This window comes from Triticum aestivum, chromosome 1D (genome assembly GCF_018294505.1).
Source record: "Triticum aestivum cultivar Chinese Spring chromosome 1D, IWGSC CS RefSeq v2.1, whole genome shotgun sequence".
Lineage (NCBI taxonomy): Eukaryota > Viridiplantae > Streptophyta > Magnoliopsida > Poales > Poaceae > Triticum > Triticum aestivum.
In genome coordinates, this window is record NC_057796.1 from 287,668,957 (window position 1) to 287,740,618 (window position 71,662).

The 71,662-nt window shown below is 46.6% G+C and overlaps 4 protein-coding genes across 4 annotated transcripts; 2 read left to right on the top strand and 2 right to left on the bottom strand.

Annotated features, from left to right (window-relative positions):
• Nucleotides 1-21,027: 21,027 nt before the first annotated feature.
• On the bottom strand, nt 21,028-21,792 carry LOC123168476 (SKP1-like protein 4). Its single transcript, XM_044586362.1, has one exon. The coding sequence runs from the start codon at nt 21,673-21,675 to the stop codon at nt 21,175-21,177; it is 501 nt and encodes a 166-aa protein (XP_044442297.1). The 5' UTR covers nt 21,676-21,792; the 3' UTR covers nt 21,028-21,174.
• A 2,337-nt stretch (nt 21,793-24,129) lies between these two features.
• Nucleotides 24,130-26,404, top strand: LOC123181519 (ankyrin repeat domain-containing protein 6). The gene is made up of 2 exons (XM_044593798.1): nt 24,130-24,442; nt 25,602-26,404. The coding sequence occupies exons 1-2, from the start codon at nt 24,246-24,248 to the stop codon at nt 26,191-26,193; spliced, it is 789 nt and encodes a 262-aa protein (XP_044449733.1). The 5' UTR covers nt 24,130-24,245; the 3' UTR covers nt 26,194-26,404.
• Nucleotides 26,405-26,575: 171 nt separating this feature from the next.
• LOC123181518 (ATP-dependent Clp protease proteolytic subunit 4, chloroplastic) lies at nt 26,576-29,531 on the top strand. The gene is made up of 2 exons (XM_044593797.1): nt 26,576-27,091; nt 28,821-29,531. Exons 1-2 carry the CDS (start codon nt 26,685-26,687, stop codon nt 29,302-29,304), a joined length of 891 nt encoding a protein of 296 aa, XP_044449732.1. The 5' UTR covers nt 26,576-26,684; the 3' UTR covers nt 29,305-29,531.
• A 126-nt stretch (nt 29,532-29,657) lies between these two features.
• Nucleotides 29,658-32,212, bottom strand: LOC123181517 (uncharacterized). The gene is made up of 4 exons (XM_044593796.1): nt 31,985-32,212; nt 31,112-31,284; nt 30,741-31,019; nt 29,658-30,473 (listed from the first exon to the last, which is right to left on the bottom strand). Exons 2-4 carry the CDS (start codon nt 31,259-31,261, stop codon nt 29,829-29,831), a joined length of 1,074 nt encoding a protein of 357 aa, XP_044449731.1. The 5' UTR covers nt 31,262-31,284; nt 31,985-32,212; the 3' UTR covers nt 29,658-29,828.
• Between the last annotated feature and the right edge of the window lie 39,450 nt (nt 32,213-71,662).

The following is a 71,662-nucleotide window of genomic DNA, read 5'->3' on the forward strand; positions in this document are numbered from 1 at the left end:
AGCTTATAGGAAAGGATGGTGTAATGAGGTGGAGCTGCAGCAGGCACTAAGCATATATGGGGGCTAACATACGCAAAAGAGAGCGAGAAGAGAAGCAACGGAACGGTCGTCATCTGGTAATGACCAAGAAGTGATCCTGAACTCCTACTTACGTCATTCATAACTCAAACCGTGTTCACTTCCCGGACTCCGCCGAGAAGAGACCATCACGGCTACACACACGGTTGATGTATTTTAATTAAGTCAAGTGACAAGTTCTCTACAACCGGACATTAACAAATTCCCATCTGCCTCATAACCGCGGGCACGGCTTTCGAAAGATAATACCCTGCAGGGGTGTCCCAACTTAGCCCATCATAAGCTCTCACGGTCAACGAAGGATAAACCTTCTCCCGGAAAGACCCGATCAGTCTCGGAATCCCGGTTTACAAGACATTTCGACAATGGTAAAACAAGACCAGCAAAGCCGCCCGAATGTGCCGACAAATCCCGATAGGAGCTGCACATATCTCGTTCTCAGGACGCACCGGATGAACACTACGTACAACTAAAACCAATCCTCGAGTTTCCCCAAGGTGGCGCTGCAAGTGGCTCTAGTTTGGACCAGCACTCAGAGGAACACTGGCCCGGGGGTTTAAATAAAGATGACCCTCGGGCTCGCGAAAACCCAAGGGAAAAGGCTTAGGTGGCAAATGGTAAAACCAAGGTTGGGCCTTGCTGGAGGAGTTTTATTCAAGGCGAACTGTCAAGGGGGTCCCATAAATCACCCAACCGCGTAAGGAACGCAAACTCAAGGAACATAATCCCGGTATGACGGAAACTAGGGCGGCAAGAGTGGAACAAAACACCAGGCATAAGGCCGAGCCTTCCACCCTTTACCAAATATATAGATGCATTAATTAAATAAGAGATATTGTGATATCCCAAAATATCCATGTTCCGACATGGAACCAACTTCAACTTCACCTGCAACTAGCAACGCTATAAGAAGGGCTGAGCAAAAGCGGTAACTTAGCCAAACAACGGTTTGCTAGGAAAGGATGGTTAGAGGCTTGACATGGCAATATGGGAGGCATGATATATCAAGTGGTAGGTAGCGCAGCATGGCAATAGAGCGAACAACTACCAAAGCAAAGATAGAAGTGATTTCGAGGGTATGGTCATCTTGCCTGCAAGGTTCTCAGAGTTGTCGAAAGCTTGATCCTCGTAAGCGTACTCAACAGGTTCCTCGTACATGAACTCGTCTCCCGGCTCTACCCAAAACAAGAACACAAGCAATGGAACCACAATCAATCACGGGAAATGCACAAGCAACATGATGCAAAACATGTATGATATGCGAGATGTGATATGCGATGCATATGCGTGCTCCGGAAGAAAAATGATGAACAAGGTAGTAACTTGGCAAACCAAGCATGCCACTGGAAAGATGAGATGATTTCAGTCGAAATCGATATAAAGATCACCGGAAACGGATGCACGGTTTGCAAATGGCAAGCAAAACAAGAATGACACGATTCTGCGATTAACAGCATGATAGCACTTAGAATGCAACAAGCAACTATGCTACAGCACTCCAACATAGCAACAAATCATATGGGAGTAATCTATAGGAGATTCTTGACAAAATATGAACACTGAGCTACGGCTAGATCACACCACATCAGGTTCAAACAAGCATGGCAAAAGTGCAAAAGATATCAGGTTCACAGACTTGGTGAAATTACTGGACATGGCTGAAACAGCATCAGGTAGCAATGTTCAAAGCACGAAATCAACATGCTACAGGAACTTAACATGGAAAAACAAGGCATTGCAGTATTTTACTAAATGCATATAACAAAAGTCCCTTACTGACCTTAAGCCAAAAAGGACCAGAAGATATGATGGCAACCATGTAAACATAGCAAGTTCCGTTAACAGTTTGACTTGGCAGAAAACAGAGCATGGCAGAAACAGACATTCTGAGGGCATCTTGGTGAGCTTGATGCACTCACCACAAAGCAACGCATGACAAAACAAGCATACCTACAGCAATATGGCATGTTTATGAAGCTATCTATGGCAAGATCAAATACATAGCATGTATGAAACAACTACAACAAGCTTGGCAAAATTGAATAACACGTAAACAATCTGCCAGAAATATTTTATAGCAAAAGTAGAGCAAGATTGAGTCATGCTATAGCACTCCATAATTTCAAACAAGGGCATGAATGGATCAATTACAACAATATCTACAAAACATCCTTACTGAACATCACCAAAATAAGCATGGATCTCTCTGTAGACCCATGGATACATAGCAACAAAATAACAGCAGACTTAGAGAAATTACTGTCCCTGAAATCAGAAACATCACGAAGCCTAGTTTGCATGCCTGTGCTAGTCACCACAGAGATCACACAAATACATGGCATACACCTCTGTAAAGATGGCATGGCATACATCAAAACACATGTAGAGCTCATGCCCATAAGATGCACAGATTAAATGCAACAAAAATAACAAATCCTCAAGTTCTGATAAGTAACAGCAGATCACAGCAACTAGCACTCTTGCACCAGAGATTTTGGTATCAAGATGGACTCAAATGAACATCATGCAATGGAACAAAATGAACAGCATCTCGAGACGAACATTTTGATATATTACACGCACGAAACAGAGCTATATGCAGAGAGTTATGATGCACTGAACATAGCAAGATATTATAAAATGCAAAGGACTTGGGATTTTCGGGGGGGAGAAAAAGTCAACCCAAGGAGATCTCTAATCCAGATCGGATCGAGGCCGGCGCGGGCTCGCCGTGAACGGCGCCGGAGACGGAGGAGGCACCAGCTCGGGCGGAGAGGAGGAGGCGGCGGCGCGGGGAAGAGGCGGCGCCGGCGGACGGCAAAGGAGGAGGCGGCGGCGCGGGGTGGAGCCGACACGGTGGCGCGGCGGCGGCGGCGTGGCGCCGGCGGGCGACGGCGACGAGGGCGCGAGGGCGCGAAGCGGCGGCGCTTGGGCCGGCGGCGGGGAGGCGCGCGGGGCGCGGCCCGGGTCGAGGCACGGGAGGGCCCGCGGCGGGCTTCGGCGGGCCGGCGGGCGCGCGCGGCGTACGGGCGGCGGGCTCGGCCACGTGGCAGCACGGGATTGGCCGGGCGCGGCGGTGGAGAAACGTCCGGCGGCGGCGGACGCGTCCGGCCGCGGAGTGGGAGATGGCTAGGGTTTGGACTGCGAACGTATTTCGGGAGGGATGCATATATATAGCTAGGGGGAGGTAGGAGACTCCAAATGGAGTGCGGTTTTCGCCCACACGATCGTGATCGAACGACCTAGAGCATGGAGATGACTTAGAGGAGTTTTGGGCTGTTTGGAGGGGGGTTTTGCTGCAACACACAAAAGGACTTTGCGGTTACCCGGTTAACCGTTGGAGTACCAAACGACCTCCAAATGGAACGAAACTTGACAGGTGGTCTACCGGTGGTATACCAAGGCCACTTGAAAAGACTCGGTCCATTCCGAGAACGCTCAACACCCGCTCACGAAAAGAAACAAGAGGGGTGCGCCGAAGGAGGTGGGAGTGCCGGATTGCAAAACGGACAACGGGGAAAATGCTCGGATGCATGAGACGAACACGTATGCAAATGCAATGCACATGATGACATGATATGAGATGCATGACATGAACAAAATGCAAAACGAAAAACAAAAACCCGACCACGAAGGGAATATCATAACACATAGCCGAAAATGGCAAGAGTTGGAGTTACAAATATGGAAAGTTACATCTGGGGTGTTACAATATCACATCACAACATGCCCTGCAAAAACAAGTTAGACGTCCTCTACTTTGTTGTTGCAAGTTTTACGTGGCTGCTACGGGCTTCTAGCAAGAACCGTTCTTACCTACGCATCAAAACCACACGATTTTTCATCAAGTGTGTTGTTTTAACCTTCAACAAGGACCGGGCGTAGTCAAACTCGATTCAACTAAAGTTGGAGAAACAGGCACCCGTTAACCACCTGTGTGCGAAGCACGTCGATAGAACCAGTCTCATGAACGCGGTCTTGTAATGTCGGTCTGGGCCGCTTCATCCAACAATACCGCCGAATCAAAGTAAGATGTTGCTGGTAAGCAGTATGACTATTATTGCCCACAACTCATTGTGTTCTACTCGTGCATATAACATCTACGCATAGACCTGGCTCGGATGCCACTGTTGGGGAACGCAGTATTTCAAAAAAAATACCTACGATCACGCAAGATCTATCTAGGAGATGCATAGCAACTACGGGAGAGTGTGTCCACGTACCCTCGTAGACTGAAAGCGAAAGCGTTTAGTAACACGGTTGATGTAGTCGAACGTCTTCACGATCCAACCGATCTAAGTACCGAACGTACGGCACCTCCGTGTTTAGCACACGTTCAGCACGATGACGTCCCACGAGCTCTTGATCCAGCAGATGCTTGAGGGAGAGTTCCGTCAGCACGACGGCATGGTGACGTGTTGTTGATCTGATCCGCGCAGGGCTTAGCCTAAGCACCACGACTATATAATCTGAGGTGTAATCTGTGGAGGGGGCACCGCACACGGTTAAGAGAAACTTGTGTCTTCTAGGTGCCCCTCTCCCCACATATATATAGGTTGGAGGGGGGAAGAGCCAGCCTTAGGGCGCCCCCAAGTAGGCCGAATCCTACTTGGGGTGCAAGCCCAATTCGCCCCCCTTCCTTATTTCAGCATATGGGAAGGAAAGAGAAAGGGGAAGAGAAGGAAAGGGTGGAGGCCGAACCCTCCTCCTTCCTTTCTTCTTCCCCTTTATCATGGAATTGTCACGGCAGATGTCCTCGTGAAAGAACTTAGTCGTGGAGCCATCTCAACTAGGAATCTTAAAGGGGTTAAAACAGGACAAGGGACACGAGGGTTTATACTGGTTCGGCCCCTTGCGGTGAAGGTAAAAGCCTAATCCAGTTGAGGTGGAATTACTAGGGTTTCGATGACCAGGGAGCGAATCCGCTATGCCCGGCTCTCGATTTGATGTTACTTGCCCTAGACTGCCGCCGGGTCATCCCTTTATATACAGAGGTCGACGCCCAGCAGCCCATAGAGTCCCGGCCGGCTCATAAACAGTGTCCGGCTCGGTGACTACTTAATCTTGCCTTACAATACAAGTTATGCTCTTATGGCGGTTTATCACTACAGGCCTTAAGTCGCCTTTGGGCTTCGGGCCCTTAACTGAACCGCCATCTTCAAGCTTGATATTGGGCTTCATATGATGAATCGCCATAGCGTAACCCGACCCCTCCTGGGCGGGTTACACTAGTAGTTATATCCCCAACATTAGACCCCAGATTGATTTGAACCGGTTCATGTCAATCTTCAATATTTAAGAAAAAATCTTCTGTCTTCCACCTGTGCGAGAATTTATAACCCGCCATGACGTCATCTTCTGGATTCATGGTAACCCGTCGTGACGTCATCTGCTATTTAATTCATTTTTTTATTCAATCATATCCCAACGGATCCTTATCTTAATTATCGTCCCGAGAATCGAGGCGTCTGAGTAGCTGGATAACCATGTTTGGCCTCCTCGTTTTTTGCGCCCACTTTATCAGTCTTCCCTTATAAATAGGCACGGCCTTAGGTCTTTCTTCATTCTCCCCCTTTCGTCGTCTTCTTCCTCTTGCTACTCCACTGCTGCTCGAGCTCCGCCGCCACCGCCGCCGCAGAGCACCTCGTCCTCGTCGACCTTGGCCGCTGCATCAACCTGAATCGATCAGAGAATGGCGGCGATCCTCCGCAGTAGATCTGCAGCTGTAAGTCCTCGCCGTCCCGCACCTCTGATCCGCATTTAGGGTTTGCGAGTTCCTTTGTGTCTTCCGCTGTTCATCACAGATTTCTCCGTGGCTCCTTCATTGCATCTTCTTTCGATTCAAAAGGAATACTAAGCTCATGCGGTAGTTGTTTTGCATCCATTTCAAACACTAATAGATCCATTTTTCCCGTTCAGAGGCCTCATTAGAACTAACGACCTCATCTGTACTAGATTTTTAGGTCTAGAATATTTCCTTTTCTGAACAGCCATTTGATCCAAATTAATTGTTGCGTCCTGTGAAACCTGTTTTTGTATACTTAGCCGATGCCTGTATCTTGATAGACCCACTTAGCCATGGCGGCTCACACCACCGGCTCTAATTTGAGATGCTCAACAGATAACTTCAAACGCGCCCGGCGGCTTAGATAACCTCAACTACTCATGGCGGCTTAAATAATCTGACATAATTAACCATATACCATTAGGCCCCTTTGCAAGCCGCCATCTTGAGTATGAATTGAAGTATTTCTCTCCGGCTTAAATTTGAACCGGAAATTTTTATTTTTGTCGTAGGCTTCCATCCCCACAATGCCGCTCAATGCTCCCAAAGCACCCGTTACATGCAACTGGGTCAAATCCATCGTCATAGACAACACATTTAATGATTTTGTGAAGACTGCTTATCTGCCGAAGAAGGAAGTCATGTCCTATCGTGCTCCTGATCCGACAGAAGAAAAACCTCAACCCAAGGAAGGGGAAGTTATCATTTTTACTGATCACATGAACCGGGGCTTTTCTCCACCCGGCTCAAAGTTTTTCAGAGACGTCCTGCACTTTTTTAACCTGCGACCTCAAGACATCGGGCCCAATTCCGTGTCAAATATTTGCAATTTTCAAGTGTTCTGTGAGGTGTACCTTGGAGAAGAACCCGGCTTGCTACTCTTTAGAGAGTTATTTTATTTGAATCGCCAGAATGAACGTGCCAATGGGCCCAGCTTGGAACTTGGCGGAATCTCAATCCAGCGATGAAGAGACTGTCTCTTTCCATATGCCGAACCGCCGAGTCACCCTAAAGATTGGAACCAGACGTGGTTCTATTGTCAAGATACTTCTCCGGCTAATGAGAACCCTCTGCCCGGCTTTTGCGCCTTGCGCCTCGAGTCCACTCACCCCTTGCCAGATAAATTGTCTCCTGCTGAACGTCAAACACTTTCCCCCACCATGAGTAAGGTCAAGGCTCTTCTAGGGAATGGCTTAAACGGCATTGATCTGGTCCGGGTTTGGCTTGCCTGGCGGGTTATTCCTTTGAGCCGCCGCCCCAGCTTGATGTGCGATTACACAGGCCAAAAGAATGATCCTCTACGGCACAGCCCTGATGACTTACCTGAGGATGTCATTGATGATATGACAAAGTCTCTTCTGACTGAGAGTCTGGCAGATTGTGGCAAAGTAGGTTTAAGTCCTTTCTACAAAGCTAACCCGGCTCCAGCGGTAAGCAATTGACTTAAGCATTTTTTCCTTCAATTTTGACAATTTCGTCTTTACTCAAAAACCCTTGTTGTAATTCACAGGCTGATGACGAATTTTGGAAGGTCAAATATGACCATGAAGCTGAAAAGAAAGCCAGGAAAACCAAGAAAGCCGCTGCTCGGAAGAAGGGGAACAAGCCTAGCGCCTCAGATATGCTTCATTTAGAAGATACCTCCGAGTCAGAGGTAGCTCTTGACTCTTTAGGCTCCTTTTTTAACCATCTTATTGTCACCGATTATCATCAGGAGGATACATGAGCGAGTCATGCAGCGGTTGAAGAGGTAACTATAATTTCCTCTGACTCCGAGCCTTTGCCAAGACAGAAAGTCCGAAGAGTAACCCGGAAAGTAAGATTTTCACATCCTTTAGCTTACCAAGATCCTCAATTTCTTTTGAAGCGACAGATTCATGAGAGCCGGAGGCAGACCCGGACCAGTAAAGATGCGGAACTCTCCTCCTGCTTACCCGATGTAACAAGAAAATGCCGGAGCGAGGTCATCTCCGATTTACATTCCTTTTATCCTTTGGCGGGCCTCACTCGTCAACCGCTCAATTCTTCTGACTCAAATTATCAGGGAACTTCACCTTCCTCTGGCGAATCAATGCAGTCCAATTTGCCGGCTTTCAAAATCGCTCCAGGGTAATGATAACCTGCTTAATCTGTGCTTAGTTCAACTTGTTGTATTTTTACTGACCTTTTGATTTTATGCAGTGGTCAAGCAAAGCCCAGCAAAAGGGCGAAGAAGAACAAGCCGGCCGAAGAGCCGATCTTAAATGAACCGGAGCTCAGAACAGCTGCTCCTAACACCTCCGCTCATGAGCCGCCGCCTGAACCAGCCCACGATATTCCAATGCCTACTGCTGACCCATCTGTCGAGCAAGCCATTGATGGTTCTGAGAACCCAGAGATCCCTAGCCCGACCAAGACAGATGACCCGGATATTGAAATCATCAAGACTGCCTTTGTTGAGCCGGGGAGACCCACCCTGCTAGCCAAGTGCTCCGCCAAAGAAGAACTTCTGGAACGCCGCAGGGCTAAGCTGGATGTCAATGATTATACTCATCTGAGTATTGGAGAAATCGTCTCTGGTTATATGAACCAAGTGCACAACAGCCGTGACATGGAAATTGACATGGTAAAGCAGATACACCAAAAATCTGAGGTATAACTCTTGCTCTGTATTTTATTTATTCTTACCATACCAGCCCCCAAGTCTATTGCTTATAACGAAATACGTTGTAGACTTTAAAATCAGCTTGGTAATATATACAAGAACTCCGGCTTATCCTGTAGCCCCCAAGGGCCGGCTTAAACGGCATGTTTGAACCGGTCCTTATCATGTTTTAATCAAGAAGTACTTGGAACAACAATATGCATTAGCCCCCAAGTGCCAAGTACCTTTGCTTGCAAAGTGCTTGGGACTTACTTTAATAAACCACCACTGCAAACAGAATTCTTCAGCATACATTAGCCCCCAAGTGCCAAGTATTTTTGCTTGCAAAGTGCTTGGGACTTAATGTTGCATTATGATAATCCTGATTGTAACCCGGCATTTGTACAGGCCACCATTAGTCAATTTGAATCAGAGATTTCTGACTTGAAGAATCGCCTGGAAGCACAGGAGATTGAAACCCAAAAAGCCAACTCCATGTTTGAATTCAGTGTATCTGAACAAGAGAAACTGAAAAAAGGCTTTGAAGCAGAGAAGAAGGCATGGGCTGATGAAAAGATCGCCTTGATCAACCAGGCTAAGAAAACTGAGGCGGCTCTTGCAGAAACAACCGCCGAGTTATCCGGCTTAAAACGCCATGTATCTCAGATGGTCTCAGTGATCTTTGGTAAATTACTCTGCAAGTGTTAAGTATATAAATTTTCATAATAAGCATATCAATTGTTGTCAACTCATCTGACCTCGTAACACAGGTCCCAGGAGCTCAAACCTTAACCAGAGCATGCTGATAAAACTGAAGGCGGTTTACACATTGGTGGAGCAACTTTACACCAGGTCTCAGCGTGCCTTGGCAGCAGTGGCCCTGTCAAATGAAGTTCCCACCCTCCTGTCAGATGTATTAAAGCGGCTTGCTGTGTTACCTCAGCGGTTCAATGAACTAAGGCGATCTTCTGCAAGAGTCGGAGCCGTAACTGCATTAAGCTAGGTTAAGGCGTGGCTACCGGAGCTAGACCCGGCCGACCTCGCCATCGGGTATCCAAGCTTAAAAGAGGACGGCACACCGTTTGGACAGGAGGACTTCACCACTTGTGTTAAGGAAATCCGCCCTGTGGCCACCCTGATTGCTAATGACACGGATCTTACCAAGTATCATCTGGGTTATGACGCTGAAAACCGGAGGATTCCAATGCCACATTATGAAGAGACCAGCCTGATCCCTCCAATTCGTAAGCATGCCTTCGCCCCTGAAGTTGACCCGGCCGGATTAATTGATGATGAAGCTGAATTTGAAGCTTTGAGTGGCATTGACTGGTCATCGTCAACCTTCCAGGACAGGGAACAAGATGGAGGAGAGGAAAGGGATGATCCGGAAGCTTCAGGCCAACAACTCAATTGATCCATCAGGCGGCTCATATTTACGCTTTGCTGAAAAAACAATGTTTCATAATTTGGACTCGGGGAGTCATGTAATAGGGTAGGAAAAACACTTGGTTTTGTCGTGCCATCGTGCACGTGTCTGGCGCTCAACACTGTTTAAGCCGCCATCTTATATTCCTCCATATTGTGCTGCTCATCTATTTTCCTTATGTTTTAAAGAGCTTTTTAACTGCCCTGTGATCCTTTGATTTATGCTGCCGGATTATGTGATCCGAACAGTAAGGGTGACAACCCAATCTTGTATAAGCTGGTACTTCCACTCATATGATTGTTGTTATATACTGGCAATTTATTTACCAAGGCCAAGCCGGGTTAAATAGAAGCCACTCATTGGATGCTTCCAAATATGATCAAAAAGTCGCAAGACAAAATCAAAAAAATTGTGATTGCAAAGGACTTTATAAGAAATAAACAAAGTTTTGAGGCTTCTGATTTGAATACGATCAGGAAACCGTTCCAAAGGGGTTAAGCTAAGATTCAAATACGATCATATAGCCCCCAGTGGCTTTGGCGTTGCCGATCAAGAGGGTATCGACAACTATGTTCTCTTGGGTTCGAATACGACCTATGTTTGAACAGGAAGCCCCCAAATGACCTTGACAGTTGTTTAATGACGCTGATTCGAATACGATCCACGTCCTACCCAAAAGGGGTTGAGCTATGATTCGGATACGATCAAGAAGCCCCCTAGTAGGTTTGGCAGTGTGCTAATCAAAAGGGTATCGACAGCTATGTTCTCTTTGGTTCGAATACGACCTATGTTTGAACAGGAAGCCCCCCAGTGATCATGATATCTAACGGCTAGATTCGAATACGATCATGAGCCGGACCAAAGGGAAAGCCGGATTCAAATATGATCAGCTCCCTGTTGGTCGTTTCAAAGATATAATAATGAAGACATATAAACTTTGAGGATGAAAAAGGACAGAGGTCCTGCTTTATTACTTTTCATAATATATACATCGTCAAAATATGTACACCATGAGAGCCGGCGGCTCAAGTATAATAAGGCCGAAGATGAGCGATATTCCATGGCCGGCAGGTCTCTTCCTCCGACTTACGTGACTCTTTGCGCTCTCGAACATCGATGAGGTAATATGACCCGTTGTGTAAATTCTTACTGACCACAAAGGGCCCTTCCCAAGGTGGGGATAACTTGTGCGCATCAGACTGATCCTGGATAAGCCGGAGCACTAAGTCGCCTTCTTGAAAGATTCTGGACTTAACCCGGCGGCTGTGATAGCGACGCAGGTCCTGTTGGTAAATCGTCGAGCGGGCTGTTGCTAAGTCACGCTTCTCATCCAACAAATCAAGTGCATCCTGACGGGCTTGCTCGTTATTAGCTTCAACGTAAGCCGCCACACGGGGCGAGTCATGACGGATGTCACTTGGTAGAACCGCCTCTGCTCCATAAACCATGAGGAAAGGCGTATAGCATGTAGACCTGTTAGGTGTAGTATTGATGCTCCATATCACAGAAGGCAACTCCTCCACCCAACAACCCGGCGTCCGTTGTAAAGGGACCATGAGCCGGGGCTTAATGCCTTTCAAGATCTCCTGATTGGCTCTTTCATCTTGACCATTAGACTGAGGGTGAGCTACTGAGGAAACATCGAGCCGGATATGCTCACGTTGACAGAATTCTTCCATGGCACCTTTGGATAGATTAGTACCATTGTCAGGTATGATGCTATGTGGAAAACCAAAACGAAAGATCACCTTTTTCATGAATTGAACCGCCGTGGCTGCATCACACTTACTGACTGGCTCTGCCTCAACCCACTTCGTGAATTTATCAACCGCCACCAGGAGGTGTGTCTTTTTATCCTTGGACCTTTTGAAAGGACCAACCATGTCAAGCCCCCAGACTGCAAACGGCCAAGTGATTGGAATCATCCTCAATTCTTGAGCCGGCACATGAGCTCGTCGTGAGAACTTTTGACAACCATCACATTTACTGACCAGATCCTCCGCATCAGCATGAGCCGTCAGCCAATAAAAACCATGACGGAAAGCTTTGGCCACAAGAGATTTTGAGCCAGCATGATGACCACAATTGCCTTCATGGATCTCACGAAGGATTTCTTGACCTTCCTCAGGCGACACACAACGTTGAAATGCCCCAGTAACACTGCGATGATGCAACTCACCATGAAAAATTGTCATTGACTTAGACCGCCGGACAATTTGTCTAGCCAAGGTCTCGTCCTCAGGCAACTCGCCCCGGGTCATGTAAGCCAAATACGGCACTGTCCAATCTGGGATGACATGAAGAGCCGCCACCAATTGCGCTTCTGGGTCTGGAACAACTAAGTCTTCCTCTGTGGGTAACTGAACAGAAGGGTTATGCAGAACATCCAAGAAGGTGTTAGGCGGCACCGGCTTACGCTGAGATCCCAGCCGGCTTAAAGCATCAGCCGCCTCATTCTTTCTTCGATCAATGTGCTTCACTTGATAACCTTTGAAGTGTCCAGCGATAGCATCAACTTCATGGCGATAAGCCGCCATAAGAGGATCCTTAGAATCCCACTTGCCTGACACCTGTTGAGCCACTAAATCTGAGTCGCCAAAGCACCTTACCCGGCTTAAGCTCATCTCCTTAGCCATCCGAAGACCATGGAGCAAGGCCTCATATTCAGCTGCATTGTTAGTATAGGGAAACATCAACCGGAGCTCATAACAAAATTTGTCACCTCGAGGGGAAGCTAAAACAACTCCAGCCCCCGAGCCCTCCAATTGCCTGGACCCATCAAAGTGAATAGTCCAGTATGTGTTGTCCGGCTTTTCTTCATGCGTCTGCAGCTCTGTCCAATCGTTGATGAAGTCCACCAATGCCTGAGACTTAATAGCAGTACGTGGCATATACTTTAAGCCATGAGGCCCAAGCTCAATGGCCCACTTGGCGACTCGTCCTGTGGCCTCTCTATTCTGAATGATGTCTCCCAAAGGAGCAGAACTTACCACAGTGATGGGGTGACCCTGGAAGTATTGCTTAAGCTTCCGGCTCGCCATGAACACCCCATAAACGAGCTTCTGCCAATGTGGATATATTTGCTTAGACTCAATGAGCACCTCACTGATGTAGTAAACCGGCCGTTGAACCGGATGCTCCTTGCCAGCCTCCTTGCGCTCCACCACAATTGCAACACTGATAGCACGTGAGTTAGCAGCCACATACAACAATAAGGGCTCCTTATCAATGGGAGCCGCGAGGACCGGCGGCTCAGATAACTGTCTCTTTAAATCTTCAAAGGCAGCGTTAGCGGCATCACTCCAGACAAAGTTGTCTGTTTTCTTCATCATCTGATACAGCGGTATGGCCTTCTCACCTAACCGGCTTATGAACCGGCTTAAAGCAGCGATACGGCCCGCCAGTCGCTGAACATCATTGATGCACGCCGGCTTAGCCAAAGAGGTGATTGCCTTGATCTTCTCCGGGTTAGCTTCAGTGCCTCTGTTAGAGACCAGAAAACCCAAAAGCTTGCCTGCTGGCACGCCAAACACACATTTGGCCGGGTTAAGCATCATTTTGTAGACCCGGAGATTATCAAAGGTTTCCTTCAGATCATCTATCAAGGTCTCCTTCTCTCTGGACTTCACCACAATGTCATCCACATAAGCATGAACATTTCGTCCAATCTGATTATGGAGGCAGTTCTGCACACATCGTTGATAAGTCGCCTGGGCACTCTTAAGCCCAAAAGGCATAGACACATAACAGAAGGCTCCAAACGGAGTGATGAAAGCCGTCTTCTCCTGGTCCTTAACTGCCATCTTGATCTGATGATAACCAGAATAAGCATCCAAGAAACTCAAACGCTCACAACCCGCCGTAGCATCAATGATCTGATCTATACGGGGGAGAGCGAAAGGATCAGCCGGACAAGCCTTGTTTAAGTCCGTGTAATCCACACACATACGCCAGGTGCCGTTCTTTTTAAGTACAAGCACCGGGTTAGCCAACCACTCCGGGTGAAAAACTTCAACAATAAACCCGGCCGCCAAGAGCCGGGCCACCTCCTCACCGATAGCTTTGCGCCTTTCCTCGTTAAACCGCCGAAGAAACTGTCTGACCGGCTTAAACTTTGGATCGATATTGAGAGTGTGCTCAGCAGTTCTCTCGTACACCCGGCATGTCAGAAGGTTTCCATGCAAAGATGTCCCGGTTCTCACGGATGAACTCGATGAGCGCGCTTTCCTATTTGGGATCCAGATTGGCACTGATACTGAATTGCTTAGATGAGTCGCCTGGAACAAAATCAACAAGCTTGGTCTCATCGGCCGACTTGAATTTCATCACCGTCTCGTGTTCCGTGGTTGGCTTCTTCAGAGACGTCATGTCTGCCGGGTCAACATTATCTTTATAAAATTTCAACTCCTCTGCTGCACAGATAGATTCAGCATAAGCAGCATCGCCTTCTTCACATTCTAGGGCTACCTTCCGACTCCCATGTACCGTGATGGTGCCCTTGTGACCCGGCATCTTGAGCTGCAAGTAAACATAACACGGCCGCGCCATGAACTTGGCATAAGCCGGCCGTCCAAATAGAGCATGATATGGGCTCTTGATCTTGACCACTTCAAAGGTTAATTTCTCAGCCCTAGAATCATGCTCATCTCCGAAGGCTACCTCCAGTTCAATCTTACCAACTGGGTATGCCGACTTACCAGGCACCACTCCATGGAAGACAGTGTTGGATGTCTTAAGATTTTTATCAGTCAACCCCATATGACGAAAGGTCTCATAATAGATGATGTTGATGCTGGTGCCTCCATCCATGAGTACCTTAGTGAATTTATATCCACCAACTTGAGGTGCCACGACCAAAGCCAACTGACCCGGATTGTCAACTCTTAGAGGGTGATCTTCTCTGCTCCATACAATGGGCTGCTCTGACCACCTCAAATAATGAGGGACTGCTGGCTCAACAGCATTCACAACCCTTTTGTGAAGCTTCTGGTCTCGTTTGCACAGACTAGTGGTGAACACATGATACTGTCCACTATTCAGCTGCTTTGGATTGCTCTGATAACCCGATTGCTGCTGTTGCTGACCTCCCTGGCCGGACTGTTGATTATAACCACCTTGATTTCCTTGAAAGCCGGAACTTGAGCCGCCGCCCGAGCCATGAAAACCGCCTCCACCTGAGCCGCCGCCAGGCCCATGGTTGCCGTTGAACATGTTAGAATTTTTGAAAGCCTTCATGATCGCGCAATCTTTCCATAAGTGAGTGGCTGGCCTTTCCCGAGTGCTGTGTCTTGGACAGGGTTCATTGAGCAGTTGCTCAAGAGTAGGACCTGACCCGCCAGACCAAGGGGGCGGCCTCCCCTTGCGTCGTTGATTGTTACCCTGTGAATTGGTGTTAGCCACAAACTCCGGGTTACCGTCGGCCTTACGTTTATTGCCTCCCTGACTCGCCGTGTTATGCTGATGACCCTTTCCATTGCCGTTCTTCTTTCCCTTCCCTGTCTTCTCTTCATCAGACGCGGGATCCTTGGTACTATCAAAATCGGCGTATTTGACTAGAGCCGCCATCAGTTGGCCCATGTCATTACAATCACGCTTGAGCCGCCCCAGCTTCTGTTTCAAAGGTTCAAATCGGCAATTTTTCTCCAACATTAAGACCGCAGAGCCGGCATCCATCTTATCAGATGAATGTATTATCTCCTTGACCCGGCGCATCCAATGGGTCATGGACTCACCTTCTTCTTGCTTGCAATTAGTTAAATCCACAATCGACATGGGCTGCTTGCATGTGTCCTTGAAATTCTGAATAAACCGGGCTTTTAACTCCGCCCATGAACCAATGGAGTTAGGCGGAAGCCCCTTCAGCCAAGTGCGGGCCGTTCCATCCAACATCATGGTGAAGTACTTAGCCATTGCCGCATCACTGACCTCCAACAATTCCATGGCCATCTCATAGCTTTCAATCCACGCCCCAGGCTGTAAATCGGCTGTGTGATTTGGCACCTTTCGAGGTCCCTTGAAATCCTTGGGCAGACGCTCATTACGCAGAGCCGGTATCAAACAAGGAACACCGCTGGTTCTCGTGGCCACACCTGCCTCAATAGAAGTCGTTGGATAATCCGGGAAGGTTTGGTGAACCGCCTGCTGAGCCGCCCGCTCATCCTCTCGATGTATCTTGTCCTGGACTGGATTATACCCACCTGGCTGGTTACGGCGCTGGGCGTTGCTTGACAAGGCCTCCAAATCCATATGTCTGCTGTAACTCAGGCTCCGGCTTGGGCGAGGAGTCGAATGAATCCTGTCTCGACTATAGGAATAAGCCTCCTGCTGCGCCAGAGCCGTCTGAAGAAGCTCTCTGACCCTTCGCGTCTCAACTGATGTTGGAGAGTCGCCAGACGCGCCGATGCAGCGATCAGGTTCTCCAAAGGGTTGGAAAAATGACCCGGTGGTGTTGGTATGTAGCGAGGCGGCGCAGTATTCAGGTGAGGAGGTTCCATCACTCGGGGCTGAACCGGCGCCCCCGCTCCGGGTGTTATAAACTGGTTTGCCTCCAGCGGGTTACTAGGGCCGGCTCCGGGTGTGCAGAAGAGATTCCGAGGATCATAAACCGGAGGCAGACGGGATTGAGCCTTCTGGTGCCTCCTCCTCATCACCTCATTAGACGCGTTCAGATTCATCGTAAGCTGGAAAGCCTCTGACTGGATCTGCTGAGCTCGAGCATCCAAAGCTGCCCGTTCCGCGGCCAATTTGGTGTCCTCAGCTGCTAGGGCTTCTTTGGCTCGGGCTATCTCCTCACGTACCTGTGCTACCTCTGCATCATGCTCAGCTTGATCCGCCGGAATAACTGTGGCGGTTAACAGGGCCGTCAATTTGTCCATGAGATCAATCAGCACCTGAGTCGGCAGGCGCACAGGGCCTCCTGCCCCGGCCGCTCCTGACCCGGAGGTTATTGCTGCCGCAGCCGTAGAGTTCTGACCGGGTTGAGTACCAGCCATGAAGATCCCTACCCTGCTCAGCGGCTCAAAGGGGTCCGGAATACTGCTGCCATCGGAACAGCCCCCAAGCCCGTCGTCTTGTAGTTGATACAATGAATCTGTCTCACCCGTGGACGACTCACCGTCAGAATAGACGGTCGTCTCACCACCGTCCACGGACCCTTCAGAAAATTCTCCTCCATGGATGCAACCCACGAAGGCACGCTTCATGGCGGGCTGAGCCCGGGCGGGTCTCGCACGCTGAGCCGTCTCGATGATGTCGGTGCAGATGTCCGGCTCAGGGCCCGGCTCGCCAATCCGGCCGATGAAGACGTGGATTCCGCCGAAGGGGACCCGGTACACGTACTCAATTGAGCCGGCGTCGGGGCCCCAGCCGTCGTCGTCGATGTAGAGCTTGTCGCGACGACTCCTGGTCATCCGGCCCACAGCGTATCCCTTGAGCCCTTCGAAGCTGCCCTTGAAGAACTCAAATCCACCGTGCGCTGGCCCCATGGTGGGCGCCAACTGTCGTGGAATTGTCACGGCAGATGTCCTCGTGAAAGGACTTAGTCGTGGAGCCATCGCAACTAGGAAGCTTAAAGGGGTTAAAACGGGACAAGGGACACGAGGGTTTATACTGGTTCGGCCCCTTGCGGTGAAGGTAAAAGCCTAATCCAGTTGAGGTGGAATTACTAGGGTTTTGATGACCAGGGAGCGAATCCGCTATGCCCGGCTCTCGATTTCATGTTACTTGCCATATTCTGTCGCCGGATCGTCCCTTTATATACAGAGGTCGACGCCAGCAGCTCATAGAGTCCCGGCCGGCTCATAAACAGTGTCCGGCTCGGTGACTACTTAATCTTGCCTTACAATACAAGTTATGCTCTTATGGCGGTTTATCACTACAGGCCTTAAGTCGCCTTTGGGCTTCGGGCCCTTAACTGAACCGCCATCTTCAAGCTTGATATTGGGCTTCATATGATGAATCGCCATAGCGTAACCCGGCCCCTCCTGGGCGGGTTACACTAGTAGTTATATCCCCAACACCCTTCCTTTCCTCCTACTCCTATTCGGCCTAGGAGGGGTGCACCATCCCACCAGGGGCTGGTCTGTCCTTCACTTCGCCCAATAGGCCCATAACTTTGCCGGGGGGTGCCCGGAACCCCTTCCGGTGGCCCGATATCACCCGGAACACTTGCGGTATCCAAATATCATCGTCCTATATATGAATCTTTACCTCTCGACCATTTCGAGACTCCTCATCATGTCCGTGATCTCATCTGGGACTCCGAACAAACTTCGGTCACCAAAAACACATAACTCATAATACAAATCGTCGTCGAACGTTAAGCGTGCGGACGCTACGGGTTCGAGAACTATGTAGACATGACCGAGACACATCTCCGGTCAATAACCAATAGCGGAACCTGGATGCTCATATTGTCTCCTACATATTCTACGAAGATCTTTATCGGTCAAACCGCATAACAACATACAACATTCCCTTTGTCATCGGTATGTTACTTGCCCGAGATTCGATCGTCGAAATCATCATACCTAGTTCAATCTCGTTACCGGCAAGTCTCTTTACTTGTTCCGTAATGCATCATCCCATGATTAACTCATTAGTCACATTGCTTGCAAGGCTCATAGTGATGTGCATTACCGAGAGGGCCCAGAGATACCTCCCCGATACACGGAGTGACAAATCCTAATCTCGATATATGCCAACTCAACAAACACCATCGGAGACACTGTAGAGCATGTTTATAATCACCCAGTTATGTTGTGACGTTTGATAGCACACAAGGTGTTCCTCCGGTATTCGGGAGTTGCATAATCTCATAGTCAAAGGAATATGTATAAGTCATGAAGAAAGCAATAGCAATAAAACTGAACGATCAACATGCTAAGCTAACGGGTGGGTCTTGTCCATCACATCATTCTCCTAATGATGTGATCCCGTTCATCAAATGACAACACATGTCTGTGGTCAGGAAACTCAACCATCTTTGATTAACGAGCTAGTCAAGTAGAGGCATACTAGGGACATTCTGTTTTGTCTATGTATTCACACATGTACTAAGTTTCCGGTTAATACAATTCTAGTATGAATAATAAACATTTATCATGATATAAGGAAATATAAATAAGAACTTTATTATTACCTCTAGGGCATATTTCCTTCACTCCACTCTCACCAGATAAATCTAGGGAGGAGAACTAGAGCTCCAAAAATTTATCCTTGAGGTGGCAGGTGGAGGGGTAGTGGATGCAAGCTTTGATCTATGGGTTCAAGGTAAGGCTTGGGCTATGGGCGCGCGACCCGTGCGATGGAACAACCCTAGATGTCCTAGCACTTCATCGCAACCCACGGGCCATAGGCATGTTAGCCGTCCCTAGACCAGAGGCTAGGTTGTAGTTGTTAGCACTTCATCGCAGCCCACGGGCCGTAGGCGTGTTAGACGTTCCTAGACCAGAGGTTAGGGTGTAGTTGTTGGGCCTTTGATACACCCTACACTTATACATATTTTTATAACTTTCATGCTTTAATATCAATGAATATGCATGTTCTTATGATTTATTTAGACTAATACTTAATAAAGTGTGAGGTATTTCATGTTTTCTAGTGTTTTAGGTTTTAGGGTAAACAGGTGGTTTCTGCTCACGCGAAGAAAATCAAAAAAAATAAAAGAGGAGTTTCTATATCATAAGAGAACCAGAGTCAAGAGCCATGGGCCAGGTGGGGCCCACAACCCTGGTGCCCAAGCTCTGTGGGTTGCCGCCACTTCCTTTTTGAGACGATCTCATCTAGTAGTCCCCCCCCCCCCCGGACTATGGGTATGTATTTCATTATCAAATTACATGTGATGTCTATGCTTGACATTTTTTTGTCCACTTCCTCTGATTTTTATGTCTCATTCTGCATTCTGCACCGGAGCTTCAAATTCCTACATATGTGGCATGTTCTACGAGCACTTTACAAAATATCTCCTAGTGATAAACATCACTTAAAAGTTGCACTACCTTAAAATTGGTCAACGGTTCTTGCATAGCGAATTGTGAAATCTTTATTTCAAGAGAGCGTATTAATACATATACGAGTTTTCTGTATTTTCTGCTACAAACGAAACAGAGACGGGGACATCATGACCAGACAGAGGCGAGTAAGAGAGTTATCGGTGATGACAGGAGACGAGAGGGTGTCATTGCCAACAAAGAGATGGAGACTCTTTAGAGAGGAGCCTACCCTCCATAGAAATTGTGTACCTGAGGTTGTCCGTTGGGAGGAGGTAACTCGGGCAAGCCAAAAAACCGACTTACCAGGAAAAAAATCTACGATAGCCAATCTACTGATACCTTTTGGCCATGGCATAGAGTGTTGGCGAAGGCATGTATCTGGATGAAACTCTTGGCATGCCATTTATTGGTCGGGTTTAGCAACGACAGACTTGCGTCGTTATCTTGTTGAATGTGTTGTCTACTTGTTGTTATGATGATCCTCATTGGCTAGTCTTGCAACAAGGAAGAATATCCTTGTTAAGTACAAGCATAGATCTGAAGATTCCTATCTGATGAATCCATGAGGAGGTAAGAGACAACTTGGTGAACGGTTACAGAAGAAATAGACTTGGTCGTAGTTGTTTATTTCACTTATTGTAATGTTTTGATCGTGGTTGGCTTTATTATATACTCTGCTATATATAGTCCCCACTAACTATTTCTCTCAACATGTAAGCATATGCCATATCATCGCACAGCATGAATGAGAAAAGACTCACTTCCACTGTCATATGTCTCTCAACATGCAAGCATGTCACTTCATCATGAAACATGCATGAAAAAACTCATCACATCATGCAAACACACATGAGAATTTTCATTCTATTATGATTTAATAAACATTTTACAACTATATAGTAATCAAACATAATAAATTATATGTATTTTCAATTTTAGTTTTTATATTATTATTATTATTATTATTATTATTATTATTATTATTATTATTATTTCAAATATTCATGTTTCATACCATGAATCACATTGAAATATGTCCCAAACTACTGCCGCAACAACATGTGAGGTATCATCTACCTAATAAAAGTGACTATGCACACTATAATGACGCAATTGCCAAGGGTAAAGAAAATAGGTCCTGACGTATCCCATTAAATGTGTATAAGAAACTATCATGAAGTCGAGCACCCAGGAACGTTGCTAGTTTATGGCAGCAACAAATCGCCAAAAGTAAAAAAAGAATAACGTGATTGGGTAGTGATTTGTGTGTTTACTCCAACGCCCATGAAAGTTCCCTGCGGAGCGCAGCCTCCTCCTCCGGGGTGTAGTCATTGACGATGCCGAAGTGTGCGCGCATGCCCTCGACCGTCTTGCCCCTCATCTGGTCGGCCACCGTCTTGCACGCCAGGTCCAGGAGCCCCTGTACGTCGAGGTCTTTGGCGGCAAGGAGGAGGAGGAAGAGCGTGTCCTGGTCGATGCCGCTGACGAAGTCGGTGTCGAACCGCTCCAAGTCGGGGTCGCCCGACGAGAAGGGATTGGCGTACGCGGCTGCGTCGGCGTCGGCGTCGGCGTAATGGCGGTTGCAGTAGTCGACGACGCGGGCGAGGATGCGGCCGGTCACCTGGGGTAGCGGTATCACGCCGCCGGCGCGGTCCTCCTCCAGCATGTGCTTGATTAGCGCCGACGCCGCCGCGATCGTGTCCGCTTGGACAACGAACTCCTCGCCGTCGGAGCTGCGGAGGGTGACCGTGTTGCCGCTGCTAGTTGCCATCGGTCTCCTACGCGTGTGTCGATCGAGATCGAAACCGCTCCTGCTGAACTCGGTGTTTCAATCGATCAATCGGTCGACGGGTGGGAGTAAGAAGGGAGACGCGGCGCTCGGATATATAGATGAGTCGGCGGCGGCTTCTTATTGGGTTGCGGGAAGAATACAAATTCTTTATTAATCCGAAATTTGTATTGACGGATGACATGGTTTTCCATCGTGATGCACAGGCAGGGAATTTTTTTTCTAAAAAAGATGACATGTTTTTCAAATACAGAATGACTAATTCACATCTAGATATTTTTTAAGAATTTCACATCTAAATAGTTCACCATATAATTAGGGGCTACAAGATTTGTACAAAATGTTTTTTTAATTGTTTTTTCTGATGTTTTGTGACATCATACTTAGATGTGACATAGTTATGTCACATAGATGAATCCTAGCCACACCCTTTCAAATAAGGCACATGTCTTTTCTTCAAGAATAATCGCTGGATTTTATTAATCAATCAACATGGGGATAGAAATAGGATTATGGCTTTGACCCGGCCAGACATGACGGCCCTGATCCAAAGATAAAGCATATCTAGATAAGTTGTGAGTTTCATAGTTCGAACTTTGAAATTCATGATTTTTCTTACAAAGGGTATAAGATGATCTCCGGAAATTGATCTCTGATAATAGCTTCACTATCTTCTTCCTCTCCTTGCCTCAACACTCAAGCAATTTCCGGTTAAGTAAATCATTAGACAATGAAAGAGCTTCCCGACAAGCTAAAGCCCGGCCAGTCAAAGCCCCTACACGCCCGGACAGACCAGCCATGCACAAACAGGCACGCGGGCGGAACAACACATGAGGCGACGCACACGCGCGCGACGAGGTGGCCCCAGTCGTTTTGGCTGTAGTTGATCTTTGCGCGGTTGCAGACGGATGGGGGAAATCCTTCATGAATAGGGTCTCATGTCATTAAAACAAATCGACAAAGAAAACTATAGGCAATAAATGTTGTCAAGGTAAATAGAAACACAATATGAACATAATCATTTGCAAAACGCATTTTCTTTAGCAAATCTTACAAAGACTAAAGACGAATGACCAAAGTAAATCTACGGAGAAGACCCACGGAACACCTTGCTTACATTCATCTAGAATGGTGGTCCAGCCTAATCATGATTGCAAAGGTCCCTATTTTTTGTACTTTTTTAAGCAAACCTATCAACATATTGCTTGCAGCATTGTAATGATAGGACGAAGGGCTAGTGACTAATTATTCTATAGACTCCCGTAGAGTCGAGGAAAGGAGATGGAAAACCCAAAACTGCAGGCCAAACCAAAGAATTATCTTCCAATCCCATGAATGCAGCCTTATTAGTACGCATAAAAAAATATGAATGACTTAAATTGGGGGAATAAGAGACAAAGAGACCTGAGAAAAGAGGGACATGGGGAAGAGGACAATCAAATGATGAACCAACCATCGCGTCCTACCGACCGCAGATGGGCCGATGTCGCCAATGCGCAAATCCTCAGAGGGGCATCAGCAAGCACACATGCGAGGTCGTCCTGGCTGAGCGGTATTGCCACCAACACGAGCGCCAACACCACCATCTAGTAATCCTCGCGCCACAAACCCGAACTACAAAAGGCTAGGATTAGTTGCAACTCCGAGAGAGATGGCGAGAAGACAATGCGGTAACGAAGATCCATCGTTTGAGGTCGAGAGGAGCATGAAGGTGCAGTCAAATGTCTTCAGTGACTGATGGCAGCGGCAAATGAGTCGTAGGCGGAGGCAGGGAGGGCAGGAGGCGAGGTGGTGATCGGGAAGGGTGAGCAGCTCCTGGTCGCATCAGTGGAGTGGCGACGATAATGTCGACGACATGAAATCGGTGAAGAAGAGGAGAAGGGATTTGGGTAAGAAGAAGAGCATAATCTTCCCACCTCGTGAAGACCGGGTATCTCTCTGAATCGCAGGCCCTACGCGAAGGAGGCCCATTGCTGGCCAGATGTGTGAAGCATATGCCGCAGTAACAGAACTTTCAACCGCTAGTCTAAATCGGACGGTGGATAGCGATCCCAGTAATGATCTGACGGTTGAAACCCATTCACACGAGGATGTCCTTTCTAGGGGAATTCACACGAGGATCCCTGTGCATGCGGGGTCTCTAGCCACGCATAAATCTAGAGGGAATTTTAGGGCCAATTCTTTTGCTAGCTTTTTTGGGCTTTCAGAATAAGCTGCTCTCTACCCAGCTTATTCTAAAAGCCCAACCAAAATTTCATTTTTAAAAGCCTACTAGTCAAGTCTTAACTACTAGGCTTTTAAAAAAAAAATTGGTTGGGCTTCTAGAATAAGCTGGGTATGGGGCAGCTTTTTGCAGCTTATTCTAGAAGCCACCGAAAGAACTGGCCCTTACTCTAAAATAAAATCTCCGACCCGGACCGGCCCATTACGAAACTTAGCGCAGCAGGGCTGCTTGAGTTCGTCCTCCGCCCGACGATTTCCCCACCTTGGTCCTCTCTCTCTCTCTCTCTCTCTCTCTCTCTCAACCGCTGCCGCGAGCCCGTGTGAGAGAGATGGGGAGGCGCCGAGCCGGCGGCGGGGGGCGCGGAGGAGGCAGAGGTCGAGGCCGAGGAGAAGGACGGGGTGGAGGAGAGGAGGAGGATCTGCAGCTGCACAAGGCTGCGAGGTCGGGTGATGCGGCGGCGGCGGAGTCGCTTTGCGAGTCCAACCCTCTCGCCCTCAACTCCAGAGACCGCCTCTCCCGCACCCCGTAACAATATCCTTTCCCTTCCTCTTCCCCTTCTTCTCCCTCCTAGATACTATACACTATCAATCTTGATTAGCCCGGGCAGGTTTAACCTCGTTTTCGAAAGAAAGACCATTACCTTGTTCCTTTTGTGAGCAGCCCTAACCAGTAAATATACAACAGTTAAAACTATATTAATGGTCTAATTCTGCTATAGCTCCTTCTCTGACATATAGTGCTTGCTTATTTACTTCAGTATTACTACTTGTGTATGCTGTCTGACTGATTATGTGCTGAAGTTAATGCCAAGTGCACCCAATTTTTTTTTAGCTATTGGCCCATGCACTGATGTAGTGTTTATTATGATATTATAATGCCAAGTGACACATTATAGTGCCTTGCCAGAGCTGCTGCCTTTTCAAATTAGTCTACAACACAGTGACTTCTCTCAATCCTCTGTTCCTCTAGTTAGGTATATATTTCAAGCTTTTCAGATGTGCTGCTACCTCTGGGCCTTTTTCATTGGATAGCGTAGTAGCTTTGAACTGCTAGCTGTGGTCTCAGTTATCCTGCTAATTTAGGATCTTTGGGACAAACCATTATGTTCCATCTCTTGCCCTTGTTGTACTTCCTCTGTTCCTTTTTGCTCCGCATATAAGTTTTGTCTTAAGTCAATCTTTGTAAAGTTTGACCAAGTTGTAGGGAAAAAATTATCAACGTTGAAAATAGCAAATCAGTATCATTAGATGCATCATGGAATCGATTTTCATATAGTATAACTTTAGTATTGTAGATGCTGATATTTTTAAACATAAATTTGGTCAAACTTTACGAAGTTTTACTTCAGACGAATCTTATATGCTGAGTAAAAAGAAACAGAGGGAGTAATTTTGAAGACAACTGTTTGAATACTATCACACAAAGCCCCAAGAGTTATCTATTCCTCGTATATGGATGCTTCCAGCTTCTTAAACTGAGTGTTCCATTTTTTCTATCTGATCTGTGTATAGTGTTTCATTTGTGTTGATAGATTTGTCTCCCTCAATTAAAACATTGCTACGCAATACAATTTCTGCAGCAGCAGTACTAGTACCAGATTATGTGATGTGATAAACTTGTTTATGCCCTATCAGCTTTCTCTGTTCATTTTATCTCCTTGACACAGTTAGTTTTGTTCATGTAGACTCCATCTGGCGGCATGGGCTGGGCATGTTGATGTTGTGAAATGCCTTTGCAAGCACAAAGCTGATGTCGGGGCTGCAGCAATGGATGACACCGCCGCAATCCATTTTGCTTCCCAGAAAGGTCATTTGGAAGTGGTGCGTGAGCTGCTGGCGTCGGGGGCCTCTGTGAAAGCAAAGAACAGGAAAGGCTTCACGGCGTTGCACTTTGCTGCTCAGAACTCCCACCTGGATCTTGTGAAGTATTTAGTGAGGAGGGGCGTGGACATCACAACAAAGACAAATGCAGGGCAAACGGCTCTACATGTTGCGGAGAATGATGATGTGCGTGCTTTCCTGAAAGAGTGTGAGCAGTCACTGAAGAAGGGAGTGGAGCTACCATCCGAGAAGACGGATGATTCTGTAGCTGAGAAGGCTGATGACGGCAAGGGCTCAGGTGAAGATAGAAAAGATGGTGTTGATGCAGGGCAGGGCGAGAAGAGGAAGAGTGAGGAGATTGGTGCTGGGACGAGGCCGCCGGAGGTGAAGAAGGCCAAAGTTTCACTTTCGCATCTTGAAAACGACATGGAAGAAGAGGATGAAGCAGACGAATAGAATCGAGTAGCCTCCAGAATGCCCTTTGATGGTGCCAACTTGTATGTTGCGTGATCCATTGTTCTTTTGGCAATTTTGGAATGTTCACAATTGTAAGAGTTTTGGCTGTTCATGGGCATGCTATCTGTATCTTAGTTGACTAGCAGTACTGTGTTTTTATCAGGCAGTTGTTGTCTTGATGATGATAATTTACTAATCACTCCCTTGAAAACAAGATGATTTTACTACTGTAAGTTATTACTATGTGTTGTGTTTTTCTTAAGGGAAATGTTATCTGCTGCTCGTGTTGTAATCTCAGAAGGAATGGAAAGAAAGGAAAAACTAAGGCCCAGCCCAGTTCAGGAAATAGGCCCAGCCGATTGATGAAAGAGGAAGAAGAGAGCAGTTAGTTATCCACTCCTTCCATCTACTCTCACACTCAGAGGAAGGAGAGAAGGGAGCACTCCGCCGCCGCCGGCTGCTCCACAACCCACGAAGCTAGATACATAAGCATGGCGGTCACCAGTGCGAGTGCCGCTGCCTCCCTCTCCGTCACGGCTGCAGCTCACCGCCTCAGGCACCGGCAGCTATACGCTTGCGCACGTGGGCCCGCGGCGCAACCTCATCCCCTCCTCAAGCTGAACCGCCGCAGCTACGCGGTCTCGGCGTCGTCGGCGGCGGCCATGTCTCCTCTGTCCCTGTGGGAAGGCCAAGGCATCCGGGCGGAGTTGGATGCGCCCGGAGGAGTGGCCAGCGGTGACGTCATGGGCCTTCTTCTCCGGGAGCGCATCATCTTCCTCGGCAACGAGATCGAGGACTTCCTCGCCGACGCCGTCGTCAGCCAGCTCCTCCTCCTCGACGCCATGGACTCCGAGTCTGATATCCGGCTCTTCGTCAACTCCCCCGGTGGATCACTCAGGTCTCCTCCCAATGCATCACTCCCTTCCCTCGGTTTGTGTAGGGTTGAATTTACCATCTCAACAAGGGATGCCTTTTGTGGTCTTACATTATTCCACATGGTCATCTTGTGCGCAAATTACTATGCCCAAATATTCGTGATAGTATTCACTCCCGGCTGTTTGATTTGATATAGGCTGCACTAATCAAAATCATGACCTGCATATGTTGTAGTAGACTCATCAAGTCGAGTCACAGCAGTAGGCCGTCTTTTTATCAGACAATATCTTGCTGGATAAGAGTTTGCTGGCCATGATCAATGTGACACTGACACACCTTCAGACTGTACCAGCTATAAACCCATTTGCTAAAATCTGCACTAATCTCCGAATGATACTTTACTGACTATCCTTGAGTCACCCTCTTGCTAGACCTTTTATGTATTTTAATAATTTGCCATCCCGCAGAAGGTTATTATTCATTCAATTTTGCTTTACGATTTTCTGGTCCGAGCAGAGGCGGAAATCTTATTCTTCACCGCATCAACAATTCTGGATTGCAAATATTATCTTCGTTCTTATCTTCATTAAACCGGACTTTTGTTATCCCTATAATATTTCCAGTTTGATTGTATTATTGTCTAATCCAGTGGGTCGTTTCTATACTCATAATTGCTGAAACGGAAAAAAGGTTGACAAAAAAATCCTAGTGTAATCTACCTATGGTAACACCTAAGTTAACCACTGAAATCTAGGCCATAACTAAAATCAAGAATTGAATGGAGTGACTAACTCAAATCCGCATCGGGCAACTTGTTCTCTATGATGATCAAACAGTACGTAAGTTTGTATCAGTAGGTCGCTGCTTATTGGCTTGTTATATCAGCCGAATTAAGCTCTTAGCAATATCAACATCGAGCACCTTGTTGTCTGTGACGATCAAACAATATTTAAGCTTACCATTAGCTCGCTACTTATTGGCTTGTTATGAGATCAGCTGAATGTAACTTTTTGGTAATACATGCATTGAACACCTTGTTCTCTGTGATGATCAAACAGTATGTAAGCTTCTATCACTAGCTTGTTTCTTATTGGCTTGTTATAAGATTAGCTAGATGAAACTCTTTAGTACTACGCCAATTTGGGTATATGATTACAGTTCTCCTATCTGTGCATTTTGTACAGACCCCTCGTTTCTGTGAAACTAAATATTCTGCTTGATGTCTTGAGTTTGTAATGATATTTGTTGCACCTTATGAATGATGCTTTTCTTGTTCATATGTGCTTAACATTCATCTCTCTCTTTCAAGATATCACATTTGACTAGTTGACTATTACTACCTCTGTACCGAAATAAAACTAGTACAAGTTCCCCCAACTACAAGTTCTTCGGTAGGGAGGGAGTAGTTGGCTTTGAATGCCCTGTTATTTAGTTGACTCGGAATGCCCTCTTCTAGTTTGGTACGAGTGGTGGGACAAGAATAGTCCTGTCCAAAGGACTAGTTCATGGAACCAGAACAAGTTTTCGACAGAAGCAAAGTCAAACTTTGACTACTAACAGAATGGGTATTTGAAATATTACGTGTAGATTTATTTGAAATATTTGAGGTCTAAAACAACACTATTGGAGAACGAGGAGTTTTAGGCTAGCCTTGCCATTATGGTGAAGTGTGTGCAATAGTAGCCTTTGCATATCTGTTGATACAAACTAGTTGCATTTTGTGACTTGACTTTTTTTGTTTTCCATTCCAGTGCGACAATGGCTATCTTCGATGTAATGCAGCTGGTGAGGGCAGATGTATCCACTATTGGAATGGGCATAGCTGGATCCACAGCTTCTATAATCCTTGGTGGTGGCGCAAAGGGCAAACGATTTGCCATGCCCAACACCAGGATTATGATGCATCAGCCCGTGGGAGGCGCGAGTGGCCAGGCCTTGGATGTAGAGGTCCAAGCCAAGGAAATTCTGGCTAGCAAGAGGAATGTCATCCGGCTGATTTCAGGCTTCACGGGGCGCACACTGGAGCAGGTAGAGAAAGACATCGATAGGGACCGATACATGGGTCCTCTTGAGGCCGTCGATTACGGGATCATCGACGGCGTGATCGACGAAGACAGCATCATGCCACTTGAGCCGGTTCCGGAGAGGGTGAAGCCTAAGTACAACTACGAGGAAATGTACAAGGACCCTCAGAAGTTCCTTACGCCGCATGTCCCAGACGATGAGATATACTAAGCTAGCCTGCCAGTCACATGTATTTCGAACAGCAGGCAGTCGCTGGAGCTTTCATCGAACAAATGATGTAATCCTTAGCAGTAGACTTTATCTGCCGTTGCATTTGGTGTGATGGCGTAGCTGTTTTGTTCTGGCATTTGACCAAGCTAGCCTCATGGCCTGTATTTTGCACAGCAAGCGACTGCTGGAGCTTTTGTGAAAGCAAAGACGTAACACTTTTTTTAGCAGTAGACTTTGTTGGGCGTTGCATTTGGTATATGATTGGGAGCTGTTGTGTTCTGGCTTTTGACCAAGCAAATGAAAGCACATGGAACATAGAAATAGTCTAACCAGCCAACCTTGCTGCAAAGAAGAAACCAAAGGACATGGTGAAATTTATTGATTGCACCCAAACTCATGTGGGGATAAGAATCCAATGTAGCCAGTAATCCTTTACAAGACACAATAACAATGAATACAAGAAACAATTTCTGGAACTCTTGATACAATTCTCGCAGCCGCCGCAGTGAAGCATGATCATCTCATCAGTACATGGCACCAACAGTCGGAACCAGGGCTGGGGACACGGCGCCTTTGACTCTGAGGCCAAGCGGATCCCAGAGCTGGACAGCACCTGAGCTCCCAGTTTTCAGGGTCACCGGAGCTTCAATCCGGGTAGCATGTTCATGGCCATGGCCCTCTGCTGCTAATTTTGCCCTCTTCAATCTGATACGTTCAGCTCTTGAACCAATTGTCTGACCCAATATAGAGGCAGCTATGGTAAGGGCCATGGCGCTCTTCGGCATCAGGATGGACTTCCTCAGCATCCCTATGAAAGGCACTGCAGCATGGACCGCCGCAAACCATTGCACTGAAAACTTCGTAGTGTGCTCCCTCCAGATGCCAAGAGGAACATTTGCTGCCATACCGAGCAGTGCGATCACCACTACTTTTGTCGGTAGGGGCTGAGGGCGAAGCCCCTTCGCAAACGCCGTGCGGGATATTGCTGCACGGGCAGCAACAATCGCAGGAGGGCACGTCAGTTTCATACCAGCTGGGGGTGTCAGCAGCTTTGCGACAAGAGGCACGACTCCACCGATTGCTCTATATGACTTTGCAAGAGGGCATTGACCATTTTCCAGCCAGTCATTGCTCATCGCTTCATGATTGTTATTAGACTGGCCTTTATTCTGAAATGACAGGGAAAGCAAAATCAGGTAAATGAATGGCATGCTCCAGTTCTAAGGAATAACCTCATATTCGTTGCTTGTTTCAATATTTGCTCCATATATGGTAGTTCAAAAATATCATGTGAAGCTTGCATCAAAGATAGATTTGCTTTCTTTGGTACTACAAAATTGGTCTCATCTAAAGGCTCGTTCGACACGATAATGAAACATTCTAACACAAGGATGGTAATTTGAAGGATAGAACAGATGCACGAGGAAAAGAATTACCTGGGGGAGGTTGTTGGGATTCTTCTTGTTGGAGTTCTGCTTATTGCGCTTGTTTGAGAAATCACCGAAGCTGAAAAAGCCTCCGAATCCCGAGAGACTGATGGTAGCTGCTTTGGCTGCCAAGGGGTTAAATTCAGGAGTGGGCTTTGGCAGAGGCTTCTCAATATGTGCAAAGGCTCCTTCTGAAAGTGGAACAACCCCGTCTCTGCCGTGGAAAACTCGAAATGCCGTGTCAAAGTTGGGCCCGTCTTCAAAAATTGGACCCTTGGCTCCGGTTGCCTTCACGAGCAGAAAATGATGCAGTTTAGCAAGCAAATAAATAACATATATACACTTATTCAGATAAAGAGGGGTGGATGGTAAGGACATACCGGAGCGGGAAAATTAACGGATGTCAAGGAAAAACTCGTAGGCTCGTTGATGTTCCTCAGGAATGGGCATTTCTCAATTCCTTGTTGGACAACATTACTGTCTTCCGAGCACATTGGGTCGCCGAAAGCTCTTTGGAAAAAGGAATCCATGTGAACAACAGCAGCAACCTAGCCTGTGAGTGTGAGAGCAATATGAGTCAAGAGATGGTATATACCAGAACTGTAAGAGATGCAGCTGCCAATCGGCCTGTGGTGGAGGTCCATGATCAGAACTTATGAAAGCGATAAAATTCAATCTTCTTTAGCACCGACGGAATTTGTAGGCTGTCGATAGACAGATTAACTCAATACAGTCTGATTAAATTTCATCCCTAGGTGCATATGGTCGGATTGGTTGACCGCAGTCATAAACAATTTGTTAATCCATGGTGATTGAGTCATCGAACTACTCACCTATAAAAACAAGCACTACGCAGAGACCCACCAACCAACCCAGCAACCACCCCTGTTACTACGTAATTAGTATCTGCTCCTTTCATCTTCTTGGTTGGAATGAAAATACGAAATGATGCAAAATTAATTTCATTCCATGATTGCCGGCTGGAAGCCGGGCACAAATCAGGGGAAATGATAGGGGCAAGGATCACAACAGATTTGGTCGGAATCGCAATTCGATCCACTCGTCGTGATGTTCAATCTTCGCAGGGCGATCAACGAATCGCCCGGCCCAGCCACCCATCCTTCCTAAATCGAATTCAACGAGGGCGATGCTAACCTTGCAGAGTAACCAATCAACCAATCCGTCCGTCCGTCCTAAATCGAATTCGGCGCAGCTAGTGATGAGAGGAGGCGGGAGAGAGGAGAGAGAGTAACCTGGAAACTGAAGCGCAGGAGAGGAGGCAGACGAGGAGGCGAGGCGGGCGGGCAGGTCTGGATTTTTGGTGTGGTCGTGTGGAGAGCACAGGCGAGATGAGGAGAGACGAGGGGGACGGTGTGGGAGGCAACTCCGAGAGGGAGGGATTGGTTGGGTAGTTGTTGGGTGCGGTGGTTGGCAGGCACACCCATCAGCACATGCGTAGACAGGGAAACGGGGGTGGGTTCGGAAGGTTTGACCCTGTGCTGTGACCCGGCCCAGCGACAGCGAATTGCAATTCACGCACGCGGCGCTCGCACTGACTGCGTCTGCGTTGCAGCCGCCCCACTGGTTCTTCCTCCTTGCTTCGTGTTCCACCTCTCGTCGTCTGTGTTGACCCAGCCAAGCGGTAGTGGTACCGGCAGCCTTCCTGCGTTCCCTCTTCTTCAAGTGAGAATCTAGCTTGCGTTCCCACAGCAAAAAGAAAAAGGAAATGAAAAATGGCCCACCGAACAATTTGGTGTGTGTGACGTATACTTTGTTCGTTCCTTTTAAATGGGACGCGCGTCGTAAAAAAATGATACGAATGTAACTCGCATATACTCCCTCTGTCTCCTAATATAAAATCTTATTACATCCAATTTACAACGGAGGGAGTATAAGAGAAAACGGTACTCACAAGGTTAGTGTTTATTTCAAAAATAACAACTTTATGCCACATAATACGGTTTCTGATGGTAAGTCTTAATCTCTTTATCATGAGTACGCCAAACGGCGTTTCATATTTTTATAAAAGGTAGAACGATAATTACAGGAATCCTGTCCCGGATGCGAATATTTGGCGGCGGGGTACAAACTCTTGCACCAACACCTAACAGGTAATATAGACTAATCTCTCACAAAATATTGTAATCCACCAACACCGACTCTTGCAAGCCGCCACACGACAATCTCGTCCAACACCATAGTGGAGATAGTATGTGACGATTTCTGCTGGTCAACTCTATTGAACACTTTGGCATTCCTTTGCTTCCAAATAGCCCAGGCCACCGTGGTGATTAAGTATCGAACCCTGTTCTGTCAGTGCCCTTGAAGCTCCTTCTCTCCCTCAGCCACCAGTCGGAGAACGTGTTTGTAATATTTGGCCCGTTTACGTTGAGTCTAAGTGGATCGAACACCCTATGCCACATCTCCTGGGCGTAGGTGCGCCTGGAAAGAATATGCTCATTGCTCAACATTGTCTTCCGCTTGCAAACACGTGGAACAAGTTGATGGTTGATCCTGCAGTCCATGCCTTGCCCGTGATCATAGGTCCATAGCCTATGCTGCAAGGCAAGCCACACAAACAACGTGCACTTTAGCGGTGCCCAGCTTCTCCAAGTGCAGGCTGCCATGGGTGATCTCTGAAGGTTCGAACACAGGCTATTGTAGGCCGACTTGGCTGTGTACACACTAGTCACCGAGGCCGGCCATGCAAACCTATCCGGCGCTGCTGAATCTCTCTCCACTGTGGCGATCGCCTGGCATAAGTGTATGCATTGAATTTGAACGGTGAAGGAGTAGCTGGCCTCAAAGTCCTCCATCCACCTGCCATCCTCAAGCGCCTGTCGTGTCGTGCGGCTGTTAATGATTCTAGTTTGCACCATTGCAATCAGCAGGTAGACTAGAAAACCTAGAACTTCAAAAGTCACTATCAATGAATTCCCGAGCAATTCTAAACCAACATATGCTCCGTATAGACGGAATCTCAGATAAGAACCTAACAGAAGTTTCGCGACTCCTTCATGGAATAGAGGGGCAATGTCTGTCGTCGAGTATCCATGGATCCACTTATCTCTCCAGAACAAAACCCTCTAACCCTTCCCAACCTTGATGTTTACCAGTGTGTCAAAAACTTCCCGTGCATCAGTATCCTCCATCATAGGTAATCCTTGCCAAGGTCGCTGCGGGTCCGTCCTTTTCAGCCACTCCCATCTGACTCAGAGTGCGAGCGCTTGCACTTTCAGATTCTTAACGCCCAATCCGCCAAAATGCTTGGGCCTGCATATAGTATCCCACGCCACTAGGCATTGACCACCGTTGATCTTGTCTTTCCCTGCCCAAAAGAACGACCTCATCCACTTGTTGATATCCTCGAAAACCCACTCCGGCATGTCTGAGATCATGAGGTGGTGAACCGGTCTCGCCGCAATGACGGATTGCACCAAAACAAAGCATCCCACCCTCTGAATAAGACCCATTTTCCAGGCCGGAACTAATCACCGTACCTGTTCAAGCATGGGCTGCCACTCGACCCTTGTCAAGCTCCTGACCACAAGCTGCAGGCTGAGGTATCTGCAAGGAAATTTAGACAGGTCACACTGCATAATGATAACCCACAAGTATAGGGGATCGCAACAGTTTTTGAGGGTGGAGTATTCAACCCAAATTTATAGATTCGACACAAGGGGAGCCAAAGAATATTTGCAAGTATTAGCAGCTGAGTTGTCAATTCAACCACACCTGGAGATTAATTATCTGCAGCAAAGTGATCATTAGCAAAGTAGTATGATAGTTTTGATAGTAGTAGCAGCAGCAATAGTAATGGTAACAGTGATAGCAGTAGTTTTATAGCAAGTGCAACAGTAACGAAAGCAATAGTAACTTAGCAAGAACAATATGTAGGAAAATCGTAGGCATTGGATCGATGATTTGTTGGATGATACTCATCATGTGACAGTCATAACCTAGGGCGATACGACACTAGCTCCAGTTCATAAATATAATGTAGGCATGTATTCCATAAATAGTCATACATGCTTATGGAAAGAACTTGCATGACATCTTTTGTCCTACCCTCCCGTGGCAGCGGGGTCCTATTGGAAACTAAGGGATATTAAGGCCTCCTTTTAATAGAGAACCGGAACAAAGCATTAACACACGGTGAATACATGAACTCCTCAAACTACGGTCATCACCGGGAAGTGTCCCGACTATTGTCACTCCGGGGTTGCCGGATCATAACACGTAGTAGGTGACTATAACTTGCAAGATCAGATCTAGAACATAGATATAACGGTGATAACATAAACGGTTCAGATCTGAAATCATGGCACCCGGGCCCAAAGTGACAAGCATTAAGCATGGCAAAGTCATAGCAACATCAAGGATCAAGCCCTAACAAAACTAACTCGATTACATGATGAATCTCATCCAACTCCTCACCGACCAGCGAGCCTACAAAGGAATTACTCACTCCCGGTGGGGAGCATCATGGAATTAGCGATGGAGAAGGGTTGGTGATGACGAAGATCGAAGATCCCCCTCTCTGGAACCCCAAACGGACTCCAGATCTGGCCTCCCAATGAAGAACAGGAGACGGCGGCGGCTCCGTCTCGTGGAACGCGATAATTCTTTCTCCCTGATTTTTTTCAAAAAAATAGGATTTTATAGCGTCGGTTTCAGGGTCTGCGGGGCCACCAGGTGGGGACAACCCACCTGGGCGCGCTTGGAGGGGGGCGCGCCCTGGTGGGTTGTGCCCACCCATGTGCACCCCCTCCGGTGGTTCTTGGCTCTAGAAATTCTCATTTATTGTATGAAAAATCCTCGCAAAGTTTCGTTCCAATCCGAGAACTTTTATTTCTGCACAAAAACAACACCATGGTAGTTCTGCTGAAACCAGCGTCAGTTCGGGTTTGTTTCATTCAAATGATGCGAATTAGAGTCCAAAGCAAGAGGAAACGCGTTAGCAAAAGTAGATACGACAGAGACGTATCACATAACAACCGCTATCCAAGCTCTACGCGCGCCTCTACGAGCAAGGCGCAAGGCACGGGGCGCCAGGCGCGCGAGAGTTCATCACCAAGGCGATCGAAGAGCTTCACGAGGAGCGAGCCATGCGTGGCGAGCGTCGCCCCGCACCATCGGGTGCAGCCCCGTCCCCTGACGTGGGTGGCCAGCTGCGTGTCTACGTCAACATCCCGGGCCTCAATAGGGCCGCGTTGCAGGACCTCTTTTGGCCGTCCTGTGTAGGTCGGAGTGGGGGCTAACCCTGAAACTACGTCCGTATGCCTTTCAGCCTACTGAACATGGGCGCCGCGTACCAGCGCCTCGCGCAGCGTGCCATGGCGCATCATGAGGCCAGGCGAATGGCGGTCATGTCTCAGGATGCCCAGGATCCTCGTGAGCCCCCTGGGCCTCGTGAGCCTCCGAGGCCTCCAGAGCCGTCAAACTCATGAGGAGCGATCTCTGCGGCATGCATATTCAGCTACCTCGACGCTTCTTCAACACCGGTGCCAGGTGACCTTTTGGTTTGTTCAATTGAGGGCGCCCCCTGGCTGCGTTATCCTCAAGTTGTCAGGGACCGCTTCCCCCAGTTATGTTACTTCAGTTCATGTACCCAGGATTGGTTATGTTTCGCGAGCTATTCTGGCTTTTGACCTTGCGACTGGTCATACATTACCTCTGGAGTCGCCCCTATGGGCCTCGCGCGTTGGCAGCTCTCCTCTCGAACGTCCCGTGCGGGGGGAGGGGGGGACTGACACGGTGCCTGTGCTCGGGTCCATCCCTACGGCGCTGATAAATCTAAGAGATTGAGCTCTGGCTCACGAGCCAGCCCTGTGCACGTCACCTCACCAGGTCCTTAGTGCTTACGTCTTCCAACAGAACGACCCCGTGCGGATCAGCAAGCGCGCATCGCCCCTTATGTTTAATGACTAACTAACCCGCAGGGGCTTCAGGAGACAAGGCCTCACGGCCACAGCACGTCAGCTCCGACGTTCTGCAAAGGCTAAGTGAAAGTTGCCCTAAATCCCGTGTGGTGATGGGTATGGCCTTTACCGAGCACCGCCGCGAGGCGAGCTATTCCTCTTTTGCGCAAATTGCTTGCACGTTAAAAGGGCGGGCCCTGAGCATCGCGACTCAGGAGCTCCTACTGGCTCTTGAGCTCTCACCCCCTGGCCTTGACCACGGCATCATGACCTGGCATACCAGCGGTGGCTGAGCTCCGCTCCAGGGCCGGGTCCTAAGGACGTAGAGGATTATGATAAGGAAAGGGAGAGGAATCCAGGCCCACGGGGGAACGCAGGGAAAAGAGCCTGACCCGCCGGCGCTAACATTTGCTCGACCGCTTTTTGGAATATGACAGGCATCAATCTCCTCACACGCCCCTAGCGGGGGCTTATTCTAGTCCGTTGTAGACCAAGGGACACGCACAAGGTCGGGAGCCCCAGGAAGGCTCGCCTCCGCGGCCAAGGAATCACCACGAAACGCTGCCCCGCCAAGCTAAGTTATCCTGCGCACACCAACATGAATTTTGCCGCTAAAGTTTCATCCTTTCATGGCCTCGCTCGGGCAAGGGACCTCCCCTTTTTAATCTTTTGATAGTCGCTTGAGCGCCAAGGGGGACCTCCTGAGCATCGCGCCTCAGGGGCTCTTACCGGACCTCGGGTCGCTCACCTCCTGGCCTTGCACACGGCATCGTGATCTGGCATACCAGCGACGGCTGAAGCCCACCTAGGGACTGGGTCCTGTCGACGTAGAGCAACACACTGTCGCGAGATCAAAAAGGGGACCAATGCCCGATCGGGAAACGTGAGCGCGGACAAGAGCATAAGCCGAAAGCATTAAAATAAAGGCGCAAGCGCCATGGTTCTTACATGCCCCCTTGGGGCCCTTCATGATTCTGATACAAGAAACAAAGCAAAAGAAAAGACCAGCGAGGACCGCTGCTCAGGAGGTGTAGGCCCTGGCGTCGTGTCTTCTTCCTAGGCCCGGGCGCGACGGCGCGGCGGCTCGGTGTAGTCGTCGTCGCTTGAGCTCTCCCCGAGGGAGGTACTAGTGCTACTGGAGGTGTCGCGGACAAGGCCAAGGGTAGGTTCATCGACAGGGGCCTCGCCACGTCGCCGGCCGGCAGGAAGGTCGCCGCCGCGGTTGCCGCCCCCAGGACAGCATTCCAAGCGCTCACCGTCCTCTCCGAAGACCTTGAAGAAGAGCGTCGACGCTCCTCGTACTCGAAGTGGAGCACGTGCCTCCCCTTCGAGTTGCAGGCGCGGGCGATCGCCCCCCATCCCCGGGTCATGAAGACGTCACCGGAGTAGGTGGCCTCAACCTCCGCCTGCGAAACTTGGCCGTAGCAGCCTTCGTGCTGTAGCCACAGGTCGGCGGGCCCCCTCGACGGTATCTCCCCCGCAAAGGACTGCGGGAGCCAGATCCATGTGTGCAGTGGCATCGCCGCCCACACCACGAACTCGCGGGCCGTGCCGTCGGTGTGGGCCTGCAGGCAAGGTGGTCGCGCGGCCGTCGCTTGTTCTCCTTCCCGGCTTCGTCCTCCGCGGCTCGTGCAGGCGGGGTCCTGTGCATGAACGTTTGCGCCGACGGGGAAACCCGATGGAACGCGCTCGCACCAGGTTTGGACAACTGAGGGCTCCGCGGTGGCCTTGCGCGGGCGACCGCGTCTCTTCTTCGGCGGGAACAGCTCCGGCCCCACCTTCGGGGCCTTGCCTTTCTCTTCAGCTGAGAACCTCCTCGTTTGTGCCATGGTTGCTTCGGCAAGGTGGCAACTCGACGGAGAGGAAGAAGGGGGAGCTAGCATGAAGATGAAGATGGACTGGGTCCTCTGTTTCCCTCGCCCCTTTTATAGGCGGAGGAAGGCCAACCGACGCCCCTCCACGTTCCGAGTAATGGTGGCTAGCATGCGCCAGGCAGTTGTCGAGTCGGGGCAGTTGCTGAGGCGACGTGGGGAAGCGGAGGCGTCCGCGTCCCATCGATCGGCACGCGTCAGCCTAGCCCGCAGGCGGTTGGGCCCGCGGCGCTTCTCCCTTGCCCTTTGGCTTTGCCTCGAAGCCAAGCCCGAGCGCGCCTTGCACCGAGGGCTACTTTTGGCGTTCTGGGGACCAGGGTACCCAGACCTGCCTGCCTACGGCCCATAGCATGGCTCCCTCAATGACCTGGTACGACCCATCTGCAAGACTGCCAAGACAAGACCCTCGCGAGGGCCCCCTGGCCTCGCGAGGCGGATGACACCAAGACCTCCAGAAGGAGCGGCCTCCCTAGCCAGCCTCCCGAGGAGCGGAGATTTCTATGCAGGTACCCAGCCTCACGAGGCTACCATGACGCAAGCCATGACGACCAAGGCCAGGCGGGCGCCAGCGGGCGCAGAGGAGGCAGTTTCCTCTTTGGTGATAAGTTGGGAAGGACAGGCATGGGTTCCTGAGGAATCGGCCAAAGGTTTCCATTCCGGTACAATGAGACCAAGACCACGAGCTCGGTAGGACGGATGTTATCGCCGAGCCCACCGCTGCGTTACGACCAGAAGCTTTGCAGGCGAAGACCACCTTTCGTCAGGATAAGATGTATTACTTGTCCCCTTTCATATTGGCCACTGTGGGATCCCTTCCCGCCTACATTTCGGGAAAGAGGACCAAGGCCACTATAAATATAGGTTAGCCACCACCATAGAGGGGGATCGGATCCTTTCCATCCTCACCTCCTGAGCCCTCGCGAGGCAGCTCCGCCACTGTACTAGTTCATCCCCAAACCTCCTCGTGAGGCTAATCTACCATAAAGCAGGAGTAGGGTTTTACACCGCAAGGTGGCCCGAACCTGGGTAAACTGTTGTGTTCATCTTCTTCCCCGCTCATGCGAATCCGGCAAGGCTAAGCTATAGGGAGACGAGTTGGTGGGCTCGAGAGGTTGAGTTCTTCGCACATGCCCCAGAGTTCAAACCTTTATGGGTCTGCGGAGCCCCGAATCCGACAGTATTGTAGTTCTTTTTCCTCGGCTTGCTAGTGGCTGCAATAGGAATGGTCCACATATGGGTCATTGTGACCATGGCCCTCCTACGGGCCGTAGGATGCATGGTTCATTTCCAACTTAATCATGGGACGTTGATGGGTATAAATCATTTAATGTTCATTATGGGCCAGAACCACCACAGGTCGTTGAAGGGCCAAGAGATACAAAAGGCCTCATTTGGGCTGAAAGACGTCACGGGCCATACATGGGCCGAAAGTGACAATGGGCTAGAATTATATTTGATGGCCCACATGACGTTACTGGGCTGAAATCGGAAATACCATAATGGGCCGTGAGTTACCGGGCCCTAAATGCGCTATATGCTAACAGGCCGTTAACAGGCTTTCCATGGGCCGACCCGCTAACTTTTGATCAAGTCAAACGGCCAGACTTTTTAGCCTATATGGGCCACTGTTGGACCGTGACACGTGTCGACGTATCATGGACATGTATCGTCCATTGGATGGATGAAATCTGTCCCAACGTGGAGCTGGCACGTGGTTCCTTCGGCCAATAAAATTTTACACGTGGAAAATCACCATTGGTTCGCTCTGTTAACGGGTTATCGCATCCAAACCGGAACCAGAAAGCTTAATGGCGACCCGTTGATACGTCTCCAACGTATCTATAATTTATGAAGTATTCATGCTATTATATATTCTGTTTTGGATGTTTAATGAGCTTTATTATACACTTTTATATTTTTCTGGGACTAACCTATTAACCAGAGGCCCAGCCCAAATTGTTGTTTTCTTGCCTATTTCAGTGTTTCTAAGAAAAGGAATATCAAATGGAGTCCAAACGGAATGAAACCTTCGGGAGAGTTATTTTTGGAACGGAAGCAATCCAGGAGACTTGGAGTAGACGTCAGGGAAGCTTCGAGGAAGCCACGAGGCAGGGAGGCGCCCCCCCACCCTCGTCGCTCCCCTGACCGACTTCTTTCGCCTATATATATCCATATACCCTAAAAACATCAGGGAACGGAATAAATCAGGAGTTCCGCCGCCGCAAGCCTCTGTAGCCACCGAAAACCAATCTAGACCCGTTCCGGCACCCTGCCGGAGGGGGAATCCCTCTCCGGTGGCCATCTTCATCATCCCGGCGCTCTCCATGATGAGGAGGGAGTAGCTCACCCTCGGGCCTGAGGGTATGTACAAGTAGCTATGTGTTTGATCTCTCTCTCTCTCTCGTGTTCTTGATGTGGCACGATCTTGATGTATCGCGAGCTTTGCTATTATAGTTGGATATTATGATGTTTCTCCCCCTCTACTCTCTTGTAATGGATTGAGTTTTCCCTTTGAAGTTATCTTATCGGATTGAGTCTTTGATGATTTGAGAACACTTGATGTATGTCTTGCATGTGGTTATCTGTGGTGACAGTGGGATATTCACGTGATCTACTTGATGTATGTTTTGGTGATCAACTTGTGGGTTCCGTAACATTGTGAACTTATGCATAGGGGTTGGCACACGTTTTTGTCTTGACTCTCCGGTAGAAACTTTGGGGCACTCTTTGAAGTTCTTTGTGTTGGTTGAATAGATGAATCTGAGATTGTGTGATGCATATCGTATAATCATACCCACGGACACTTGAGGTGACATTGGAGTATCTAGGTGACATTAGGGTTTTGGTTGATTTGTGTCTTAAGGTGTTATTCTAGTACGAACTCTATGATAGATCGAACGGACAGAATAGCTTCATGTTATTTTACTACGGACTCTTGAATAGATCGATCAGAAAGAATAACTTTGAGGTGGTTTCGTACCCTACAATAATCTCTTTGTTTGTTCTCCACTATTATTGACTTTGGAGTGACTCTTTGTTGCATGTTGAGGGATAGTTATATGATCCGATTATGTTATTATTGTTGAGAGAACTTGCACTAGTGAAAGTACGAACCCTAGGCCTTGTTTCCTAGCATTGCAATACCGTTTACGCTCACTTTTACCACTTGCTACCTTGCTGTTTTTATATTTTCAGATTACAAAAACCTATATCTACCATCCATATTGCACTTGTATCACCATCTCTTCGCCGAACTAGTGCACCTATACAATTTACCATTGTATTGGGTGTGTTGGGGACACAAGTGACTCTTTGTTATTTGGTTGCAGGGTTGTTTGAGAGAGACCATCTTCATCCTACGCCTCCCACGGATTGATAAACCTTAGGTCATCCACTTGAGGGAAATTTGCTACTGTCCTACAAACCTCTGCACTTGGAGGCCCAACGACGTCTAGAAGAAGAAGGTTGTGTAGTAGACATCAAGCTCTTTTCTGGTGCCGTTGCTGGGGAGGTGAGTGCTTGAAGGTATATCTTTAGATCTTGCAATTGAATCTTTTAGTTTCTTGTTTTATCACTAGTTTAGTTTATAAAAGAAAACTATATAAAATGGAATTGAGGGTACCTCATATGCTTCATCTTTTTAATATCTTTCATGAGAATAAGGATTCCGATAATTGTGCTCAATTGCTAGAGGAAGAATGCATTAAAATGTTTGGCACTAAATCTTTGAAGGATGAGCATGATTGCAATGTTGTTAGTATGAACTCTTTGAATATCCATAGTACTAATGATGATTGCACTAGTCATGATGAAAATGTCTCTTATAAGCATGTCAACTTTTGTGGAGTGCATAGAGTTTGCAAGTACACACCAAATAGGGAAGATAGATTTTGCAAGAGGCATAAGTATTTAGAAACCAAATGGTTGCAAGAAAGGCTAGATGTTTGTGCTGAAAATTTAAAATATCTTTGCCACACTTGTGAACTTTGCAATGAACATGGTCATTTAAATCTCCAATGCAAATTGTTTCATGATCGAATCGTGTCCAAAAATTGTGATGACTTGATTTCCCTTGCACATCATAATGAACTTAGTTTGCTTTTGGGTTATGAAGAAATGAAACGTATAACTAAGCATATTCCAGAATATAACCTTGAAAAATTCCTTGATATTGATCTAGAGGAAATTTATATGTATTGTGCGGTGAATTGCATTGAAAATCCTTACATTGCAAATCACATAAAGAAAAGAAAGCAAATAGAAGATGAAGATAATACTAATGAAAGGGAAGAGACTTCCCAATATTCTCCTATTATTTCGTATGATGAATCAGGTAACGAGGAGGAGCCTTCTATTCAACCAATCTCATTAATAAGGAGCTCCAAAAAGAGGGTTAAACCCACACATGATGTGAAGAAGAAAAAGAAAAGAAAGAGAAGCAAAGGTAGAAAGGTATCCCTCTCGAATGATGTTGCTCCGATTACTCGTTGTGATGATGATAATTGCTATACTATTGGTGCTATCCATACTATTAATGATGAGAGTGATTATGCTTATGATATGAAAAGGCCCAAGCTTTGGGATGCTATGTTTGATGAGAATGACATGTCTGAGAATATATTTGCTGCAATTAATGTTTGTCCCAAGCTTGGGGATGCTATGATTTATGAAGATGATATTTTTAGCCTCCCAAGTTTTGATGAGCAAATTTATTACGATGATAGCATGCCTCCTACTTATGATGATTATTGTGGGACACTTATGCTATAAAAAGTAGTGATGATTGTATTAAAACTTGTCATGATTATGATTAACCTTTTTCTGAACATTACTCTTTTAATGTGGAAACAATTTATAGTATTCAAGTCTCTTATGATACTCCCACTATTCCGAATGAGAATAAATTTGCTTATGTGGAGAGTAGTAAAATTTCTATGCAAGTAGATCATGAAAAGAATGCTTTATGTGATGGTTATATTGTTGAATTCATTCATGATGCTACTGAAAATTATTATGAGGGATGAATATATGCCTGTAGGAGTTGCAATGATATCAAGTTTCCTCTCTATGTGCATAAAGTTTTGAAGTTATGCTTGTTTTGCCTTCCTATGCTAGTTGATTATTGTTCCCATAAGTTGTTTGCTCACAAAATCCCTATGCATAGGAAGTGGGTTAGACTTAAATGTGCTAGTCATATTCTTCATGATGCTTTTATGTTTCAATTCTTATCTTTTAGGTGAGCATCATTGAAATCATCATGCCTAGCTAGGGGCGTTAAACGTTAGCGCTTGTTGGGAGGCAACCCAATTTTATTTTTGTTTCTTGCTTTTTGGTTCTGTTTAGTAATAAATAATTCATCTAGCCTCTGTTTAGATGTGGTTTTATGTTTTAATTAGTGTTTGCGCCAAGTAGAACCTTTGGGAAGACTTGGGTGAAGTCTTTATGATCTTGCTGTCAAAAACAGAAACTTTAGCGCTCACGAGTTTAGCTGCGATTTTTTACATAAGAGTTATTTTAAGTTGATTATTTTTGCAGAAGATTAATATACAAATTCCTCATGTCCACCAATTTATTTCAGAATTTTTGGAGTTCCAGAAGTATACGTTGGATACAGATTACTACAGACTGTTCTGTTTTTCACAGATTCTGTTTTCTATGTGTTGTTTGCTTATTTCGATGAATCTATGAGTAGTATTGGAGGGTATGAACCTTTGAGAAGTTTGAATACAGTAGGTTTAACACCAATATAAATAAAGAATGAGTTCATTACAGTACCTTTAAGTGGTGATTTGTTTTATTTCGCTAACGGAGCTCATGAGATTTTCTGTTGAGTTTTGTGTTGTGAAATTTTCAATTTTTGGGTAAAGATTCGATGGACTACGGAATAAGGAGTGGCAAGAGCCTAAGCTTGGGGATGCCCAAGTCACACCAAGGTAATATTCAAGGACAACCAAGAGCCTAAGCTTGGGGATGCCCAAGTCACCCCAAGGTAATATTCAAGGACAACCAAGAGCCTAAGCTTGGGGATGCCCCGGAAGGCATCCCCTCTTTCGTCTTCGTTCATCGGTAACTTTACTTGGAGCTATATTTTTATTCACCACATGATATGTGTTTTGCTTGGAGCGTCATCTTATTTTCTTTTGTTTTGCTTGATGTATGAATAAAATACCAAGATCTGAAATTCTTAAATGAGAGAGAGTCTTCACAAAGCTACATAATTATTTAACTACTCATTGATCTTCACTTATATCTTTTTGGAGTAGTTTGTCATTTACTCGTGTACTTCACTTATATCCTATGAGTAAATGGTTGAATGATTTGAATGTCATAAATCTGAAATTATATATGTTTCATATGCCTTTCCCATGGGGAGTAATGCCTTCACATATAAGAAGTAGAGGTGGTAAATTTGAGAGTCCGAGCCGGACACTTTTATGAGCCGGCCGGGACTCTGAGAGCTGCTGGGCGTCAAACCTCTCTATATAAAGGGACGACCCGGCAGCGGTTTAAGGACAGGAAAGATCTCATCGAGAGCCAGGCATAGCAGTTAAGCTCCCTGGTCATCGAAACCCTAATCAATACCACCTCAACTGGACGTAGGCTTTTACCTTCACCGTAAGGGGCCGAACCAGTATAAACCCTCGTGTTCCTTGTCCCGTTAACCCCTTCAAGCTTCCTAGCGGCGATGGCTCCACGATTAAGTCCTAGCTTGAGGACATCTGCCGTGACAATTCCACGACAGTTGGCGCCCACCGTGGGGCCAGCGCACGGTGGATTTGAGTTCTTGAAGAGCAGCTTCGAAGGGCTCAAGGGATACGCTGTGGGCCGGATGACCAAGAGTCGTCGCGGCAAGCTCTACATCGACGATGCAAACTGGGGCCCCAACGCCGGCTCAATTGAGTACGGGTACCGGGTCCCCTTCGGCGGAATTCATGTTTTCATTGGCAAGATTGGGGAGCCGGGCCCTGAGCCGGATCTCTGCGCCGATCTCATCGAGACGGCTCAGTGTGCACGACCCGCTCGGGCCCTGCCTGCCTTGAGGCATGCTTTTGTGGGATGTGTCCATGGAGGGCACTCTGACAGATCTGGATCTGGTGATGAGATGGCCGCCGGCTCTGACGGCGAGTCGTCCACAGATGAGTCAAACTCGTTGTATCAACTTCAAGATGGTAGACTCATGGGTTGTTCCGATGGTGACAGTATTCCGGACCCGTTTGAGCCGCCGAGCCGGGTCGGAATTTTCATGGCCGGTGCGCAGCCTGTTCAGAACCCTGCTGCTGGAGTAGGAAGCCCGGTGCCTTCGCCGGCTCATGTGCTGATGGATCTCACGGACAAGATGACGGCCCTGTTGACCGTCGCGGTTGACCCGGCGGATCAAGCTCAGCATGACGCGGAGGTGGCGCAGTTAAGGTTAGATCTAGTGAAAGCCAAAGAGGATCTGGCAGCGGAAGGGATCAGGATGGCTGCGGAGAGGGCGGCCCTCGACGCCCAAACTCAGTTGATTCAGGCACAGTCCTTCCGGCTCACGATGGATCAGAACGCGTCCAATGAGGTCATGAGAAGGAGGCATCAAAAGGCCCAATCTCGACTCCCTCTGGTTTACGATCCACGAAACCTCTTCAACACGCCAGGTGCAGGGTCTAGTAACCCGCCAGGGATCATAGTGCCCGGGTCTGGGCCCCCTATTCAGCCACAAGTGATGGGGCCTCCCCGGGTGAACCCTGCCCCGCCTCAATACGTGCCAATACCACCGGGTCATTATGCTAACCCGCTGGAGAACATGGTCGCCGTAGCAGCGCAGCTGGCAGCCCTCCCAATTGACGGCGACTCTCCGACGGCTATTGAAACCCGCTGGGTCAGGGAACTCCTTCAGACAGCACTGGCGCAGCAAGAGGCATACTCTTACAGCCGGGACAGGATCCACTCGACCCCTCGTCCAGGCCGGAGCCCGAGTTATAGCAGACACATGGTCTCAGCGACCGGCTCAAGTAATGTCCGACGACATGACCCGCCCCCTGGCCATGGCCCGACTTATAACGGAGCCTTTCACGCAGCAGATCAAGACAGAGCGCGGCAAGAGGCGGAGCAGGTGCCTCAGTTGATGGCTTACCAGACTCCCCCGGCTTATCCGACGGCTTCCGTCGACGTGGGTATCCCTACCAGGACTGGAGGTGTCCCTTGCTTGGTGCCGGCTCTCCGCAATGAGCGTCTACCCAAGGACTTCAAAGGCCCTAGGAAGGTGCCTAATTACACAGCTGACTTACAACCCGCAGCCTGGATCGAGAGTTACGAGATGGCCATGGAACTGCTGGAAGTCAGTGAAGCAGCAATGGCCAAGTACTTCACCATGATGTTAGATGGGACTGCCCGCACTTGGTTGAAGGGGCTACCACCGAATTCCATCGGGTCTTGGGCTGAGCTTAAAGCTCGGTTCATCCAAAATTTCAAGGATACCTGTAGGCAGTCTATGTCAATTGTGGATTTGACTAACTGTAAGCAGCAGGAGGGTGAGTCTACGACACATTGGGTTCGCCGGGTTAAGGAGATAATACATTCATCTGATAAGATGGATGCCGGCTCTGCAGTCTTAATGTTAGAACAGAATTGTTGTTTCGTGCCCCTGAAGATGAAACTCGGGCAGCTTAAGCGCGACTGCAGTGATATGGGTACACTGATGGCGGCTCTCGTCAAGTACGCCGATTCTGATAGTACCAAGGACCCCACTTCAGATGATGAAAGGACAGGGAAGGGAAAGAAGAACGGCAATGGCAAGGTTCCTCAGCATAACCCGGGGAACCAAGGAGGTGGCAAGCGCAAGGCCGACGGCAGCCTAGAGTTCGTAGCCAATGCCAGCTCACAGGGCAATAACCAGCGACGCAAGGGGAGGCCCCCTCCCCGGGCCGGCGGGTCAGGCCCGACGCTGGAGCAACTGTTGAATGAGCCTTGTCCAAGGCATGGCTCTAGAGAGAAGCCAGCTACTCATCTATGGAAGGATTGTGCAATCATGAAGGCCTTTAAGAATTCCAACGCCTTTGACGGCAACAATGGCCCGGGCGGTGGCTCAGGCGCCGGCGGCTTTCATGGCCCGGGCGGCGGTTCAAATGCTAATCCTCAGAACGGTCAAGGGGGCTTTAATCAGCAGACTAGCCAGGGTCATCAACAGCAGCAGGGGGGTTATCAGACCAATCCAAAGCAGCTCAGTGGTGGACAGTATCATGTATTCACCACCAGTCTGTGTAAGCGAGATCAGAAGCTTCATAAGAGGGCTGTGAATGCCGTTGAGCCGGCGGTTCCACGCTATTTACGATGGTCTGAGCAGCCTATAGTGTGGAGTAGGGAGGATCACCCTCCCCGGGTGGATAATCCGGGTCACTTGGCCTTGGTGGTGGCTCCTCAGGTAGGAGGATATAAGTTCACTAAAGTGCTCATGGATGGAGGCAGCAGCATCAACATCCTCTATTATGAGACTTTTCGTCGTATGGGGCTGATTGATAAGAACCTCAGCCAGTCAAACACTATTTTCCACGGTGTGGTACCTGGTAAGTCGGCTTACCCAGTCGGCAAGATCGAGTTGGAAGTGGCCTTTGGAGACGAGCACAATTACAGGGTGGAAAAATTGACCTTTGAGGTGGTCAAGATAAGAAGTCCGTACCATGCCATATTTGGGCGGCCGGCTTACGCCAAGTTCATGGCATGGCCGTGTTACGTGTATTTACAGCTCAAGATGCCGGGTCATAATGGGACCATTATGGTTCACGACAGCCGGAAGGTAGCCTTGGAGTGTGAGGAAGGCGATGTGGCTTATGCAGAATCTGTTTGCGCAACAGAGGAGTTGAAGTTTTACAAAGACAATGTTGACCCAACAGATATGACCTCTCTGAAAAAGCCGACTACGGAGCATGAGCCGGCAATGAAATTTAAGTCGGCTGATGAGACTAAACTTGTTGATTTTGTTCCAGGTGATTCATCTCAGCAGTTTAGCATCAGTGCCAATCTGGATCCAAAATAGGAAAGCGCGCTCATCGAGTTCATCCGTGAGAATAGGGACATTTTTGCATGGAAGCCCTCTGACATGCCAGGTGTACCTAAAGAACTCGCTGAGCACACTCTCAATGTTGATTAGAAATTTAAGCCGGACTACACGGACTTGAACAAAGCGTGTCCGGCTGATCCTTTCGCCCTTCCCCGTATTGATCAAATCATTGATGCTACGGCGGGTTGTGAGCGCCTATGTTTCTTGGATGCTTATTCTGGATATCATCAGATTAAAATGGCAGTTAAGGACCAGGAGAAGACGGCGTTCATCACTCCCTTTGGAGCCTTCTGCTATGTGTCTATGCCCTTTGGGCTCAAGAGTGCACATGCGACTTATCAGCGTTGCGTGCAGAACTGTCTTCATAACCAGATTGAGCGCAATGTTCATGCTTATGTGGATGATATTGTGGTTAAATCCAGGAAGGAGGAAACCCTGATAGATGATCTGAGGGAAACCTTTGATAATCTCCGGGTCTACAAGATGATGCTTAACCCGGCCAAGTGTGTTTTTGGTGTTCCTGCAGGCAAGCTCTTGGGTTTCTTGGTTTCTAACAGAGGCATTGAAGCTAACCCGGAGAAGATCAAGGCCATCACCTCCCTGGCTAAGCCGGCATGTATAAACGACGTCCAGCGCCTGGCGGGTCATATTGCTGCTTTAAGCCGTTTTATAAGCCGTTTGGGGGAGAAGGCTATGCCATTATATCAGTTGATGAAGAAAACTGATGACTTTGTCTGGAATGATGCAGCTAATACTGCTTTTGAGGATTTGAAGAGGCAGCTGGCCGAGCCCCCAGTCCTTGCTGCTCCGGTTGACAAGGAGCCTTTATTGCTGTATGTGGCTGCTAACACACGAGCTGTCAGTGTGGCCGTGGTGGTGGAGCGCAAGGAAGAGGGTAAGGAGCATCCGGTTCAGCGGCCGGTTTATTATGTCAGTGAAGTGCTCATTGAGTCCAAACAGCGGTATCCGCATTGGCAGAAGCTTGTTTATGGTGTGTTCATGGCAAGCCGGAAGCTTAAGCATTATTTCCAGGGTCACCCCATCACGGTGGTCAGCTCTGCCCCCCTTGGAGATATCATTCAAAACAGAGAGGCCACAGGGAGAGTGGCTAAGTGGGCTATAGAGCTCGGACCTCATGGTCTGAAGTATGTGCCACGCACTGCTGTTAAATCTCAGGCCTTGGTGGATTTCATCAATGATTGGACAGAGCTACAAGTGCCCGAACAAAAGCCGGATAACACATATTGGACTATTCACTTCGATGGATCCAGGCAATTGGAGGGCTCGGGGGCTGGAGTCATATTGGCTTCCCCTAAAGGTGATAAGTTCCATTATGTGCTACAATTGATGTTTCCTTGCACCAACAATGCAGCAGAGTACGAGGCCTTGCTCCACGGTCTTCGGATGGCTAAGGAGATGAGCTTGAGCCGGGTAAGGTGCTTCAGTGACTCAGACTTGGTGGCTCAACAAGTGTCAGGAAAGTGGGACTCCAAGGATCCTCTCATGGCGGCTTATCGCCGCAAAGTTGATGCCATTGCTGGGCACTTTCAGGGTTATCAAGTAGAGCACATCGATCGCAGGAAGAACGAGGCGGCTGATACTTTAAGCCGGCTGGGCTCTCAGCGAAAACCGGTGCCGCCTAATACTTTCCTGGATATCTTGCATAACCCTTCTGTTAAGTTGCCCACAGAGGAAGACTTGGCTGTCCCTGACCCGGAGGCACGATTGGTAGCGGCTCTCCACATCATACCGGACTGGACAGTGCCCTATCTGGCTTACATGACCCGGGGAGATTTGCCTGAGGATGAAACTTTGGCCAGACAAATAACCCGGCGGTCTAAGTCAATGATTGTTATCAATGGTGAGTTGCATCGCCGCAGTGTTACGGGAGCGTTCCAGCGTTGTGTCTCCCCTGAGGAAGGCCAAGAGATCTTGCGTGAGATTCATGAAGGGGATTGTGGCCATCAAGCCGGCTCAAAGTCTCTTGTGGCCAAGGCCTTTCGTCATGGTTTTTACTGGCTGACGGCTCATGCTGATGCGGAGGACTTGGTCAGTAAATGTGATGGTTGCCAAAGGTTCTCGCGACGGGCTCATGTGCCGGCTCAGGAGCTGAGGATGATCCCAATTACTTGGCCCTTTGCGGTCTGGGGGCTTGATATGGTTGGGCCTTTTAAAAGGTCCAAGGATAAGAAGACCCACCTCTTGGTGGCAGTTGACAAATTCACCAAGTGGGTCGAGGCGGAGCCAGTTAGCAAGTGTGATGCAGCCACGGCAATTCAGTTTATGAAAAAGGTGATCTTTCGCTTTGGCTTTCCACACAGCATTATAACTGGCAATGGTACCAATTTATCCAAAGGCGCCATGAAGGAGTTTTGTCAACGAGAGCATATTAGACTTGATGTTTCATCAGTGGCTCACCCTCAATCCAATGGTCAAGCTGAGAGGGCTATTCAGGAGATTCTGAAAGGCATCAAACCCCAGCTTTTGGTCCCTTTGCAACGGACGCCGGGTTGTTGGGTGGAGGAGTTACCCTCCGTGCTGTGGAGCATCAACACTACTCCTAACAGGTCTACAGGTTTCACGCCTTTCTTCATGGTTTATGGAGCGGAAGCAGTTCTCCCCAGTGACATCCGTCATGACTCACCTCGAGTGGCGGCTTATGTGGAGGTGGATAATGAACAGGCGCGCCAAGATGCTCTTGACTTGTTGGACGAACAGCATGATGTGGCAGCAGCTCGCTCAGCGATTTACCAACAAGACCTGCATCGTTATCATAGTCGTCGGGTTAAATCCCGGGTCTTCCAGGAAGGCGACCTGGTGCTCCGGCTCATCCAAGATCAAACAGATGCGCACAAGTTATCCCCGCCTTGGGAAGGGCCCTTTGTGGTCAGCAAGAATTTGCACAACGGGTCATATTACCTCATTGACGTTCGGGAGCACAAAGATTCACGTAAGTCGGAGGAAGAGACCCGTCGGCCGTGGAACATAGCTCAGCTTCGGCCGTATTACACTTAAGCCACTGGCTCTCATAATGTACATATTTCCCTAAGCCATGTATATATTATGATAAGCAATAAAGCAGGACATCTGTCCTTTTTTCTCCTCCAAAGATAAACGTGTTGTTTTCATTACAAGATCATATGATAATTTGAAGGAGGGTCCGGCTTATGATCGTATTCGAATCTAGCCATACACAATATAGTCACTTGGGGGCTTCCTGTTCAAACATAGGTCGTATTCGAACCAAAGAGAACATAGCTGTCGATACCCATTTGATTGGCAAAGTGCCGAGCTCATTGGGGAGTTTTCTTTGATCATATTTGAATCATAGTTTAACCCCTTTGGGAACCGACGTGGATCGTATTCGAATCAGCGTCGTTAAACAATTCTTAAGATCATTTGGGGGCTTCCTGTTCAAACATGGGTCGTATTCGAACCAAAGAGAACATAGCTGTCGGTACCCTCTTGATTGGCATCGCCACACCCATTGGGGGCTATATGATCGCATTCGAATCTTAGCATAACCCCTTTGGGACGGGTCTCTGTTCGTATTCGAACCGGAAGCCTCTAAGTTTTTCTGATTTATAGTAAGTTCTTCTGATTATTTCAAATATGCACGGCGGGTCTCACTTTGGCGGCTTAAACTTTGATTTACAGTACTAGTTGCATACAATCGGCGTTCTTAAGACTGGTAAACCGGAATTGAGGTACCAACCTTTATTATCCGGGTTGTATCAGCCGGCAGTGTGCTTGCAGGCCGGTAAGTGTGTTATTACGGGTATATCAAAGACATAATTGAGGACCAGTCTTTTTTGATTCATCTTCCGGGTTATATGTCTAAAACTACGATTCTCAGTGCGGTAAGCCGCCTAGAGACTTGTGATTTGTCTTTCTATGCAGGATAGTTAAAGGCAACTATTTGAGATTAAGGAAAATGAATGATCAATTATGACCCGGAGAGGTATAAAGGAGACAACTTAAATGGAATTCAGCATTCAACACGTGCACGATGGCACGGCAAAGTTAAAGTGTTGGTCCTACTCTATTACAAGACTCATCGAGTCCAAAAGGGTGAAGCATTGTTTAATAAGCCGCCTGCAGAGTTACGATGCTTGCTGAGTTGAAGTCTCCGGCTCATCCCTCTCCTCTCCTCCGGCTGTTCCCAAGACCTAGAAAGTTGACGACTTCCAGTCAATGCCGCTCAGAGCTTCAAATTGAGCCTCCTCGTCAATTAACCCGGCCGGGTCAATCTCCGGGGCGAAGGTGTGCTTACGAGCTGGTGGGACTAAGCTGATAGCTTCATAACGCGGAGTGGGGATCCTCTGATTTTCTGCATTGTAACCCGACTGGTACTTGGTCAGATCTGTGTCGTTTCCAATGAGGGTGGCCACCGGGCGCACGATCTTCACGCAGGCTGCAAAGTCCCTTTGGTCGAAGGGTGTGCCGTCTTCCTTCAAACTGGGATAGCCGAGGGCAATGTCCGCCGGGTCTAACTCTGGAAGGAACGCTTTGGCCCGGCTCAGAGCGGCGATAGCTCCGGCTCTTGCAGAGGCCCGCCGCAGCTCTTGGACACGTTGGGGAAGAACGGCAAGCCGGCGAAGAACTTCCACCAGGTGAGTCGGCACCTCATTGGATAGGGTCACCACAGCCAAGGCACGCTGTGACCCGGTGTAGAGTTGCTCCACCAGGGTGTACATGGTCTTCAACTTGGTTACCACACTTTGGTTGAGGTTGCGCTTCTGGGACCTGTGTAACAGAGTAAGATAAGCCGCCGGCAATGATGGGTTATGAGACGTAAAAATTATGAACTGGATGAAAGCCGGTGGAATGACTTACCAAAGATTGCGGCAACCATCTGGGACACTTGGCGCTTTAAGCCGGAGAGTTCGGCGGTCTTCTCTGTCAGAGCCCTCTCTGCCTGTTCGGCCCGGTTCACCAGAGTAGCCTTCTCTTCGGCCCAAGCTTTCCGTTCAGCATCAAAGTCCGTCTTCAGTTTTTCTTGCGCAGCAATACTTGACACAAATTTGGCATTGGCCTTCCGGGTCTCAGTTTCTTGCGTCCTCAGGCGGGTCTTCAGATCGGAGATGTCAGCTTCAAACTTCTTGCAAGCAGCCTGCATTATTTCCGGGTTATAGGATGAATAGTTATTACGCAATTTTAAAGTCCCAAGCACTTTCCAAGCAAAGACACTTGGCACTTGGGGGCTAATGCATATCGAACGTTTCTATTTACAAATTGCCGGTTCAAGCGAGTAAGCCGGAACTTAAGTCTACAACATATTTTATCATAAGTCGTAGACTTGGGGGCTAGAGTATTGTAAGAATAACAAGATAACTATGCAGTAAGCAAGGAGAAAGAAGAGTAGTACCTCAGACTTCTGCTGAATCTGGTTCACCATGCTGATCTCTACATCCTGGCTCTTGTGCACTTGGCTGACATAGCCGGGGACGATCTCTCCGATGTTCAGGTTGGCGTAGTCGGTGTGGTCCAGATTAACCCGGCGGTGCTGTAGCAACTCCTCCTTGGCGGAGCACTTGGCCAGTGCAGTAGGTCTCCCCGGCTCAACAAACTCCGTCCGGGTGATTACCACGTCCGGGTCATTGGCCGGCTGAGCCGAGCTGGAGGTCTCCGGGTTAGCAGAAGCTTCTGCAGTTGCCTTGTCGGTTGGAGCGGTGGCTTCGGGAGCGGAGGCAGCTGGCGGTTCTTGAGCTGCTACCTCCGGTTCAGGCAAGTCCGGCTCTTCGACCGGCTTGTTCTTCTTCGCCTTCTTGGTGAGTTTTGCCTGGGCACTGAAAAGACAAAAAGGTTAAGCACAAAAGTGTAAGTAAAGACAAGTACAACATGAGATGATCCTCATTACCCGGGCACGGTCTTGAAAGCCGGTAGATTCGACTGCATAGAGTCGCTAGAAGAGGGGGAAGTTTCCTGATAATTTGAGTCAGAAGAGTTGAGCGGTTGACGTATAACACCCGCCAAAGGATGAAAAGGGTACAAGTTTGAGATCACCTCGGTCCGGCGTTTCCTCGACGCGTCAGGTAAACCGGAAGAGAGGTCGGCGTCCTTGTTGGTCCGGGTGTGCCGCCGGCTCTCATGAATCTGTTGCTTCAAAAGAAATTGAGGATCTTGATAAGCTAAAGGATGTGAAAATCTTACTTTCCGGGTTACCCTTCGGACTTTCAGCCTTGGCAAGGGCTCCGAGTCGGAGGAAAGTATCATTACCTCTTCAACCACCGGGTTACTTGCTCCGGTGTCATCCTGTTGATGAACAGTATTGATAAGGTGGACAGAAATACAAAATAAATACAACAAGAGATTACAGGTTCAGGGGTTATCTCTGACTCGGAGCTGTCGCTTAGTTGCAGCAGCTCTGAAGCAGTAGGCCTACTTCCCTTCTTGCGGGGAGCGGCTCTCTTGGCGGCTTTCTTAGCCTTCCTGGCCTTCTTGGCCGCCTCATGGTCATATTTGACCTTCCAAAATTTGTCATCAGCCTGAAAAATACAATGATGATTTCTTAAAGATTCAGATGAAGGTTATCTACAGAAGAAGATAAGATGTTCAGTTCAACGGCTTACCGCTGGGGCTGGGTTGGTCTTGCAGAAGGGGGCTAACCCGGTCCTCCCGCAGTCTGCCAAGCTCTCATTTAAAAGGGCCTTGGTCATGTCTTCAGCAACGTCTTCAGGAAGATCGTTGCGGCTGTGTCGCAGGGGGTCATCTTTCCGGCCTGTGTATTCACACATTAAGCCGGTGCGGCGGCTCAAGGGAATCACCCGCCACGAGATCCAGACCCGGACCAGATCAATTCCCTTGAGACCATTGCCCAGGAGAGCCTTGATCTTGTTGATGGTGGGGAGCATAGGTTGGCGCTCCGCTTGAGTCAACTTGTCTGACAGAGGGTGTGTTGGTTCCAGACGTGAGGGGCGAAAGCCGGGCAGCGGGCTCTCATCAGCCGGTGACATGTCTTGACAATAGAACCACGTCTGGTTCCAGTCCTTTGGGTGGCTTGGCGGCTCGGCGTAAGGGAAAAGATAGTCTCTCCGTCGCTGAATGGAGATTCCACCGAGTTCAAAGCTTGGCCCGTTGGCGCATTCGTTCTGGCGGTTCAAGTAAAAGAGCTCTCTGAAGAGCAGTAGGCTGGGCTCCTCTCCAAGGTAGGCCTCGCAGAATACTTGGAAATTGCATATGTTCGACACCGAGTTGGGACCTATATCTTGTGGCTGCAGGTCAAAGAAGTTCAGCACGTCTCTAAAGAATTTTGAGCCGGGCGGTGCGAAGCCCCGGCTCATATGATCCGCAAAAACTACCACTTCCCCGTCCCTCGGCTGTGGTCTCTCCTCTGATGGGTCGGGGGCACGGTAGGACATGACGTCCTTTTTGGGCAGATAACCTGACTTCATGAAATCCGTTAAGGTCTCGTCGGTGACATTGGACCTCATCCAATTGCAAGTGATGGGTGCTTTAGGAGCTTTGGGAGGCATGGTGAAAGTCGGAAGCCTATGATAAAAGGAAACATGCCCGGTTTAATTATAAGCCGGAGGAAATTTACAGTTCAGTGTTAAAGTGGCGGCTTATGGAGGGGCCTAATGACATATATCTAAGTGCATCGGGTTATCTAAGCCGCTGAAGGTATTAAGAGTAATTCGATTGTCTACGACCTTGTCGCTGATGAGCCGGAAATTTTCAAAGGCGCATAACTTCTTTTGAGCCAGAAGGCTTTATGGCGCATGGCTTCTTTAAGCCGGACGTGTAAACTGCCAGGACTCAGCGGGGCAGTTTTTTACTAAGTGTGGTGAAAACAGGTTTCACACATAGCAGTAACTAATTTGGATCAAAATGGTCAACTTAAGAGAAAAAATTCTAGACCTAAAAACAGACGCAGAAGAAGTTCGCGGGTTTGAACGGAGCTACTATGTAGTAAAAAGGAGCCTATATACATTGAGAATGGAAGTACAACAGCTACGCAGTGGTTCTATGCCAGTCTAAGATCAAAAAGGGTGGTAAAAATCAAATCTACCGAAGGCCCGCGAAGAACGGTGAAGAACACGGGAAGAACTGCGGAAACCTAATGTGGATCTACTCTACGGAGTGGCGAAAACTTACGGGAGCTGGTGAGTCGTGGGGATCGCCGCCGTTCTCTCTGGACGCAACAGGTCGATGCAGCGGCCGGAGTCGGTGAGGACGAGAAGACTCGCGGTGGCGACGGCGACGGAGCTCAAGCGAAGGAGCAGTAGCGCGAGGACGAAGACAGGTGGCTGAAGGCTCATCGGGCCGGACTATTTATAAGGGTAAGCTCATAAGTGGGCGCGAGAAACGAGGAGACCACGGCGTAGTTATCTCCCCACGAAACGCCTCGATTTTCGGGATGGCAGTAAAGATAAGATCCGTTGCGGATATAGTGGAGTAAAAAAATGAATTTAATGGAAGATGACGTCACGGCGGATTACCCGGAGTCCAGAGGATGACGTCACGCTGGGTTATGGCCTTCACACAATTGTAAGCCGGAGAATTTCTGTCGAAAGAATTGAAGATTGACATGAGCCGGCTCAAATCAATCTGGGGCCTAATGTTGAGGATATAGACCTTAGAGTCACCCGCCAGGAGGGGCCGGGTTACTCATAATGGTCATCGCCAGAAGCCCGGCGCCAAGCTTGAAGACGGTGGGCCAAAGATGGGATTAAGACCCGGATATGGCTTAAGGCCCGTAGTTACAATCATCATTATGGTAGAACTTGTAGTATAAAGCAAGAATAGTTGAGAGTCCGAGCCGGACACTTTTATGAGCCGGCCGGGACTCTGAGAGCTGCTGGGCGTCAAACCTCTCTATATAAAGGGATGACCCGGCAGCGGTTTAAGGACAGGAAAGATCTCATCGAGAGCCAGGCATAGCAGTTAAGCTCCCTGGTCATCGAAACCCTAATCAATACCACCTCAACTGGACGTAGGCTTTTACCTTCACCGTAAGGGGCCGAACCAGTATAAACCCTCGTGTTCCTTGTCCCGTTAACCCCTTCAATCTTCCTAGCGGCGATGGCTCCACGATTAAGTCCTAGCTTGAGGACATCTGCCGTGAAAATTCCACGACAGGTTTCGTACCCTACAATAATCTCTTTGTTTGTTCTCCGCTATTATTGACTTTGGAGTGACTCTTTGTTGCATGTTGAGGGATAGTTATATGATCCGATTATGTTATTATTGTTGAGAGAACTTGCACTAGTGAAAGTATGAACCCTAGGCCTTGTTTCCTAGCATTGCAATACCGTTTACGCTCACTTTTACCACTTGCTACCTTGCTGTTTTTATATTTTCATATTACAAAAACCTATATCTACCATCCATATTGCACTTGTATCACCATCTCTTCGCCGAACTAGTGCACCTATACAATTTACCATTGTATTGGGTGTGTTGGGGACACAAGAGACTCTTTGTTATTTGGTTGCAGGGTTGTTTGAGAGAGACCATCTTCATCCTACGCCTCCCACGGATTGATAAACCTTAGGTCATCCACTTGAGGGAAATTTGCTACTGTCCTACAAACCTCTGCACTTGGAGGCCCAACGACGTCTAGAAGAAGAAGGTTGTGTAGTAGACATCAAGCTCTTTTCTGGCGCCGTTGCCGGGGAGGTGAGTGCTTGAAGGTATATCTTTAGATCTTGCAATTGAATCTTTTAGTTTCTTGTTTTATCACTAGTTTAGTTTATAAAAGAAAACTATATAAAATGGAATTGAGGGTACCTCATATGCTTCATCTTTTTAATATCTTTCATGAGAATAAGGATTCCGATAATTGTGCTCAATTGCTAGAGGAAGAATGCATTAAAATGTTTGGCACTAAATCTTTGAAGGATGAGCATGATTGCAATGTTGTTAGTATGAACTCTTTGAATATCCATAGTACTAATGATGATTGCACTAGTCATGATGAAAATGTCTCTTATAAGCATGTCAACTTTTGTGGAGTGCATAGAGTTTGCAAGTACACACCAAATAGGGAAGATAGATTTTGCAAGAGGCATAAGTATTTAGAAACCAAATGGTTGCAAGAAAGGCTAGATGTTTGTGCTGAAAATTTAAAATATCTTTGCCACACTTGTGAACTTTGCAATGAACATGGTCATTTAAATCTCCAATGCAAATTGTTTCATGATCGAATCGTGTCCAAAAATTGTGATGACTTGATTTCCCTTGCACATCATAATGAACTTAGTTTGCTTTTGGGTTATGAAGAAATGAAACGTATAACTAAGCATATTCCAGAATATAACCTTGAAAAATTCCTTGATATTGATCTAGAGGAAATTTATATGTATTGTGCGGTGAATTGAATTGAAAATCCTTACATTGCAAATCACATAAAGAAAAGAAAGCAAATAGAAGATGAAGATAATACTAATGAAAGGGAAGAGACTTCCCAATATTCTCCTATTATTTCTTATGATGAATCAGGTAACGAGGAGGAGCCTTCTATTCAACCAATCTCATTAATAAGGAGCTCCAAAAAGAGGGTTAAACCCACACATGATGTGAAGAAGAAAAAGAAAAGACAGAGAAGCAAAGGTAGAAAGGTATCCCTCTCGAATGATGTTGCTCCGATTACTCGTTGTGATGATGATAATTGCTATACTATTGGTGCTATCCATACTATTAATGATGAGAGTGATTATGCTTATGATATGAAAGGGCCCAAGCTTTGGGATGCTATGTTTGATGAGAATGACATGTCTGAGAATATATTTGCTGCAATTAATGTTTGTCCCAAGCTTGGGGATGCTATGATTTATGAAGATGATATTTTTAGCCTCCCAAGTTTTGATGAGCAAATTTATTACGATGATAGCATGCCTCCTACTTATGATGATTATTGTGGGACACTTATGCTATAAAAAGTAGTGATGATTGTATTAAAACTTGTCATGATTATGATTAACCTTTTTCTGAACATTACTCTTTTAATGTGGAAACAATTTATAGTATTCAAGTCTCTTATGATACTCCCACTATTCCGAATGAGAATAAATTTGCTTATGTGGAGAGTAGTAAAATTTCTATGCAAGTAGATCATGAAAAGAATGCTTTATGTGATGGTTATATTGTTGAATTCATTCATGATGCTACTGAAAATTATTATGAGGGATGAATATATGCCTGTAGGAGTTGCAATGATATCAAGTTTCCTCTCTATGTGCATAAAGTTTTGAAGTTATGCTTGTTTTGCCTTCCTATGCTAGTTGATTATTGTTCCCATAAGTTGTTTGCTCACAAAATCCCTATGCATAGGAACTGAGTTAGACTTAAATGTGCTAGTCATATTCTTCATGATGCTTTTATGTTTCAATTCTTATCTTTTAGGTGAGCATCATTGAAATCATCATGCCTAGCTAGGGGCGTTAAACGTTAGCGCTTGTTGGGAGGCAACCCAATTTTATTTGTTTCTTGCTTTTTGGTTCTGTTTAGTAATAAATAATTCATCTAGCCTCTGTTTAGATGTGGTTTTATGTTTTAATTAGTGTTTGCGCCAAGTAGAACCTTTGGGAAAACTTGGGTGAAGTCTTTATGATCTTGCTGTCAAAAACAGAAACTTTAGCGCTCACGAGTTTAGCTGCGATTTTTTACATAAGAGTTATTTTAAGTTGATTCTTTTTGCAGAAGATTAATATACAAATTCCTCATGTCCACCAATTTATTTCAGAATTTTTGGAGTTCCAGAAGTATACGTTGGATACAGATTACTACAGACTGTTCTGTTTTTCACAGATTCTGTTTTCTATGTGTTGTTTGCTTATTTCGATGAATCTATGAGTAGTATTGGAGGGTATGAACCTTTGAGAAGTTTGAATACAGTAGGTTTAACACCAATATAAATAAAGAATGAGTTCATTACAGTACCTTTAAGTGGTGGTTTGTTTTATTTCGCTAACGGAGCTCATGAGATTTTCTGTTGAGTTTTGTGTTGTGAAATTTTCAAGTTTTGGGTAAAGATTCGATGGACTACGGAATAAGGAGTGGCAAGAGCCTAAGCTTGGGGATGCCCAAGTCACACCAAGGTAATATTCAAGGACAACCAAGAGCCTAAGCTTGGGGATGCCCAAGTCACCCCAAGGTAATATTCAAGGACAACCAAGAGCCTAAGCTTGGGGATGCCCCGGAAGGCATCCCCTCTTTCGTCTTCGTTCATCGGTAACTTTACTTGGAGCTATATTTTTATTCACCACATGATATGTGTTTTGCTTGGAGCGTCATCTTATTTTCTTTTGTTTTGCTTGATGTATGAATAAAATACCAAGATCTGAAATTCTTAAATGAGAGAGAGTCTTCACAAAGCTACATAATTATTTAACTACTCATTGATCTTCACTTATATCTTTTTGGAGTAGTTTGTCATTTACTCGTGTACTTCACTTATATCCTATGAGTAAATGGTTGAATGATTTGAATGTCATAAATCTGAAATTATATATGTTTCATATGCCTTTCCCATGGGAAGTAATGCCTTCACATATAAGAAGTAGAGGTGGTAAATTTATTGAAGGTTAGCAAACATTGTATTGGTCACTTGAACAATTCATGAAAGAATATTGAAGGAAAAGAGATTTCACATATAAATATACTATCTTGGACATCTTATATGATTGTGAGCCCCATTAATTATTTTCAAACCTGAGCAAATTAGTTGAAGTTGGACAGGAAGACAACATAATGAGTTATGCTTGGGTATATTTGTATAGAAGTTATATTGTTATGGATCCTCTAACATGTGGTGCTTGCTATTTAGAATCCTTTGCTAGAGAAAATATATGTACTAAGCGGGAATACTGCTTGTGCATCCAAATTCCTTGAACCAAGTTTATTCCATGAGTGTCCACCATATCTACCTATATGCGGTATTTACCCGCCGTTCCAAGTAAATTTGCATGCGCCAAACTCTAAACCTTCAAATAATAATCTGTTTTGTATGCCCGAATCACTCATGTAGCGACTAGGGGCTGTCAGTATCTTCCATGCTAGGTGGGTTATTCTCACGATGAGTGGACTCCGCTCATCATTCACGAGAAGATGGCTGGTAACTGGGATGCCCAGTCCTATGATCAAAAGATCAAAAACAAATTCGCAAATAATTTAAACAAACTCCCCCAGGATTGTTGATAGTTGGATGGCACCCGTTGTTTCGGAAAAGCCGTGGAGTGTGATTGTTGGTGGAGGGGGAGTAAAATCTTTACCTTTCTGTTTGGGAATTGCCTATAATGTATCTAGTATGGAAGATTTTGGGAACTCTTGGTCGTTATGTTGACAATGAAAGCATACCTCTCAAAATTATCTTCATCTCTGTTTTAGCTTCGAGCTCTGGCACCTCTGCAAATCCCTGCTTCCCTCTGCGAAGGGCCTATCTTTTACTTTTATGCAAGAGTCAGTAGTATTCCTTCTCATTCCAACCTACTCTTTAGTTGGCAAGCATCGTGTGATGGAAAGATCTAAGCATATATGGCCATTCAAATATATTTGATCATGAATTATTATTGTTGACATTACCCTTGAGGTAAAAGGTTGGGAGGCGAAACATTAAGCCCCTATCTTTCTCTGTGTTCGATGAATGCTATTTGTTCTAAAAATATGCTTTGAGTGGTAGCAATCATGGAAGACTATATGATAGTTGAGTATGTGGAATTTGCTAAATCAAGCTCTTACATAGACCCTTCCTGAAAATAAGATGAATTGCAATTGTTTGATGACTGAGAACATAGTTTGTTAGTTTTCAAGAAAGGTTATGGTCTATGCTTTAACATGTGAATAGCTTGTTACTTGATCATGAGAAGTTTTATGATATGAGCTACTGTTATGACATATAATGATGCTAGAAAAGGTGATTGAAATTATCATTGATCAAACTTGTGCACCTGCTAGCATTCACACTTCATAAATTATTTCTTTTATCATTTACCTACTCGAGGACGAGCAGGAATTAAGCTTGGGGATGCTGATACGTCTCCAACGTATCTATAATTTATGAAGTATTCATGCTATTATGTATTCTGTTTTGGATGTTTAATGGGCTTTATTATACACTTCTATTTTTTTTGGGACTAACCTATTAACCGGAGGCCCAGCCCAAATTGTTGTTTTCTTGCCTATTCAGTGTTTCGAAGAAAAGGAATATCAAACGGAGTCCAAACGGAATGAAACCTTCGGGAGAGTTATTTTTGGAACGGAAGCAATCCAGGAGACTTGGAGTAGATGTCAGGGAAGCTTCAAGGAAGCCACGAGGTAGGGAGGCGCACCCTACCCCCCTGGGCGTGCCCCCACCCTCGTGGGCCCCTCGTGGCTCCCCGGCCGACTTCTTTCGCCTATATATATCCATATACCCTAAAAACATCGGGGAACAAAATAGATCGAGAGTTCCGCCGCCACAAACCTCTGTAGCCACCGAAAACCAATCTAGACCCGTTCCGGCACCCTGCCGGAGGGGGAATCCCTCTCCGGTGGCCATCTTCATCATCCCGGCGCTCTCCATGACGAGGAGGGAGTAGTTCACCCTCGGGGCCGAGGGTATGTACCAGTAGATATGTGTTTGATCTCTCTCTCTCTCTCGTGTTCTTGATGTGGCACGATCTGGATGTATCGCGAGCTTTGCTATTATAGTTGGATCTTATGATGTTTCTCCCCCTCTACTCTCTTGTAATGGATTGAGTTTTACCTTTGAAGTTATCTTGTCGGATTGAGTCCTTAAGGATTTTAAAACACTTGATGTATGTCTTGCATGTGGTTATCTGTGGTGACAATGGGATATTCACGTGATCTACTTGATGTATGTTTTGGTGATCAACTTGCTTCCGTAACATTGTGAACTTATGCATAGGGGTTGGCACACGTTTTTGTCTTGACTCTCCGGTAGAAACTTTGGGGCACTCTTTGAAGTTCTTTGTGTTAGTTGAATAGATGAATCTGAGATTGTGTGATGCATATCGTATAATCATACCCACAGATACTTGAGGTGACATTGGAGTATCTAGGTGACATTAGGGTTTTGGTTGATTTGTGTCTTAAGGTGTTATTCTAGTACAAACTCTATGATAGATCGAACGGACAGAATAGCTTCATGTTATTTTACTACGGACTCTTGAATAGATCGATCAGAAAGAATAACTTTGAGGTGGTTTCGTACCCTACAATAATCTCTTCGTTTGTTCTCCGCTATTATTGACTTTGGAGTGACTCTTTGTTGCATGTTGAGGGATAGTTATATGATCCTATTATGTTATTATTGTTGAGAGAACTTGCACTAGTGAAAGTATGAACCCTAGGCCTTGTTTCCTAGCATTGCAATAGCGTTTATGCTCACTTTTACCACTTGCTACCTTGCTGTTTTTATATTTTCAGATTACAAAAACCTATATCTACCATCCATATTGCAGTTGTATCACCATCTCTTCGCCGAACTAGTGGACCTATACAATTTACCATTGTATTGGGTGTGTTGGGGACACAAGAGACTCTTTGTTATTTGGTTGCAGGGTTGTTTGAGAGAGACCATCTTCATCCTATGCCTCCCACGGATTGATAAACCTTAGGTCATCCACTTGAGGGAAATTTGCTACTGTCCTACAAACCTCTGCACTTGGAGGCCCAACAACGTCTACAAGAAGAAGGTTGTGTAGTAGACATCACCCGTTATGGTGGATTCCACGTTGCTACGTCTTGAGCTTGCGTTGGTTTTTCCCTTGAAGAGAAAAGGGTGATGCAGCAAAGTAGAGATAAGTATTTCCCTCAGTTAGAGAACCAAGGTATCAATCCAGTAGGAGGCACAAGCAAGTCTCCAATCTATGCACCTACACAAATAGTCAATCCCTTCACGGTCAATTGCAATGGTGAGATCTGATAGAGATAGATATAAAAGATTACTAAAACATAAAATAAAATAAAAGTAAATAAATTGCAGCAAGATATTTTTGGGGTTTTTGGTTTATAGACCCAAAAATATATAAGGGAAAATATACCCGGGGGTCATAGGTTTCACTGGAGGCTTCTCTCTTGAAGGAAAATAATACGGTGGGTGAACAAATTACTGTCGAGCAATTGATAGAAAAGCGCAAAGTTATGACGATATCCAAGGCAATGATTATGCATATAGGCATCACGTCCGTGTCAAGTAGACCGAAACGATTCTGCATCTACTACTATTACTCCACACATCGACCGACTCCTGCCTGCATCTAGAGTATTAAGTTCAAGAGAACAGAGTAACGCATTAAGTAAGATGACATGATGTAGAGGGATAAACTCAAGCAATATGATGAAAACCCCATCTTTTTATCCTTGATGGCAACAATACAATACATGCCTCGCTACCCCTACTATGTCACTGGGTGGGCACACCGCAATATTGAACCCAAAACTAAGCACCTCTCCCATTGCAAGAAATACCAATCTAGTTGGCCAAACCAAACCGATAATTCGAAGAGAAATACAAAGATATCAAATCATGCATATAAGAATTCAGAGAAGATTCAAATAATATTCATAGATAATCTGATCATAAATCCACAATTCATCGGATCACGATAAACACACCACAAAAGAATATTGCATCGGATAGAACTCCAAGAACATCGAGGAGAACATGGTATTGAAGATCATAGAGAGAGAATAAGCCATCTAGCTACTAGTATGGACCCATAGGTCTGAGGTAAACTACTCACGCTTCATCGTGAGGGCAATAGGGTTGATGTAGATGCCCTTTGTGATCGTATCCCCTTCAGGCAGATCGCCGGAAAAGGCCCCAAGATGGGATCTCACGGGAACAGAGGCTTGCGATGGCGGACAAGTATTTTTGTGGACGCTTCTGGTGGTTTGGGAATATTTGGGAATTTATAGGCCGAAGAATAGGGTTAGAGGGGCTCTAAGGGACCCACAGGGCAGGGGGCGCCCCCCTGGGGCGCGCCCTGCACCCTTGCCGTCGCCTCGGGACTCTTCTGACTTGATTCTCAAGTCCTACGTGCGTCTTCTGGTCCAGGAAAAATCACCGCAAAGTTTTATTCCGTTTGGACTCCGTTTGATATTCCTTTTCTGTGAAACTCGAAAAGAAGGAAAAAACAGAAACTAGCACTAGGTTCTGGGTTAATAAGTTAGTCCCAAAAATAATATAAAATAGCATATTAATGCATATAAAACATCCAAAACAGATAATATAATAGCATGGAACAATCAAAAATTATAGATACGTTGGAGACGTATCAAGCATCCCCAAGCTTAATTCCTGCTCGTCCTCGAGTAGGTAAATGATAAAAACAGAATTTTTTATGTGGAATGCTACCTAACATATTTATCCATGTAATTTTTTTATTGTGGCATGAATATTCAGATCCATAAGATTCAAAACAAAAGTTTAATATTGACATAAAAACAATAATACTTCAAGCATACTAACAAAGCAATCATGTCTTCTCAAAATAACATGGCCAAAGAAAGTCATCCCTACAAAATCATATAGTATGGCTATGCTTCATCTTCATCACACAAAGTATTAAATCATGCACAACCCCGATGACAAGCCAAGCAATTGTTTCATACTTTTGGTGTTCTCAAACTTTTTCAACTTTCACGCAATACATGAGCGTGAGCCATGGATATAGCACTATAGGTGGAATAGAATATGTTGGTTGTGGAGAAGACAAAAAGAAGGAGATAGTCTCACATCAACTAGGCGTATCAACAGGCTATGGATATGCCCATGAATAGATATCAATGTGAGTGAGTAGGGATTGCCATGCAACGGATGCACTAGAGCTATAAGTGTATGAAAGCTCAAAAGAAACTAAGTGCGTGTGCATCCAACTCGCTTGCTCACGAAGACCTAGGGCAATTTGAGGAAGCCCATCATTGGGATATACAAGCCAAATTCTATAATGAAAAATTCCCACTAGTATATGAAAGTGACAATATAGGAGACTCTCTATCATGAAGATCATGGTGCTACTTTGAAGCACAAGTGTGGAAAAAGGATAGTAACATTGTCCCTTCTCTCTTTTCCTCTCATTTTTATTATTTATTATTAATTTTCTTTTGGTGGGCTTCTTTGGCCTCTTTTTTTATTAAGTCTGGAGACTCATCCCAACTTGTGAGGGAATCATAGCTTCCATCATCCTTTCCTCACATGGGACAATGCTCTAATAATGATGATCATCACACTTTTATTTAATTACAACTCGATACCTAGAACAAAATATGACTCTATATGAATGCCTCCGACGGTGTACCGGGATGTGGAATGACTCAAGAGTGACATGTATAAAAAATATATGAATGGTGTCTTTACCACAAATACGATGTCAACTACATGATCATGCAAAGCAATATGACAATGATGGAGCGTGTCATAATAAACAGAACAGTGGAAGTTGCATGGCAATATATCTCGAAATGGCTATGGAAATGCCATAGTAGGTAGGTATGGTGGCTGTTTTGAGGAAGGTATATGGTGTGTTTAATGCACCGGCGAAAGTTGTGTGGTACTAGAGAGGCTAGCAAAGGTGGAAGGGTGAGAGTGCGTATAATCCATGGACTCAACATTAGTCATAAAGAACTCACATACTTATTGCAAAAGTCTATTAGATATCGAAACAAAGTACTACATGCATGCTCCTAGGGGGATAGATTGGTAGGAAAAGACCATCGCCCGTCCCCGACTGCCACTCATAAGGAAGACAATCAATAAATAAATCATGCTCCGACTTCATCACATAACGGTTCACCATACATGCATGCTACGGGAATCACAAACTTTAACACAAGTATTTCTACCAATCCATAATTACTTACTAGCATGTCTCTAATATCACCATTTTTATATCTCAAAACAATATGCAAGGAATCAAACTTCTCATAGTATTCAATGCACTTAACATGAAAGTTTTTATTATATCCCTCTTGATGCCCATCATATTAGGACTAAATTCATGACCTAAGCAAATTACCATGCTGTTTAGAGACTCTCAAAATAATATAAGTGAAGCAAGAGAGTTCAACAATGTCTATAAAATAAAACCACCACCGTGCTCTAAAAAGATATAAGTGGAGTACTAGAGCATATTGCCTAGCTCAAAAGATATAACTGAAGACATAGAGTACTCTAATAAATTCACGATTAGTGCGTGTCCCTCTCAAAAGGTGTGTACATCAAGGATGATTGTGGCAAACTAAAAAGCAAAGACTCATATCAAACAAGACGCTCCAAGCAAAGCACATATCATGTGGTGAATAAAAATATAGCCTCAAGTAAATTTACCCATGGATTGAAGACGAAAGAGGGGATGCCTTCCGGGGCATACCCAAGCTTAGGCTCTTGGTTGTCCTTGAATATTACATTGGGGTGCCTTGGGAATCCCCAAGCTTAGGCTCTTGCCACTCCTTATTCCATAGTCCATCAAATCTTTACCCAAAACTTGAAAACTTCATAACACAAAACTCAATAGAAAACTCATGAGATCCGTTAGTATAAGAAAATAAAATCACCACTTTTGGTACTGTTGTGAACTCATTCTTTATTTATATTGGTGTAATATCTACTGTATTCCAATTTCTCCATGGTTGATACCCCCCGATACTACCGATAGATTCATCAAAATAAGCAAACAACACATAGAAAACAGAATCTGTCAAAAATAGAACAGTATGTAGTAATCTGTAAACTTTGAATACTTCTGTAACTCCAAAAATTTGGAAAAATTAGGACAACAGAAGTAATTTGTATATCAATCTTGAGTAGAAAAATCAGGATTTTATCGTGCTCTGTGATTTTTTAAAATTCTGGCAATGAGCGCAAAAGTTTCTATTTTTCAGCAAGATCAAATCAACGATATACCAAAGTATCCCAAAGGCTTTACTTGGCTCAAACACTAACTGAAACACCAAAACACAATTACTACAGAGGTAATAATGTGTTTTTATTTAAAAACAGTAGCGAAAACATAAAAATAAAATTGGGTTGCCTCCCAACAAGCGCTATTGTTTAACGCCCCTAGCTAGGCCTAATGCAATAAATCTAGGTATTGTCATAATAGTAAGGGAGATCATCCATGTTCATCTCATACTCCCTTCTTTCAGCGGCAAGTTTCCTTTGTTGTAAGCAAAAATAATCAAAAGGGCTAAATTTAATAGGATAAGGATCCCTAAGATCGAGTGCGGGAGGAATAGGTTCCTCCTTCGGCCCCCTATAGTGTATAATCAACTCATCATTGTAAGCTTTCCTTTGGTGGAACGTCATAAGCCTATCTCTTAGTATGAACCCTAATTTGTTGTTTTGTATAGCAAAATTATCATTGAGTTCAGAAATCTTATCAACCAAAACCTCGGTAGAGTACCCAAAAAGGCCTCCAGATGGGATCGCGAAAGAACAGGAGCTTGCAGCGGCAGAAAAAGTGTTCCGGGTGGCTCTCTGTTGGTTTGGGAATATTTGGGAATTCATAGAAGTGGAATTAGGTCAAACGGAGTTGCATGGGAGTCATGAGCTCAGGGGGCGTGCCTATTCCCCTGGGACACGTGCTGTGAACTCATGGCTTCCCGTAAATCTTCTGGCCTCCTCCCGAACCTTCTAGGGTCCCTTCTAGTCCAAAAACAATCACTGTAAAGTTTCATCGTGTTTGGACTTTGTTTGGTACTAATTTTCTGAAAAGCCAAAAACAAGCAAAAACACGAACTGGCACTGGGCACTGGATTAATAGGTTAGTCCCCCAAAATGATATAAAATAGCATAAAATGCATATAAATCATCCAACATTGATAATATAGCATGAAACAATAAAATATTATAGATACGTTGGAGACGTATCAATAGCCACCCCTCTCCAACGAGTTTCATTGGCTACTTCGCTTGAGATTATGAGAAGATTGATTGAGCACCCCTCTCTGAGAGATTTGAGTTTAAAATCAACTGAGAAAAATAATCAAGAGATAGAAACTTAGATGGTGGTTGAGCATCACAGTAGATTTGAGTTGAGAGTTCTTGTACCTATCACTCCTGAGAGCCGCATACTCTCTAGACGGATAGGTGTCGGCTCAAGTGACGAAGAATAATTGTCATCTCCGAGTCAAAGTCTTCAGCAACCAAAATTCACTGTGGTTTGCAAAGAGTGACCAAGTGTAATCGTGGTCACCAAAGACAAAGTCTGTCGAAGGTTTGGATATTGCCAAGAGGAACCTACCAGGAGTAAAATCAACGAAAGTTCGAGGAACTTATAATTGAGGAGAATAGGACAGAGAGAGTTTATCTCCTGTGTTTAATCATAAGTCTCTCCAAGGAGACGTCGCTCTTTTGCAAAAGAGTGAACTACCAAATCATCTGTTGCCATCGAGCACCACTGGTCATTTCTATCCTACTCCATTTCTTTTAGTAGTTTATTTTTGGTGTTCTTTATTGTCGATGGATATCTATCTATATACTATGATACTTTATCTCCCAAGCATTCCTTTTAGTACTATGACAGTGTTGTGTTGCATATTTTCTTTCGCGGTACTTAAGGTTGCTTATCTGTATGTTCATCTGCTTTTCATATGTTGCTACTTACTCATTCTGCCATGTCTTGCTCTAATGAACATTTCACAGTAGTGTGCATGTTTTGTATCTCTGATGTGTGCAAATCTATCTATGTTGATATTTTGTTTATGTAGTAGTTTTGTTTCGTAGAAATGAAACTGTTCAGTTCTATTTCTTAAATAGTTTTGTTTTGAGAACAATTTTTTTTGAAATAGTTTTGTTTAGGAAATAGTTTTCTTTCGTTGAACTGCATTTGCTTAGTTTCCCGATGTGATGTGTTGGGAGTATTTAAGTTTTGAAAGAAAATTTAAATCGCACATTCACCCCCCACTGGTCGATATACTCCGGTCCTAACAATTACCCATAATGAATCGTACCCTCCTCCAAGTAGATGGCCCCTCTCAGTGTTAGGCATTGCCAGCAATCACCAGAGTACTTGCCCGAGGGGAGCAAGTGGACTTAACCTGACCTGAGGTTTGTAAAAGTAAATGTTGAAGCTACCTATTTTGAAGATGAAGGAGTGGGAGATACTGATACGTCTCCAACGTATCTATAGTTTTTATTGTTTCATGCTATTATATTATCAATCTTGGATACTTTATATGACTTTTCGTGCTATTTTATATAATTTTTGGGACTAACCTATTGACAAAGGGAACAACGTATGTTGTTATGCGGTTTGATCGATAAAGATCTTCGTAGAATGTGTAGGAACCAATATGAGCATCCAGGTTCCGCTATTGGTTATTGACCGGAGATGAGTCTCGGTCATGTCTGCATAGTTCTCGAACCCGTAGGGTCCGCACGCTTAACGTTCGGTGATGATCGGTATGTACCAAAGGTAGTTCGGAGTCCCAGATATGATCACGGACATGATGAGGAGTCTCGAAATGTTCGAGACGTAAAGATCGATATATTGGAAGCCTATATTTGGACATCGGAATAGCTCCGGGTGAGTTCGGGCATATACCGGAGCACCGGGAGGTTACCGGAACCCCCCGGGAGGTATATGGGCCTTATTGGGCCATAGTGGGAGAGAAGAGAGGGAGGCCTAGGAGGGGGCGCCCCCCAAGCCCAATCCGAATTGGGTCGGGGCCGGCCCCCCCTTTCCTTCCCCCTCTCCCCCTTCCTTCCACTCCTAGTCCAACTAGGGAGGGGGGATCCTACTCCCGATGGGAGTAGGACTCCCCATGGGGCGCGCCATAGGAGGGCCAGCCCCCCTCCTCCATTCCGATATATACGGGGGAGGGGGGCACCCCATAGACACACAAGTTGATCATTGATCTCTTAGCCGTGTGCGGTGCCCCCTCCACCATAATCCACCTCGGTCATATCGTTGCAGTGCTTAGGCAAAGCCCTGCGTCGGTAGCTTCATCATCACCGTCATCACGCCATCGTGCTGACGAAGCTCTCCCTCAACACTCTGCTGGATCGTGAGTTCGTGGGACGTCACCGAGCCGAACGTGTGCAGATCACGGAGGTGCCGTACTTTCGGTGCTAGGATCGGTCGATCGTGAAGACGTAGGACTACATCAACCGCGTTGTCATAACGCTTCCGCTTACAGTCTACGAGGGTACGTGGACAA

Bases quoted from the DNA above. Each gene is read 5' to 3' on its own strand.
- LOC123168476 (XM_044586362.1), bottom strand. From the start codon at position 21,675: ATGGCAACTAGCAGCGGCAACACGGTCACCCTCCGCAGCTCCGACGGC.
- LOC123181519 (XM_044593798.1), top strand. From the start codon at position 24,246: ATGGGGAGGCGCCGAGCCGGCGGCGGGGGGCGCGGAGGAGGCAGAGGT. The intron at 24,443-25,601 runs GTAACAATATCC...TTGTTCATGTAG, and splicing joins GACCGCCTCTCCCGCACCCC to ACTCCATCTGGCGGCATGGG.
- LOC123181518 (XM_044593797.1), top strand. From the start codon at position 26,685: ATGGCGGTCACCAGTGCGAGTGCCGCTGCCTCCCTCTCCGTCACGGCT. The intron at 27,092-28,820 runs GTCTCCTCCCAA...TTTCCATTCCAG, and splicing joins TCCCCCGGTGGATCACTCAG to TGCGACAATGGCTATCTTCG.
- LOC123181517 (XM_044593796.1), bottom strand. From the start codon at position 31,261: ATGGATTCCTTTTTCCAAAGAGCTTTCGGCGACCCAATGTGCTCGGAA. The intron at 31,020-31,111 runs GTATGTCCTTAC...CTGCTCGTGAAG, and splicing joins CCGTTAATTTTCCCGCTCCG to GCAACCGGAGCCAAGGGTCC. The intron at 30,474-30,740 runs GTAATTCTTTTC...CTGTCATTTCAG, and splicing joins ATCCCAACAACCTCCCCCAG to AATAAAGGCCAGTCTAATAA.